This window comes from Gossypium hirsutum, chromosome A13, assembly GCF_007990345.1.
Source record: "Gossypium hirsutum isolate 1008001.06 chromosome A13, Gossypium_hirsutum_v2.1, whole genome shotgun sequence".
Classification (NCBI taxonomy): domain Eukaryota; kingdom Viridiplantae; phylum Streptophyta; class Magnoliopsida; order Malvales; family Malvaceae; genus Gossypium; species Gossypium hirsutum.
Genome location: NC_053436.1, coordinates 28,342,079 through 28,414,167, shown reverse-complemented (window position 1 = coordinate 28,414,167; position 72,089 = coordinate 28,342,079). Strand labels below are relative to the sequence as shown.

General features: G+C 33.3%; 2 protein-coding genes across 3 annotated transcripts; one reads left to right on the top strand and one right to left on the bottom strand.

The window, feature by feature from the left end:
• Positions 1 to 29,315: 29,315 nt before the first annotated feature.
• Positions 29,316 to 30,499, bottom strand: LOC121212291 (uncharacterized). Its single transcript, XM_041084745.1, has 3 exons — positions 30,047 to 30,499; positions 29,697 to 29,954; positions 29,316 to 29,558 (listed from the first exon to the last, which is right to left on the bottom strand). The coding sequence occupies exons 1-3, from the start codon at positions 30,497 to 30,499 to the stop codon at positions 29,316 to 29,318; spliced, it is 954 nt and encodes a 317-aa protein (XP_040940679.1).
• A 19,125-nt stretch (positions 30,500 to 49,624) lies between these two features.
• LOC107893809 (agamous-like MADS-box protein MADS2) lies at positions 49,625 to 53,527 on the top strand. Of its 2 annotated transcripts, none has more exons than XM_016818900.2 (8): positions 49,625 to 50,138; positions 51,846 to 51,924; positions 52,072 to 52,133; positions 52,277 to 52,376; positions 52,691 to 52,732; positions 52,823 to 52,864; positions 53,001 to 53,137; positions 53,220 to 53,527. In XM_016818900.2, the coding sequence occupies exons 1-8, from the start codon at positions 49,954 to 49,956 to the stop codon at positions 53,305 to 53,307; spliced, it is 735 nt and encodes a 244-aa protein (XP_016674389.1). In that variant the 5' UTR covers positions 49,625 to 49,953; the 3' UTR covers positions 53,308 to 53,527. The 2 variants fall into 2 exon arrangements, with proteins under 2 accessions (XP_016674389.1, XP_040941101.1); XM_041085167.1 differs by having other exon boundaries at positions 49,630 to 50,138; positions 52,069 to 52,133.
• Positions 53,528 to 72,089: the final 18,562 nt, after the last annotated feature.

Genomic DNA, 72,089 nt, shown 5'->3' with positions numbered 1-72,089 from the left:
CATTTGTGCTAGTGACTATATCCGGGCCAAGTCCCGAAGGCATTTGTGCTATTGACTATATCCGGGCTAAGACCCGAAGGCATTTGTGCGAGTTGCTATATGGTTATTAAGTGGAGTGGAAATGTTTGGTAATGACTAGCCATTGGAATGGCCAATCATGGTCCTATTGGTGCTACGTACGTCATGGCTAATCGGGATTACCCTTGATAATAATGTATGTCAATTTGCTATTTGATTTATGGAAAATTATGAAATAGGTAAAATTTACCTTAAAATAGATGCTGACAGCAATAGTGATGTAAGTTGGAAAAATAATTAAAAATAGTATGAATGTAATTAAATAGTGAATAAATTATGTAATCGAATCTTGATGAGTCTATTTTCATATGAAAGAAACGAAACGACCATATGAGCCGCATTTTATGAGATGTTTAAGTTTTCGTGAAACAGGGCCAGAGCGTTTTCTAGATCCCCTGTTCTGATTTTGAAAATTTACCATAAATTAACCAGAGATAATTAGAAGTCATGCTTTATATGTATAGATTCCTTTTTGAGTCTAGTTTGATTAAAAACAAACAACATAAGTATTGAAGCTCTGTACATGGAGATATCTAAGTCGTAATGCATGAAGGTCAGAGTAGTCGAACCCTAAAATAGGGGAGACTTTAACTAATAAACTGTACTAATTGGCCTGACCAAAAATTCTAAAAAACAATCTGTAGATGGATATATTAGTTTAGTTTCAGGGAAAATTCACGGAATCAGTTTTCGAGTTTTGGAACTCGAGATATGATTTTTAAGGTGACAGTGACGCAGTTAGCCAGCTTGTCTGGAAATTTTAAAATGAACTGTGTAAATAAATGAATTAAGTTCGTTAACACCTCGTGTTCGACTCTGGAAACGGTCTCAGGCGCGGGGTGTTACAATTTTATTGGTATCAGAGCCACGGTTTAGTCGATTCTAGGACTATCGAAATACGTTCGGGTTTAGCTATACATGCCATTATGTGTCTATTTGATAGTGTGGTGATTTCTGACAGTTAAAAATGTGTTTGTTTATAGTAATGGATCCCGATCCCAACCGAGCGGTAGCTGATGATGTTGAGAGTGTAGCGCCTGCTCCCGCGCAAGGGACAGCGCCGGTGGACTCTCAACCTATTGCTAGTAATCAGAATGATGAAGCTAGACAAGCTTTTTATAGCGTAATGAATGACTGGTTCAATCAGTACATTCGAACTAATACGGCTGTTCCACAACCTCCATTCTCGACTAATACAACCCCCGCACCTACAATACCTCCGGTAACTAACCAAATAAGGTCAAATAAGCCCCCAGTTGAAAGAATCCGAAAACACGGGGCTACTGAATTTAAAGCTACAGACAGCAATGATGCCGAACAAGCTGAATTTTGGTTGGACAACACTATTCGGGTACTCGATGAACTATCTTGCACACCCGATGAATGCCTAAAGTGTACTATCTCCTTGCTACGTGATTCTGCCTACTATTGGTGGAATACGTTGATTTCTATTGTGCCCAGAGAGCAAGTAACTTGGGAGTTTTTCCAAATCGAGTTTCGAAAAAAGTATATCAGTGAGAGATTCATTGATCAAAAACGGAAGGAATTTCTTGAACTTAAACAAGGTTCCATGTCGGTTACTGATTACGAACGAAAGTTTGTAAGGCTTAGCCGGTACGCGCGAGAATGCATTTCTTCAGAAGCTGTGATGTGTAAATGTTTCGAGGATGGACTGAACAATGATATAAAGCCGTATGTTGGCATTTTAGAAATTCGAGAATTTTTGGTACTTGTCGAACGAGCTTGCAAAGCCGAAGAGCTCAGTAAGGAGAAAAGAAAAGCTGATATGGGAGCAAAGGAGTTTCGTAAGAGATCTTCGGGAAAGCCCTTTCAACAGTCATCGAAGAAATTTAGAGATACTTAGGCCGGTCTAGAGACACTTCGGGTTTTTCTAGACGAGATCGCGATCGACCCCCTGTGAGTACCCGAGTCACATCGGTCGCCAGTGCTGGAAATGATCGTCGAGACAGAATAGAGTGCCAGTATTGTGGTAAATGGCATTCGAGAAATTATAGATTCCATGACCGCTCCTGTTATAAGTGTGGATCAGCTGACCACTTTATCAAGGATTGCCCGAGACTGTCTGAACAGAATGTAAATCAGAGTGGGAAACCGGGTGCTACTACTGCTCGAGGTAGACCATCTAAGAATGCGGGAAATCCTAGTGGCGGTCAGAGAGGATCTAGAGACGCTACAACCAGATCTGAGGCTCGTGCTCCTGCCAGAGCTTATGCTATACGCGCACGCGAGGATGCTTCTTCGCCTGATGTTATTACCGGTTCATTCACTCTCTTTGATACCAATGTGATTGCATTGATTGACCCTGGTTCTACTCATTCTTATATATGTGAGACTTTAGCATCCAGTAAGACTTTACCTGTTGAGTCTACTGAGTTCGTTATTAGAGTGTCGAATCCCTTGGGTCATTGTGTGCTTGTTAATAAAGTGTGTAAGAACTGTCCCCTAGTAATTCGAGGTTCCTGTTTTCTGGCCGATTTGATGCTTTTACCGTTTGATGTATTTGATGTTATCCTCGGTATGGATTGGTTAACCGTACATGATGCAATTGTAAATTGCAAAAGAAAAACCATTGATTTGAGGTGTGTAAATAACGAGATAATCCGAGTTGAGTCTACTGACTTGAATGGGTTGCCAGCTGTAATATCATCGATGCTGGCTCAGAAATATGTAAGAAAGGGGTGTGAAGCATACCTTGCGTATGTACTTGATGACAAAGAGTTAGAAAAGAAGCCTGAATCTGTGCCGGTGGTTTGTGAATATTTGGATGTTTTTCCCGAAGAATTACCGGGTTTACCACCTGTTCGGGAGGTAGAGTTTGGTATTGAGCTTGTACCTAGGACTACACCGATTTCGATAGCTCCGTATCGTATGGCACCAACGGGATTGAAGGAATTGAAAGCTCAGTTGCAAGAGTTGACGGATAGAGGTTTCGCTCGACCAAGTTTCTCACCTTGGGGTGCACCAGTATTGTTTGTGAAAAAGAAGGACGGAACCATGAGGTTGTGCATCGACTATCGTCAGCTGAATAAAGTGACTATAAAGAATAAATATCCGTTACCACGCATTGATGATTTGTTTGATCAACTAGAAGGAGCCTCAGTGTTTTCAAAGATAGATTTGAGATCGGGTTATTACCAGTTGCGAATTCGAGATTCGGATATACCCAAAACCGCTTTCAGAACGAGGTACGGTCACTACGAATTCTTAGTGATGCCGTTTGGGCTCACTAATGCCCCTGCGGTATTTATGGATTTGATGAATCAGATCTTCAGACCGTATTTGGATCGGTTTGTAGTTGTGTTTATCGATGATATTTTGGTTTATTCGAGAAATGAAACCGATCATGCTAAACACCTGGGATTAGTGTTGCAAATTTTACGGGATAAGCAGTTATATGCTAAGTTCAGTAAGTGTGAGTTCTGGTTAAGAGAGGTTAGCTTCTTGGGTCAAGTGGTATCTGCATCGGGTATTCGAGTTGATCCGAGCAAAATTTCAGCCATACTTAACTGGAAGCCTCCGAGAAATATTACCGAAGTTCAAAGCTTTTTAGGACTTGCCGGTTACTACAGACGGTTCGTAAAGGGTTTCTCGATGATAGCCACACCAATAACGAAACTACTTTAGAAAGATGTTAAGTTCGAATGGACAGAAAAGTGTCGATCAACTGAAAACTTATTTGACTGAAACTCCAGTACTAGTGCAGCCCGAATCAGGCAAGGAGTTTGTCATTTACAGTGATGCATCCTTACTTGGGTTGGGTTGTGTATTGATGCAAGAAGGTCGAGTTGTGGCCTATGCGTCGAGGCAATTGAAGCCACATGAGAAAAATTATCCAACCCATGATCTCGAATTAGCTGCCATCGTATTCGCTTTGAAAATATAGCGACATTACCTATTTGGCGAGAAGTGCCATGTATTTTCGGATCACAAAAGTCTCAAATATTTGATGACTCAAAGAGACTTGAATTTGCGACAAAGACGTTGGCTTGAGTTGTTAAAAGATTATGAGTTTGTCATTGACTATCACCCGGGAAAGGCTAATGTGGTTGCGGATGCTTTAAGTCGTAAATCACTGTTTGCTTTACGAGCGATGAATGTACACTTGTCTGTTCTATCCGACAATGTGTTAGTAGCTGAATTAAAGGCCAAACCATTGTTGATTCATAAAATTCGTGAAGCTCAGAAAGTCGATGATGAATTGGTTGCAAAACGGGCTGAATGTGTTTCGAATATGGAATCAGAGTTTCAAATTGATGATAACGATTGTTTGAGGTTCAGAAGCCGTTTGTGTGTTCCAAGAAATTCAGAACTTATTTCGATGATTCTGAACGAAGCTCATTGTAGCCGAATGTCAATTCACCCGGGGAGTACGAAAATGTACAACGATCTGAGACGTTAGTTTTGGTGGCATGGTATGAAACGAGACATTTTCGAATTTGTTTCGAAGTGTTTAATGTGTCAACAAGTGAAAGCGGAACATCAAGTGCCTACAGGTTTACTTCAGCCGATCATGATACCTGAATGGAAATGGGAGCGAGTCACGATGGATTTTGTATCTGGGTTGCCAGTGTCGGCAAGTAAGAAAGATGCGATTTGGGTTGTTGCATATAGACTGACTAAGTCGGCTCACTTTATCCCCGTACGTACGGATTTTTCATTGGATAAACTAGCTGAATTGTATGTTTCTCAGATTGTGAGATTACACGGGGTACCTATTTCTATTGTGTCGGATAGGGATCCGAGGTTCACCTCGCGATTTTGGAAGAAATTGCAAGAAGCCTTGGGTACCAAGTTGCATTTTACCACCGCTTTTCATCCACAAACTGATGGTCAATCCGAGCGGATAATTCAGATACTTGAGGATATGTTGAGATGTTGCATCCTCGAGTTTAATGGTTCATGGGAGCGGTATTTACCTTTGATTGAATTCGCTTACAACAATAGTTTTCAATCAAGCATTAAGATGGCACCTTACGAGGCTTTGTACGGTCGTAAATGCCGTACACCGTTGTTTTGGACCGAACTCGGTGAGAGTAAAATTTTCGGAGTTGATTTGATTAAAGATGCTGAGCAGAAAGTAAAAATAATTCGTGAGAGTCTGAAGGCAGCATTAGATCGTCAGAAGTCGTACGCGGATTTAAAACGAAGAGATATTGAGTATCAAGCGGGAGACAAAGTGTTTCTTAAGGTTTCACCTTGGAAAAAGATACTCAGATTTGGCCGTAAGGGCAAACTGCGTCCGAGGTTCATTGGGCCATATGAAATATCCGAACGAGTTGGTCCAGCTGCGTATAGATTGATTTTACCCCCTGAACTTGGAAAGATTCACGACGTCTTTCATGTTTTGATGCTTCGACGTTATAGATCTAATCCATCGCACATAATTAATCCATCAGAGGTTGAAATTCAATCTGACTTGAGTTATGAAGAAGAACCGATTCGTATCATCGCTCGTGAGGTGAAAGAGTTGTGAAACAAAAGGATTCCGTTAGTAAAAGTGTTATGGCTCAAACACGGGATCGAAGAAGCTACTTGGGAAACCGAGAACTCTATGAAAGAACGATACCCAAACCTATTTACCGGTAAGATTTTCGGGGACGAAAATTTTTTAAGTGGGGGAGAGTTGTGATAGCCCTAAATTGACCCTAGTCGGAAAGTGGTTTCGGGACCGCTAAACCGAGTCACCGAAGTATTTGAGTATAATATTTATTGTCTAAAATATGTGAATATGAGTGTGTGAAAGTTTTAAGCTTCGATTTAGTTAATTGCATGTGAATTTAGTTAATAGGACTTATGTGTGACACTTTTGAAATGTGATAGGTTAATCTATAAAGATTTATTAGTGCAAGTAATCAAAAGGGTGGACTTGCATGTCAATTTCCCCACTTTGATAGTAGTGGCCGGCCATGACAATGAGGATAGACAAAATGTGATGGGTAAAACATATTATAAACATTTTGTGATAACATGTTGTGTTAAGAACAATAAAATATGAGGGGAGTGGGAGGAGAAACCAAAGTTGTTTCATCCTTGCGCCCCCATTTTGCCGTAACTAGAAGAAAAAAAAAGCTTCATCCTTTTTAATTCTTCTTGGCCGAATTGAAGAAAGAAAGAAGAGAAGGTTTCGGTCACTTTAAGCTTAAGGGAGGTTAGTAAGTTGTGTTAGATTTTTTTAAAATTTTAAGCTTGTTTCTAGTTGATTAGCTAATTTCTTACATAACCCATGTCAAAATTTTGAAATCTTGGTGATGGTTTGAGCATTCGGTTTTAGTTATTAAAGGATGAGATTGGGTTATAGCCTTTATGTTTTAGGAAGGATTGTTGAAGAAAAGGGTTTAAGTTAGTCAAATTATAAAATTTAATGCTCATGGGTACAATGGCCAAACATAGATTTATCTAATGAGTTGAACACATGCCGTGTGAGTGATTGAAATGATGAGGTATGAAAATGATTGAGTTTGAGTGCTTAATAAAAAGGATTGGAGGTGAGTATGTGTGAGAATTTGAAAAGGGTAGGTCTTAGCAACTTCATGAAGTGTTCGGCCATGGTGCTAAAATGTTGTATTGTGTTTAAACTTAGAATTTTTGGTTATATGGTTAGTATAGGCATGGATGACTGAATATGAGAGCATGAATAGATGAAGAGTCTTGTAATTATATAAAAAAAGGTTGGTTAATTGATATGTGGTAAATGTTAAGTGTTAGATGAAATGGAAATGATATCATATTGGAATATGCATATTCGGCCACATGAATGAATACATAGATTGATGTTGTACGTTCGGCTATAGGTAAGCATATTGATGGCTTTAAGTACCTAATGATTAAAGGAGAACATTGGCTAATATGTTGAATTTGATTCATGATTTCATATATATATGACTCTAATGCCTAATATATATATGGGCTAAGTACCTTGAATTTCTCTTTGATGTTCGAAATGATTAAATCAATTTATTTGTTAAATTAAGCTCAAGAGCAAAGGGGAACTAAATCCGATAAAGGAAAGGAAAAAGTAATTGAATAGCCATTGAGGTCGTTCGACAACATCCGAGGTAAGTCTTCGAGTAATGAAACTTAGTTTATGATTTGATTAAGTCATGACATATAAGCATAACGAATAAACGGAGATATAATGATTCTACTTGAATGATATTTTGAGGTGATTAGTTTATACCTATGACGGGTAGCCGAATGTGTATAGAGATCATGTTATAAAGCCAATCAAAATCATGTTCCTTGTATGTGGCTATTGAGCCGAAATTGGTAAGGTTTGATAAGTGTCTTGTGTTTGAGCTTTAGTAATGAAAATGAAATATGGATGTGTCATGATTTATTGATATATGTGCATGATTATTCGAATGATATCTGGGCTAAGTCCCGAAGGCATTTGTGCTAGTGACTATATCCGGGCTAAGTCCCGAAGGCATTTGTGCTAGTGACTATATTCGGGCCAAGTCCCGAAGGCATTTGTGCTATTGACTATATCCGGGCTAAGACCCGAAGGCATTTGTGCGAGTTGCTATATCCGGCTAAATCCCGAAGGTACTTGGGTTTGGAAGTGAGCGATCTTGCTGTAATAATTTCAATTAATACGCTCGTAAAATCTAAACGATGAGGTATGTTTCATATATGCATTGGAATAGTTGATTCCTTTTAAAATAGTATTCGCTCCATCGATTAACAAGCTTCCAGCCTTTAGTCAAGTTGATTCCTTATGTATGAATATAAGGGTTGGAAATGTGAAGTAGGTGTGACTTTGAGAATGTGTGTATATGAAATTATTCGTTTAGTCATATGAATGCTATACTTCAGTTGTGCATGATTTCATTACTCAAACTTACTAAGCATTAAATGCTTATTCCGTTTCTTTGATTCTCTGTTTTATAGATTTTGGTTCGTCAGCTATCGGACTCGGGAGTGTCAAAGTCGAAGTCATCCACACTATCTAAGCCACTTTTGGTACTCTTTTAGTTCAATTTGAAAATGGCATGTATAGGGCTGACCCTTGTTGTTAATTAAGTACCCTTTGGTAATGTGTATTCGTATAGCCATGCGAAAATGGCTCGTATATTTCGAAGTATAACATTATGGTCTTGTGATATGGTTATTAAGTGGTGTGGAAATGTTTGGTAATGACTAGCCATTGGAATGGCCAATCATGGTCCTATTGGTGCTACGTACGTCATGGCTAATCGGGATTACCCTTGATAATAATGTATGTCAATTTGCTATTTGATTTATGGAAAATTATGAAATAGGTAAAATTTACCTTAAAATAGATACTGACAGCAACAGTGACGTAAGTTGGAAAAATCACTAAAAATAGTAGGAATGGAATTAAATAGTGAATAAATTATGTAATCGAATCTTGATGAGTCTATTTTCATATGAAAGAAACGAAACGACCGTATGAGCCACATTTTATGAGATGTTTAAGTTTTCGTGAAACAGGGCCAGAGCGTTTTCTGGATCCCCTGTTCTGATTTTGAAAATTTACCATAAATTAACCAGAATAATTAGAAGTCACGCTTTATATGTATAGATTCCTTTTTGAGTCTAGTTTCATTAGAAACAAACGGCATAAGTATTGAAGCTCTGTATAGGGAGATATCTAAGTCGTAATGCATGAAGGTCAGAGTAGTCGAACCCTGAAACAGGGGAGACTTTAACTAATAAACTGTACTAATTGACCTGACCAAAAATTCTAGAAAAAAATCTGTAGATGGATATATGAGTCTAGTTTCAGGGAAAATTCACGGAATCAGTTTTCGAGTTTTGGAACTTGAGATATGATTTTTAAGGTGACAGTGACGCAGTTAGCCAGCTTGTCTGGAAATTTTAAAATGAACTGTGTAAATAAATGAATTAAGTTCGTTAACACCTCGTGTTCAACTCCAGCAACGGTCTCGGGCGCGGGGTGTTACAAAACATGTGATCATGGTATATGTTTTGATTCTAATGATGAGTTCAACTTAACTGCGTTTTCTGATGCTGATTGAGGGTGTATTGTTAAGGACAAAAGGTCAACTTCAGGATATGTGGTTTTTCTAGGAAATAATCATATTTCATGGAGTTCGAAAAAGCAATTAGTTGTTGCTTTGTTAACAACTGAGGTAGAATATAAGGTGTGGCTAGTACTGTGTCTGAAGTCATGTGGATTCAAGTGTTACTGGAAGAGTTAGGTGTTCAATTGTCTCATGTACCAGTTATTTGGTGTGACAATTCCATTGCCATAGTCTTATCCAGCAACCCAGTTCTTCGTTCTCGATCAAAACACATTAAGTTGCAACTTCATTTTGTTCAAGAGCATGTAGCAGCTAACAAGTTAGAAGTGAACTATGTTCCCTCTTCAAAACAAGTAGCTGATATACTGACTAAACCATGAGTTGCTAGGTCATTCAATTACTTCAAACAGAAACTAAAAGTGTGTGCACCTGATGAGTTCCAGAAAAAGGTTGTTGAGTGAAATTATTTTTCTTTTGTCATAGGGGAATATTAGCCGTAAAAATATAGTTGGCTCAGTTTGTTAGACTGTTGGTTAATTAGCTAATGTTAGTTAGCTGCAGTTATTCATCTTTGTTATACTTTCTTGTTTCTCTTCTTATATATATATATATGGCTGCTTATCTGTATGTAAGTTGGATATATGAAATACAATATTACTTTCTATATTCTTTTCAATTTTTTAGTTTTCTAACACTCATTATTAAATTACAACCTTTTGCCTCAAATTTTAATAAAATTAATTTTATTCTAAATGAAATGAAAATCATAAATTTTAGTTAAAATTTTATGTTTAATTTTTTTTAAAAATATATTAATGATATTTTATTAAATAAAAATAATATTTAAATTTCACTAAATAATTCTATTATTAATATATTATAGTTTTTTTAATTTAAATTTTTTTACAACGTACGAAATTTTTATAAATAAACAGATATAGTGCAGGCAATAACTTTACCCTTTTTGAGATGATGCATTATTAAAAACCTATGTTATTTTTGGCATATATGGCTATATGTAATCTATAAACAAAATCCCCATCCCTAGTTGCTGGAGGGCAGTGGGTGCATGCAACATGTGCATGTGTGGGTATATAAACAGGTTATGATACACGTGCGCTAATCGCGAAGTGGAAGGCCACAGTGCTTTGTTTTTTTTTTTTCATTCATGATGGTGTGTTGGCTAGCTTTGCCCTTTGAGAACCCTTCGTGGATCAACTTAAAACGATCCAACAAAGGTCCAAAGTTTGAGCTTGACGATGATGACAATTTAGGGATGATAATAGAATAGGCCAAGGTTGAATCCACATATATTAATTATAATCTTAATTTTTTAATAAAAAGTAAAAGAGGGTTTAAAATGAGAAATTAGTTAAAAGTAAAACCTCAATTTTGAGGGTTCAATTATCAATGCAACAATTTTATAGCGAAGATTAAGTTTATTAATAACATTATCAAGAAGAGGTATTCAATTCTACCCAATACTAAATTACATATTTATATAATAATGAATGGTATACTTCAACACATACAATCATGCTATTCGCGACAAATATCATTATAATTAAATAATTATAAATTAATAAGACAAATATTTCAAGTTATCAAATACAAACTCTATATTTAACAAACCTGAATATTTATAATTAAAATAGATTATATGTAAAAAACAAATAATAAAGAAAGATTAAGAACAAATTAGATCTCATTAACTTTTAGACTCCGTTTGTTTCATTGAAAATGGTTTCCGGAAAATGACTTACTTTTCTTGAAAAATTAATATTTTCTAGTGTTTGGATGGATCTATGTAAAATATTTTATTTTGTTTAGTAAATTTCCTAAAAATATTTCATAAAAAGTTGTTAAATGAAGTAGTGAATTGATTAGAAAGTGGTGTTAAGGTGGAGTTATAGTAAATAATGAATCTTCATAATGTTAATGATTAAATTTTAAACTTTTTGAAATTTATAATTGAAACAACAGAAGTGATATGCACAAAAATTTGTTATGTGAAATAAGATATAATGAATTATCTTAATGAAGTGCTTATATTGTTAAAAATAAATTACATGACAATGGAGACTAAATTAAAAAAATGTACAAAAGTTTAAGTGTGAAACAATTTAATATTTGAATAAGGAAATTACAATAAAAGTTTAGTGAATGTGTTATGAGATGATGAAATATGCATAAAATATTGTAAAAGTGAAATTATAGAAAAATATGGAATTTTTATGATAACAATGATTAAATTGTTAAACTTGAGAAAATATATGGATGAAATAATAGAAGTGAAATACATAGAAATTTGATATCTGAAACAAGATATAGAGATAAATTATATGATTAAAGTGTAACAAGAAAGAAAATTAATTTAATATCATTAATTAGTTAATATTAACTTTTTATGACAAAAAAGGGACTAAATTAGAAAGTTATGAAAGTTTATAAGAAAATATTTGATAAGTAAAGAATGTACTAGAGAATGTAACATATAGGTGTTTTAACTCGATGTTTCGGTCGGGTATAGGGTGCTACAGTGAACGAAGTCTTATTAATTTGAAAAATATCCTATGAAAAAAAATTTGGTTAGACCCTTTACAAGAATAAGGGGTAATTTTACGTTAATAAAAAAACCTCTTGAACATCCATATAATTTTACATGAAACAAATATCGGAAAAGGTTGAAAATATTTTTCGTAAAAACTTTTATGTTCAAACAAATATAACACTTAATCAAAATTTAAAAATCCCTTAGAAAAAGAATTTAGCAATTCATGGAAAAAAGAAAACGCAGTAATAAAACAATACTATATGTGGCTATCTTTGATTCTAAGCCTAAAACTATGTTTTGTAGAGACAAGAATTCTTTTAATGAATTAAAGCAATTCTTTTAGGTTTTTGGTAGCTTTGCTTTGTAAACTTTTATGTCATTTTTAGTTTTTTTTTTTCCTGAATTCATGAAATAAGTTCGACTAGATTTTTCAATTATTAAAATTGCTTGATACCCGCCTTTCTAAAAAAAAAAAACCTTCTCACTCACTTTACCTCCATTGTTGAAGAAAAAAAACTGCTTTATTCGAAAGGGATGGATTCGTAAGTTTTTTTGGCTGGTTAGAAAAACACTTCCAATAAAACTTTTGGGGTTCGAAGGCAGGGAGGAAGCTATAATCTAAGAATGGTTGAAAATCCAAACGTAATCCAAACTATAACCAGCACCAGGTAATAGAAATCAAGTGCCTGATATCTTAGGTCCAGGAAGGTCCTACACAAGGGAACAACAAAAAATAAGTATATGAACCTGATGGTCCATGTTTGGCCGTGTCTTGTTAGTCTGTTTTGGTTAAGAGATCAAAATCGAAATCATGATCATTTATCATCATCATCAACATCAGCAGCAGCAGAAGCAGCTAGCATGCATTATACAATATCCAATCGATCCTCCTTCAATTTCGAATCCTTTGTCGTTACTAAAATGTTAGGTGATAGGTAGCTAGTGTCTTCATTCCCTAGTCTAGCTACCCCCAAGGTTTAATTATGATATTGGGATATGGATTCATGATATGTGATGTTGGGTTGGGTAGCTTTCTTTACTTATGCACCATGCATTCCCAAACGCATGGCCATAGTTCTTTAGTGAGTCCACTCCATCTCTTTTCATGTTTTTTTTTCTTCTTGTTGTATACCTCTTTGTTATACCAATATATGATCAGGTCACAACATGTAGGTGTTAAGGATCAGTTGCACTGTTAAAAGGACCCTAAGCAATCAAGGTTGCAGGAGCCATAAATTGATCACCAAACATACTAGCACGTCAACATATCAATTGGGAACCCCTAAGCATCTCATAAGGCTAGGTGCAAATGCTTTAGATGCAATTCCCTTTCTCACTCTAGCTCTTGACTCCTTAAGCCGCTTAAATAATCTACCCTCCGTAAATTTAAGTATCGGAGAATGCCCAAAAACAAACTCTGCCACCCTGTAGCTCAACTTGATTTACCGAACCCAATTCACTACTCTAGAAGTGCATCAATAATCTTCTTATCATTTTAGCAAAAGGAATTTGTAGTCAATAATGAAAATTTAAAGTTAAAAGATAAAAGTTGGTTGAGCCTTAATTCGGTTGGTATTGGTATTGCAGGAGGGTGCGGGTTTGAACAAACGCATTTCATCCTATTATTTAAGAGTTGATGAGAGGTTATACTTAATTTTAGGCATTGAATAAAAAAACCAAGATAAAAGTTAAATTTTACATGAAGTACCTCTAGTATGCATTTTTAGTAGATTTAGTCCTGCGATAATTTGATCACTTTTATTTTTTCACATGTGCATTTTTAGTTATGAGGTTAACTTTATCATTAATTTTGTCAAATAATTTGAGGTATTAATAAAAAGAATTGGGTTAAGAAATGAAATAAATGTAAGAATTTGAGGGAGAGGTAATTAAGGCAGGCATTTGCAAGGACATTGATTCAACATTAATGTTTATCCAAAGAGAATCCATCCAAGGTCCAGGTGTAGGGAGCAAAGGCCCAATGACAGACCCCACAAAGAACCAAATATTGTGTCTTTTAATTATGCAAGAAATGAGGAATTTGACCGCAAAATTCATTGTCCCCTAATCCAAGCCAATATTGTAGTGGCTTGCTGGCATGCAATGTCTCTTTGTAGTGGCCATGAATTTATTTTACTTCCAATATCTCAATATGGCATAATAATAAGTTGGTAAAGGGACACTAAAAATTATCAAAGATAAGATAAGAAGGGAATTTTGGATATATATGTAGGTTACATTGGAATTAATTTTGCAATAAAAAATAAAAAATATTTTCAAATTTAATCTCAAAAGTTTGCTTCATTATTCATCAGACGTGGCGATTCTACCTGCACAAGTAGTGCTGTGTTTCAAGAAACACACTTCTTTTTCATGAAAAGAAAAAACATGGGTTTTTGAATGAGTATTTGATGTTTTAATCAGTATAGTAATTTCTGAACACCCTAATTTTTTTTATTATTAAATATTACTTTAACCTTGACACTCCGAATTTAAAAGTTTTATATACTTTAACGAATTAAATAACATAATCTCAACCCTAATGTATTTCAAATTATTTAATATTTATATTATATTGATTGTGTTGAGGGGATCGGTTCTTTTAGAATAAATTTTCGAAGTGTCATTTATTGAATTACGATACAGCTCTTAATAATCATAAGTATTATCTCAAAATTCGAGTTTTGTCTTTCAACTCTACAGAAAGTCTCAAGAATTCATGAAATGAAAACATCTCGATTAATGTAAAAAATATGCACCTAAAGAACATATAAATAATTAATAGATGAAATCATACTTGACGTAGGTCAAACCACCAACCAATTTATACATTTCAAATTATTCAAAGGAAATTTTTTATAAAAGAAAGCCAATTGCAATTGGCTCTAACATATATAATCGTTTGAGATTTTTTTATGTAAATTAACATAAATAAAATATGTGCTTATATATCATAAATTTAATATTGATAGAGAATAATATGAATTTTGTAGTGAAAATAAGAGTTTGCGACCGCATCAAAAGTCACCAATTTATTTTATTTTTCTCCATATGACCGTTTATTAAATCTCTATTAAATAATCAAATTCAAATATAAAAATTGATAACTAAAAATGTTAATAAATATTTAGTTTATCTTATATATATATTAATTTTATTATAGGTTCTTATTATATTTACTCTTTTTGATAGAATGCCTAGAACCACCCACAACCCCTCCATAACCCTTAAACAAGATTATAATACGCTTCAATGCACTCGAACCCATATCCTCCTACACTGATAACAATGTCAATATCAATCGAATTAAGACTCAATCAAGAATATTATATTCGTAAAACATTACATCTCTCATTTGATTATTAATGTAATAACATAAAGAAAAAACTTATTTATTGTATACATATTGCAATATGTACACATAAAATAAAGAATAGTTAATATAAATTTAAGATTGAAATTAAAAAGATGAATAAAAACTCTTCAAAATAATCAAAAAGTTTCCTCCACTTTGTTAAAAATAAATCATTGGAGTGACTAAACATTACCATTAATTAATTTAAAAATAATACTCCTACCAAATGTGTATTAAATTTAAATTTGATAAAAATAATAAGAAATAAAAAAAAATCCTTACATCAGTTAACCCTTGCCAATTAAAAAAATCAAAATTATTCTTTATTCACCTCATGGAGAAATAAATTTGTCAAGTTGAAGCAAAAAGAAAAGCTTTTGGGCTTCAAATTCTTTGTGCACTAAATACAGCCCAAAGTTGTCATGATTGGTTTCAGCCTTAAGGTTCTCTCCCCAATGATGATATGAAATTGATGTTTAATCTAATTCTAATTATTCTTAATAAATGGCATTCAACCTACAAAAGAATTGGAATCACAACACCTTTCTTCCCTATGCCTTAAGAGCATGGGTTTGATTTGATAATGGTTTTGGTTGGTGCCCATTATTTTGGATGAGTGGCATACAAATTTTATTTATGCTACTAAATCAAGGAACTAAGGGCATAAAATTCCAGCAAATCCACCATTGTCCCTTTCACATACGAAGGAATATACCATATAAACTTCTCATATCCAATCTTTTTTCTTGGGTCCTCTTTTTTGACCTTCTAAATCACAAACATGTTGTGGGTTTTTGAAAAAGTTAAACAAAGGTTTAGGAAAAGACATGTATTATTGCCCTTTAAGACTAGCACCATTCAAAGCATTGTTCTTTCATTTCCATCTTTTCTGGCTACAATTTGTATTCATGCATTACCAAAGAATTTTATTTTTTTCAATTTTATAAGCAGAATTAAAGATATCTTAAGCAGAATCAAGCTTTTAAAATTATAAAATTTTATGTTATCTTAAAAATTTATAATTCAATTTTAATCTACCATATAAATTTAAGGGTATTTATTATCATACGAATCCCATTGTAATATATATATGTGTGTCTATTCCTTGAAAAACTTAAAATACAAATTACATAGGCAAAAGGGTTTTATTAATTAGAGTATCTAGTATTGCATGTGATATGCTTTATGCTTTACCTTTTTAAGGAAAGAAAAAGTACCCCTTGACCACAAAAGCTAAATAGAAATGATCCATGGCTACAAATTAGTGCCCTCTGGCTATACATATGTATGGGGATTGATATAAATGCATAGGGTGGTATTTTGGTTCTTAGATTAGAAATTAAGCCGCTCTAAGTAGCATCCAAAGGAGAAAAGTTTATTTATTTTTAATGTGGTTAGGCATAATGGATAATTATTTAATATATTAGCGGTAGAGTTTTTTAACTTTATAAACGAGATTAAAAAGACGATACATCTCTTTAATTAATTCTTAAAATATAAAAAATAGATAAGTAGAACATCTAATGCAAGGCCATTCATGATTCAAACCTTACATATTACTATTTGATAATATTTCATTATTAATTCTGAATAGTGTTTCAAACTGTCGATTTTCATCTAAGTAGCATCACATGTTGTAGTCGAATTCTTTGCTTGTTATGGTATACGTTATAAGTAAGACAATGGATTGAATATTTGCGATTATTTTTTTTGTAAAATCTTATTTCGAATTCATAAATTTAATTTAAAATTTAAATTTATTTATTATTTGCATCAAATTCGAGTAAAATTAAATAAAATTCATGTCAAAGTTGCTAATCTCATTTAGTAATTGTAAAAAAAAATTTAAAATAAAAATTTAAATAGTGAATTTGAATATCTAAATATATTATTTGTAAAAATAAAGTAGATTTGAATATTTATTATTTAAATCCACATTTGTCATATGTAAAAATGTAAAACTTATTAGAATATAGATATCCAAGAGTTAATATATGCCTTTGCTCCGAATTAGCTGATGATAATAATTAGAATATTTAAACTAAAATATTATCCCAATCAATTCACACACATAAATAGATACATGCAAAAGAAATCTATTAAGAAAAGAAAAAGAAAAAAGCGGAATAATTTTACAAGTATTATTAATATTATTATTAGCATCATCATTTATTTTTCATCAATAATAAAGACATTTGATAGCATCCTATGACACCATCCTAAACGCGTTTTTAGAGTTTTTTTTATTCCACTAATAATATAGGAGAAAATAAAGATACTTGAAAAATAATTTTTCAAGTACATAAAAATTATCAATAACTCTTATATAATTTCTTGAAAAATAAATTTTCATGTAAAATATTTAATTTTATATTATAAAATAAAATATTATTGTTTTTTTAACTTTTAACTTATGATTGAAATGGATATTTGGTTACCCTAAGGAGAGAAAAACCAAATAGTAGTAGTTGAATCCAATGGTGTGAAGTTTTGAACAGAAAAACTATGTATTTATGATTAACCAAGTACAAATTTCCTGATTTTAAACAATTATGATTGTGAAATTGGAAAATAAGAAAGAAAGGCATAAAAGGGAATAAATAGAAATTTAAGAAAAAGCTGTGATGTAGAAGATATGAACCCTAATTCAAAGATAGATGGGTTCATAGTTGTGTAGTCGACACGTGTAGTAGTAGCTGCAAGAGTCCAGGTTGTTGGGACAGAACTGTGGACATTCATATCCTGTAAGACAAGTTCTAAACCCAAGAAGAAAAGAAGAGTTCGATCGACTGTCCTAACCCAATCACACCTCGACACGTTTCCTTATCCCCTGCTTCACTGTCTCCTTGATTGTGATTGCAATTGCCTGCTTTCTTTTCCCTTTAAATTGTTTAATTATCAGGTGAAACTTGAAAGTTGAAACTCGTGCTTCTTTTTTCATTTTTAATTTTTTCGAAAAATTAAATGGATTCTTGAGGCAAAAATTAAATGAGGTATATTCATACATTATATTAAGTTGATTAATTAATTAAAATTTTTTTTTATTGAATCATAAAATTATTATAAGAAGTTTTTATATTTTTATATAAAATTTATAAAAAAACAATTTAAACTCGAAAGCCATAATGAGACTTGAGCTTTTAAGCTTTTCAATGTTTTAGTTTACTATTTCAACAAAAATCCATTAATCTTTTTTATATAATTTTTTATAAATGTAATTTTTTACATACAATTTCTTTTCAATCATATTATAAGCGTTACTAATTTAGTATTTATTATATATTTTTTTGATAATATAATGGGGTAGAGAGTGAGAGTATCACGGTTCGAATCTATGTCAAACGGATGTCTGATAAAAGTTTTAACCACCACCTATATAAGTCAAAGACAATATTTATTATATTTATATTTAATAACTTTTTGTACTATCAGTCCATTAAAGGAGCTAATTGCATCAAATATTACTATGCTAATATCTGGATTTTAAATGGGTTTTTAAAATTCAAACCGTTCTAATTGAGTTATTGAAATATTAGTATTGTATCAATAGATCCTTTCATCAACCTATTTATCAATTTAGATATTAAATGCCATTTCAAATATGGTGTGAAATATATTTAGGGTAAACTACACTCAATGTCATTAAATTATTAGTAAGTTGACGTTTTGGTCACTCAACTTTAAAAAAGTTAAAAATTGTCACTAAACTATTCAAAAGTTTTTATTTAAGTCACTAGACTATTAAAGTCGCTATTATATGACCTTTGTTCGCATCGCCTACACTAATCTAAAGCATCCCTTTCCTGGTTTCCCTTTCCTTCTACAGTTTAGTTATTTTCATGAAACAATTTTAAACGTCATGAATTTGCGAGTCAAAATCCAAACAGTTTTTTTCTCCGATCTCTGACACGGATTGTTAGGTCGACTTGGGTCTAAGCTATATCTTCTACTCGTCGATGGATACTAATCCACCGTACTGATCGTCGAATCATCCTTTAGAGCTTTCTAGCCAAGCTTTTTTAAAAAAACTTAGTAGTCTAGCGACTTCAATACAAGCTTTTGAATAGTTCAATGATTGAAAATGAAAATTTTCGAATAGTTTAATGACTATTTTGTAACTTTTTGAAGTTGAGTGACCAAAATGTAAACTTACTAATATTTTAGTGATCTTACGTGTAGTTTACTCGTATATTTAAAACACGTGGATTGAAATGTAAATATGTATATACCTATTGACAACTTAGATCAAACACATTTAAAAAACAAACAATTTAAATAAATTTTAAAACAATTATTTCAAACAATGTTAATAAATTTTAAAATAGTTAATTTTTAACGTGTTAGATCTAAGTTGTTTATACAAAAGATATTCACACGTTTTCAATTTGATCAATATATTTTAGATATATTCAATTTCAAATTAGAGTTGACATTCATGAGGTGTTTGGTTCACGAATGTAATATTACTTATCGTAATAAGATTATTGAAATGTAAAATTATTTTAACACATTACGGGTTTGTTACATTAGCCTTTTTGGTTAAGTTGGTTGGAATGTAAAATTTTACTATTTAATTAACATAATGTATATCTAAAAGTATATTTTACTAAATTCTCCCTATAGAATTTGGTTTTTTTCATTATTTACTACATAAAGGTTAAAACTTGTAGTATTTTATTTTACTGATGAATAAATGTGCATAGTTATCTGGTAAATAAATTCTATATCTCTTTCTCAAATTAATAATCGGAAATGGTAATAAGTAACTATGGCTTATCCTTTAATTAAAGTGGCAAGAAAAGAAAAGAAAAGAAAAAGTTTTTTTTTTTTAAGTTTTAGAACATGTTATTTGTTAAAGGACTAAAATGATAAAAAAAAGCATGGTAAATTGTTATAAAAAAAACATCCCAAAATTTAATAGACATAATGTAATATAATAAAATAAATATTAATTTCTCAACTTATAATAATAACAATAAATTAATTATAATTGAAATTAGGGATAAACATTTAATCGAATTGAATTGAGTGAAAAATTTTAAGTTTGTTAAGTTGACAAGTTTTATTTTTTCATCTCTATTTGAATTTTTTTAAATTGAGTTAAATGAAATAAAATTTGAGTCAAGCCTGAATAAATTTGTTTGAGTTAAATTAAAAAAAATAAACATACCAAATTGAAATATTGTTGACAATATGACTAAATTCCTAGTTAAAGTTCATAAATTTGAGACAATATATTTGAAAATTGTTAATATACTATTTGAGTTTGGCTTAAATGTTCAATTTGATACCTGAGTTTGACTTCGATATTTAAAATGGTACTTGAGTTTTTTCAATTCTATATTCAGAAATTTTGTCATGATTAAGAATGTGAGATTACTTACTCAAGGTAATGTTTGAAATATAAATGCGAAATCTTATCCCGGAATCTCATATCACAGAGTAAAGCCAAAATTGTTTATAAGGGGTTTGAGATAATTTTACAAAATATACTTGCTCAAAGTCAAGTTAGGCCTACTTTTAACAAAGTGTTTTTAAATTCAAGATAATCTTGATCACCAAAATTAAAAAAAAAAAACAAAATAAGTTAAACACTGAATTTGTATTAGATATTATAATTATTTAAGTTTATTTTTTTACCTAATTAATATTTTGATACCATTTATACTTAGATATTGTAATTATTAAGCTTTATTTTTACCAAATTAATATTTAGATACTACTTTGTATTAGTTTATGTTGCTACCTTAAGTTGCCTATTTGCTTAAAATGAAAATTGCAATAGAAATGTTAAATTGTGGTGGCCACTACAGCTTTGGCACTGCGAAAACTGTGCAAACAAAAACTCAAAGAACGCAAAGATTTGCTTACGCAATTCAGTTTCCTGACATCTGTGAAGCCTAACCTATTGAGTAATTTCACTATCTTTAATCCACAATACAATAAATGAATCACACTCTATCATTCCCCAATATAGAGATCTCATATTTGTACCTAAAGATAAGAACACTCACCTCCAAATTCTCTCTATGAGAACTTAGACAATAAACACACAAATAATAATTTTTTTTAAAATACTAATTATAATATTAAAATAAAAAATTTAAAACTAGAGGTTTAAAAGAATTTTAAAAAAAGTTAAGGGAATTGGCCCTTATTACTTTAAGTATTTAAAAGAAATTGGGGAATAACTTAAAACTCAAAACCATAATTGAAATACATGACAATTATCTGTAATTTAAAAACATGATTCACAAATCATAATCTAGTTATTTCCTTTTTATTCTTTTGGGATGTTGGGATTGACTAAAGACATGTTGTGACTAACATTATCAGCTTTGAACCCAAAAGGAAAGGTTGATGCCATGAATCTTGCTATCTAATAAGCATGCATGTCTTCCATTCACCTAATCTCTCTCTATCTTTTCTTTGTGGAAAAGGCCCATGCTTAACATTTACATTCATTTAAATCACTAAAAAGAAGAATCAGAATGTATTCCAACAAAGCTTACAGGCTTAAGGAGAAAATTAATACATAGTATTTATATTTAATCTTGTCATTTTCTCTACACTCTTATTGGTGATTTGTATTATTATTATAATAATTTTTATAGTGAAAATTATAAGACCTTTGATCAAAGTAAAATTTTCTTAACCATAATTCTCTATATAAACTAATCTTTATAAAAATTATAAAAAAATTAATCCAATAATAAAAATTACATTTTACTCTAAACTTCCTACCTAAATACTGGTTCCACTGCTCACTTTTATTTATTTATTTATGAAAATACAAGTCATATTTATTAAATTTAAAAATAATGACAATAACAGATTGAGTCTTAATTTGATTGGCATGAGAATGGTTGTCAATACATGAGGACATGGGTTCAAGTAATCTGAAACGCATCATCCTTCTACTTATAGATTGGAGAGAGCCTATGAATAGTTTTATCCATTGGGTCAAAAAAATATAATAATGTCATTTAAAATTTTTATAAAGAAATTTAAATAGGTAAATACATCAAATTAAGAATTTTAAATGCACTTCACTTGTTTATCATTGTATAGTTGTTATTATTTTTGAGTTAGTATTGATTTGACTTGTAATATCAACTAAATCATTGACATTATCAATACTTAAAGGTGATGCTAGAGGGGCTAGTAGGGGCCTTGGCCCTCTAAAAAATGAAAAATTTTAGTTCAGTCCCTCTAAAAATTATAAAATTGTAAATTAATCTTTCATAAATATATACTTTGACCCCCAAATATGAAAAAATTATTTAGTCCCTTCAAAAACAATAGAATTATAAATTAGTATATGAAAAAATTACATCTGAATCTCTTAAAAAGTTTATAATTCAATTCCGCCTTCCTTAAAAAATATTTTGGCTTTGCCCCTGTCAATACTAGATTATGGCGTACCTACAATGTGGATGACAAATAAATTGTATAGCAAATATATTTATAAAAAAATTGATAAAATAACAAACAAGGTTTTAGTTTAATTGTAAAACATAAATGTGAAGCACTAACAACACGTTTGGTTCATTGGAATGGAATAGTGCCGTAATGGAATAAAGCTATAATTAGTAATTCAATTGTTTGGTTGAATGTAATGGAATAGAACTGTAATAGTATTCTTGTGTTTGGTTGAATGGAATAGACTTGTAATAGCATAAGGGAAAAAACTAAAATGACTAGAATACCCTTAGCAGAATTTTTTTAGATAAATGATTATTGTTATTAAATTTTAATAAGATTATTATTAAAAAATTTAATAAAAATAATATATAATTTAATAACATTCTGAATATAATTATTTTATATTAAATTATATTAAAAGATTTTTATTTTTATATTAAAATATTTTATTTACTGCATTTTAAAATAATATACTATTATTTGAATCAATTGCTTCTTAAGTTATCTCCATTATAGTTGAGACACAACAAACACATGGTAGAGTAGTGAATTTGCTTGGTTTTTTTTTATGATATTTAAGTCTTCAAATCACAACCACTTGCATTGTACCTGCTAGAATAGGAGGTCAAGTTTATGTCATAAAATGTTGTTTCATTAGAAACAAAAATTCAAATTTAACATTATATAGATTGCGGTTTATCAACAAGCGATATGAACAACCTTGAATTTTACTTTTCTTCCTCATTATTGTTTGAATTAAGGAGATAACAAGAAACACAAATATATATATATGTTACTTACTCTGATTCGTGTAAAGAAGGGGCTTGGTTACAGGGAAATGTGAACGAAAAGGTTTAAAAGAAATCTATAAGGAAAATTTGTTCCATGCATATCGAACTTCGCCATCTATGCGTGAGATGCATCATTGTGTTTAGCTGTCATTCAACTACTCAACTATGTCATGTAGAAGATACCTCCAATTCAATGGCCTCTTCCCACCAGGTAGAAGTCTGCAATTGTAACACCCCTTACCCGTACCCGAGGCTGGGACAGGGTACGAGGCATTACCGAACATGCATACAAATGTTCATGCAAAATCGGGCTATAAAATTTTTTTCATTTCAAAAGTCATTCAAACATATGCGGAACGTCCCTTGCATGGACCTACGAGGTCCAAAACATACATTAGAAAATAGTTAGGGACCAAAGTGGAAACTTTAGAAAAAACTTGGGAAATTTTCTTTAACACAGATTCACACGCCTGTGTGAAGAAGGGGATACACCCGTGTCCTCAGGCCGTGTAACTCTTTGACTATGATGTCAGCACCAAAATAAGGTCACACGGCCATGGCACATGCCCGTGTGACCAGGTCGTGTAGCCAAATAAAATTAAATGATTTTTCATAAAATGGTGCAAACTTTACACGACCAGAGTACACGTCCATGTGGTTAGGCTGTGTCTCTCACACAGCTAAGACACATGCCCGTGTCTTAGCCTGTGTGTTACTACTGGGCATTTTGACTTGTAAAATTAAGGTGCAGGGGACACATGGCCGCACAACACACCCTTAGGGCAGATCGTGTGTCACACACAGTCTAGACACATGCCCGTGTGTCTACCCGTGTGAACAAATTCTATGCTATTTTACAAGCCTTTTTTGCCACCCTTTAGACTCACTATTTTATACATGTTCTTAGCATACAGCAAAACACATTTAAATTACTCCAATATCCAAATCCATGATTAAATTATACCCTTAATGCCTCCATGCACAATATCAAATTTTTACATGCATTTCCAAATTTTTTCATACCAATTCATAACCTCTAGGTTTTTATATCCTTCTTTCCAACTTTACACATTTATAACATTACTGTGGCCATACTCATTGATCATGGATCATTCACCAAATAAACATGCCATACCTTATATCCATCATTCACAAGCAACCACATCAACATGAACACATTGCATGCATACATGATTAATAAGTGTTACAACCCAACAGTAAAATATGAGCCACATCTCATGGCCATATACAAAATGAATTTATCCATCATTAAAAGCCACTACACTTGGCCAAATTAAATGACACATATGACCAAAAAGGTAAGTTACCCTATACATGCCATTATATCAAAATGAATAGTTCTTTTATACCCAAAATGAGATTTGCCGATAGTGTGATCAAACTCCCACCGTCCTCTAACCTTCATGAGTCCAGAAGCTTTATAAGACAGGGAAAAGTAAAAAGGAGTAAGCATTACATGCTTAGTAAGTTCGTATAACGGAAAGTAAACTTACCGGTCATTTTAAACACATAATCACAATAAGCCATGTTATCCATCAATTATAAATAATTTTCCCTAAACACATGCACTCAATGAACAAGTTAGTCATAAAATTTTCAAGATCTATAGATGAGCTCATCACATCTTATACATATTCAAATTCGTATTTCTCATGCCATTTACAGTTGTTTTATCTGGTGAGTCATTGAATTCCCGATGGATATTTCATCACTTAGTATGCTTTATGTGTACTATTTTATTAACCGTCAATTCATATCCAATAGTACCCTATCCGGTAAACTCTCGAGCCCCATCTCTTATAGTAGAATTACAAGTCTAGGCTAAATGCTAGCTGTACCATGTACTCTAAAGGCTTCGTCGGATTACCAGCCCAGGCTAAATCTTTTATATGACAAAGAATACCCTACAGAGTCTAATCTGGATTACTAGTCCAGGCTAAATCCTAACTGAAATGTATGCTCAATAGGCTCGTTTCAGGATTACCCGTCCAGGCTAAATCCTTTCCATAATGAGATTAGTAGATTAAAATCCTTTCCGCAACACATGCAGGATCCCATTTCTCATGAGAAATGACCTATCCATCGGAATTCCATATTCAAACGGATTCTAACCCATTTTCAATCGATTTTGAAATTATGGGTATTTTCATACAATTCATTATTCATGCATTTCACATTCAATTCAATACAACAATTAAGGTCAACATGCATCAACATCCAATTAGGTTACACGAACTTACCTGAATGATGTCTCAGGTTTAGATTCTGATTATTTCAAAACCTTTTGTTTTCCACGATCTACTTTCGAAATTGGTCTTTCCGAGTCTATATAAACAAATTAAATTATTAATTCATCACATTCTTCAATTTTAGCCTTGAAACTTACTCTATGGCAAAATTATCTTTTTACCCGTAACTTTACATATTTTTACATTTTAGTCCCTAGGCTCGTATAACGAAATACATGCATTCCCTTGATTTCCCAAGCCTAGTTGAGTTATATTCTAGCCTATAATAGTCCACATTTTCCTTTATTTCATTTTTCTACTACCCACTTTTACATCTTTTACAACTTGGTCCCTTTTTAGGTGTTTTCATGGAAAACCACTTGACAAAAGATGTTTATCATACATCAAACTTTCATATTCCTCCATTAAACACCAAAATACAAACATGTCACACGTGGGTAAGTTTTTGAACATGAACCTAGCTTAAAATAAGGGTAGAAATGGCTAGAACATGCTTCAATGATCTCAAAAATATAAAGAACATAAAAAATGGGGCTAGGGAGCAATTACAATCAAACTTGAAATGTTGAAAACCCTAGCTATGGAGCCCCTTAAATTTTTGGTATACCATGAAGAAAATGGACAACATTTTTGCTTGATTTTTCCCTTTTTTATTCTTTAATTAACTAAATGACCAAAATGCCCTTAAGGAATTTCTTTAAAATTTTACCAATGCATGCTTATTTTTGTCCAAATATTTAGAAATTGGTCAAATTACTATTTGAGGTCCTCTAATTTATAACCCAACTCAATTTCATGCTAAAAGCGTCTAAAACTCAAGTTTTGTATATTTTGCAATTTGGTTCCTAATGTCAAATTGAGCATCTTAGGCATAGAATTTCTCCATAAAATTTTTACACAAGCATACATTCTCATTCTAGACCTCATAATAATCATGAAATAATTATTTCTATTTCGGATATACGGTCCCGAAACCACTGTTCCGACTAGGCCCTAAATCAGGATGTTACAACTCTCTCCCTTTTAAGGATTTTCATCCCCAAAAAATCTTACCGGTAAAAAGGTTCGGGTATTGGTGTCTCATAGTCTCTTCAGGCTCCCATGTAGCCTCTTCGACTCCATGCTTTTGCCACAGTACTTAACTGTTTGACCTCCCGAGCTAGTATCTTAATCGGTTCCTCTTCAAAAGTGATATCTGAACAAATCTCAACCTCTGTTGGTGAAATTACATGTGAGGGATCAGATTGATAACGGCACAACATGGACGCATAGAACACATCATGAATTCTTTCCAACTCTAATGGCAAGGCTAACCGATATGCTACCTGTCCAATCCTTTCGGTAATCTCATACGGCCCTATAAAATGAGGACACAATTTGCCTTTCTTTCCAAATCTCAGGACCTTTTTCCACTGAGACGCCTTTAAAAATACCTTATCACCAACTTGATACTCAATTTCCTTTTGTTTCAAATTAGCATAAGATTTCTGCCTGTTAGAAGCACCTTTCAAACTATTACGAATAATCTTTATCCTTTCCTCAGTCTCCTTAATTAAGTCGACCCCATGAATCTTGTTTTCTTTAAGCTCAGTCCAATATAGGGGTGTTCAACATTTACATCCATATAAAGCCTCATAAGGTGTCATTCTCAAACTTGATTGATAACTATTATTGTAGGCAAATTCTATCAACGGTAAGTACTTTTCCCAACTACCTTGGAATTCAAGAACATAACACCTGAACATATCTTCCAACGTCTGAATCATTCTCTTGAATTGGCCATCAGTTTGTGGATGGAAAGTAGTACTAAAGTTTAGCTGTACCCAAGGCTTCTTGTAACTTCTTCCAAAACCGAGAAGTGAACCTTGGATCTCTATTCGAAATAATCGACAATGGTACTCCGTAAAGTCTCATAATTTCAGTAATGTACAGCTCGGCTAACTTATCAAGTAAGAAATCGGTTCGTACCGGTATGAAATGAGCTGATTTAGTCAATTTGTCAACTATGATTCAGACGACATCTTTCTTTTTTGGAGTCAAAGGCAATCCTGTCGCAAAGTCTATAGTAATACGGTCCCATTTCCATTAGGGAATCATGATAGGTTGAAGTAACCCTGAAGGCACTTGATGTTTGATCTTTACTTGTTGGAAAATCAGACATTTCGACACAAACTCAGAGATATCCTTTTTCATACCATTCCACCAATACAATTTCTTCAAATCATTATACATCTTTGTACTACCCAGGTGGACTGATAAACAACCACTATGCGCCTCATGTAAAATATTTCGAATCAAATCGACGTTGCTCGAAACACATATCCTACTACGAAACCTCAAGCAATCATCGGAGTCGATCTGAAAATTTAATTCACTGCTAGACTCACATTGAGCTCTTTCAGCTTGTAACTCTTTATCGACTTTCTGGCCATTACAAATCTGTTGAAGAAAGATCGGCCTAACTCTCAACTCTGTTAGGATCGAGCCATCTTCGGACAAAGCCAGCCGCGTACCCATAGCTCTCAACGCAAACAATGATTTTCTACTCAAAGCGTCGGCTACTACATTCGTCTTACCCAGATGGTAATCAATCACAAGCTCGTAATCTTTGAGTAATTTGAGCCATCCACATTGCCTTAGGTTCAAATCCTTTTGAGTCATCAAGTATTTTAAACTTTTATGATCGGTGAACACCCGACACTTCTCACCATACAGATAGTGTCTCTAAATCTTTAAAGCAAAAATAATGGCGACCAATTCCAAGTCATGTGTCGAGTCGTTCCTCTCGTGAGACTTCAATTACCTTGAAGCGTAGGCTACTACCTTACCCTATTGCATGAGTACATATCCCAAACCATGCAAGGATGTATCACTATAAATCACGAACTCTTTACCCGACTCGGGTTGTACCAAAATCGGTGCTTCGGTTAGTAACGACTTTAGTTTCTCAAAGCATTGCTGACACTTTTCGGACCACTCAAACTTAATATCTTTTTGGAGTAACCTGGCTATCGGAGTGGCGATCATAGAAAATCTTTTAACAAATCATCTGTAGTAGCCAGCCAAGCCTAAAAAGCTTCTAACTTCTGTCACGTTCCTCGGTGGTTTCCATTCGATGATGGCCGCAATCTTACTTGGGTCAACTCTAATACCATCTTCTGAAACAACATGTCTAAAAACCCAACTTCTTTAAGCCAAAATTCTCTTTTACTGAACTTAGCATACATTTTTTTATCTCTCAAAGTTTGCAAAACTGTCCTTAAGTGTTCCGCATGCTCGGATTTGTCATGTGAGTAAATTAGTATGTCATCAATAAATACTACAACAAACTTATCCAAGTAGGGATAAAAAATTCGGTTCATTAAGTCCATAAATACTGCGGGAGCATTCGTTAGCCCAAACGGCATAACAAGAAATTCATAGTGACCATACCTTGTTCAGAAAGCAATTTTGGGTACATCTGATTCTTTAACTCGCAGTCGGTAATAGCCGGATCTCAAATCTATTTTTGAAAATACTGTTGTTCCCCTCAGCTGGTCAAACAGATCATCAATCCTCGTCAACGGGTATTTTTTCTTGATTTTCACCTTGTTGAGTTGACGATAATCGATGCATAATCTTATTGAACCATCATTCTTTTTCACAAATAGTATCGGTGCACCCCAAGGAGAGAAACTAGACCTTGCAAAACCCTTATCCGTCAATTCTTGTAACTGAGACTTTAACTCTCTTAATTCAGTCGGAGCCATTCGATACGGAGCAATCGAAATAGGTACTGTTCCCGGCACTATGTCAATGCTAAATTCAACTTCTCTAAATAGGAGGTAATCCTGGTAACTCCTCTAGAAACACATTTGGATACTCGCATATTACTGGCACTGACTCGACTTTCAATTCAGATTCTTTAGTATTCAACACATTAGCTAGGTAGGCTTCACATCCCTTTTTCAAGCATTTTTGAGTCGACATAGAGGGAATCACAACGGATGGTACGCATGACTCATCTGATTCAACCCAAAGAGTTTCGCCATTTCCACACCTCAATTCAATGACCTTCTATGTACAATTTACTATAGCTTCATGAAGTGTCAACCAATCCATACCCAAAATAACATCAAACTCATCAAATGACAACAACATTAAATCGACTGAAAAACAATGGCCTCTAATCATTAAAGGACATTTCTTGCATACCTTGTCAACTAGTACTTGTTTGCCTAATAGATTCGACACCCTAATCACGCCTTCTGTAGATTCTACAGGTAATTTTTTACTAGACACCAATGTCATGCAGACATACGAATGGGTTGACCTCGGGTAAATTAAAGCAACTACAGGGATATCATCAAGAGAAAATGTACCCGTAATGACATCAGGAGCTGAGGCTTCCTCTCCAGCGCGTATAGCATAAGTCTTTACCGGGGCTCGAGCCTCTGATTTTGCAGTGGATTCCTTTGCAACATTACAACCACCACTGGCACTTTTGGGTATCTTACAGGTCTACCTCAAGAGATAGGAGCATTCGGTTTTGAGTTTGGCTCAACCTCTTTGTTATCTTGTTCTAGGCAATCCTTAAGGAAGTGGTCGAGAGAACTACATCTATAGCATGCCCCAATCCTTATCTGGCACTCTCTAAAGTGAAACTTGTTACAACTGTTATATTGGGGCTTTTGGTTTCCCACACTCCCCACACTAGTTGTCATGAGAGATGAAGACCGCAGATTTGGGCGCTTAGAGGCTCTTATTTTACCTGAATATCGCACTGATGAATTGGAGCGTTCATGATGGCTTCTCGACTTTTTTGTGGGAGATGTATATGTCTTAACCATGAATCTCTTACTCTGAACTCGAGCTTTCCTCTCTGCTTGTTTCTTTTCATTATTTAGCTCTTCAACTTTCTTGGCTCTGTCGACCAACACTGCAAACTCTCTTATATCAAGGATCCCAATCAACAGTTTAATGTCCTCGTTTAATCCTTCTTCGAAGCACTTGCACATTTCCGCTTCAGTCTAAACCCACTCTTAAGCATATTAGCTTAGTCGAACAAATTCTCGTTCATATTCTACCACAGTTCAATCTCCTTGCTTAAGTTCTAGAAATTCCTTTCTCTTCAGATCCAAGAATCTTTGACTAATGTACTTCTTTTTACATTCAGCTTGAATGAATTCCTATGTAATATTCTCTCTCAGTGCCACGGAGGATACAGTTTTCCACCAGTGGTATGTAGTGTCTTTCAGGAGAGATATCGCTCATTTTAAACATTCCTCAGGGGTACACGATAGTTCGTCAAGAAATCACACGACATTCTCAAGCCAGAACTCAGCACATTAAGGATCATCGCCAATTGTGGCCCTAAACTCTTCAGCCTAGTATTTTCTTAGTTTATCTACTGGAGCTTTACCAATTCTTACGGACGCCATACCTTGTCGTACTTCTTCTTCAGACCGGGTAGGGGGTGGGGGAGGTCGTGGTATAACAGGGTTGGTCCTCAAGTATTTACCAAAGCATTCATCCATTATTTCGAAAAAGGCTGTCTTTGCCTATTCCCTGCCCCTAAACATGGGCCACCTACGGCTACCAGACGTTGCTTGTTGTACGGAAGCTGGAGCATGGCTCTTTGCTTCCTCGGACTCATCTCGGGTTTGGTTGGAAGATATTTACTATATACAAATACATTTAAAATGGTTAAGAGATGTCACACTATCTTAACTTGTATAATGGCATGTATAGCTAGACTCGATACATGCTACGTTGTCCGAGAATTGACTAAATCATAGCTCTGAGACTACTAAATGTAACACCTTTACTCTACTCGAGCTCGAGACAGGGTACGAGGCATTACCAAACATGCATACAAATGTTCATGCAAAACCGGGCTATAAAATTTCTTTCATTTCAAAAGTCATTCAAACATATGTGAAATGTCCCTTGCATGGACCTACGAGGTCCAAAACATACATTGAAGCTCTATAAGACAGGGAAAAGTGAAAAGGGGTAAGCATTACATGCTTAGTAAGTTCGTATAATGGAAAGTAAACTTACCGGTCATTTTAAACACATAATCACAATAAGCCATGTTATCCATCAATTATAAATAATTTTCCCTAAACACATGCACTCCATGAACAAGTTAGTCATAAAGTTTCAAGATCCATAGATGAACTCATCACATCTTATACATTTTTGAATTCGTATTTCTCATGCCATTTACAATTGTTTTATCCGGTGAATGATTGGATTGAATTCCCGATGGATATTTCATCACTTAGTATGCTCTATGTGTACTATTTTATTAATCGTCAATTCATATCCAGTAGTACCCTATTCGGTACACTCTTGAGCCACATCTCTTACCGCAGAATTACAAGTCCAGGCTAAATTCTAGCTGTACCATGTACTCTAAAGGCTTTGTCGGATTACTAGTCCAGGCTAAATCCAGTCAACTACGATTACCAGTCCAGGCTAAATCTTAACTGAAACGTATGCTCAATAGGCTCGTTTCAGGATACCCGTCTGGGCTAAATCCTTTCCATAATGAGATCAATAGATTACCCATCCAAGCTAAATCTTTTCTGCAACACATGTAGGATCCTATTCCTCGTGAAGAATGACCTATCCATCGGAATTCCATATTCAACTGGATTCTAACCCATTTTCAATCAATTTCGGAATTATGGACATTTTCATACAATTCATTATTCATGCATTTCACATTCAATTCAATACAACAATTAAAGTTAACATGGATCAACAATCAATTAGGTTACACGAACTTACCTAAATGATGTCTCGGGTTTAGATTCCAATAATTCCAAAACCTTTTGTTTTCCACGATCTACTTCCGGAATTGGTCTTTCCGAGTCTATATAAACAAATTAAATTATTAATTCATCACATTCTTCAATTTCAGCCCGGAAACTTACTCTATGGCAAAATTACCTTTTACCCCTAACTTTTCACATTTTTACATTTTAGTCCATAGGCTTGTATAACGAAATACATGCATTCCTTGATTTCCTAAGCCTAGCTGAGTTATATTCTAGCCTATAACAGCCCACATTTTCCTTTATTTCACTTTTCTACTACCCACATTTACATCTTTTACAACTTGGTCCTTTTTTATGTGTTTTCATGGAAAACCACTTGACAAAAGATGTTTATCATACATCAAACTTTCATATTTCTCCATTAAACACCAAAATACAAAAATATCACACATGGTTAAGTTTTGAACATAAACCCTAGCTTAAAATAAGGGTAGAAATGGCTAGAACATGCTTTGAGGATCTCAAAAATATAAAGAACATAAAAAAAGGGGCTAGGGAGCACTTATAATCATGCTTGAAATGTTGAAAACCCTAGCTATGGAGGCCTTGAATTTTTAGCACACAATGAAGAAGATGGACAACATCTTTGCTTGATTTTCCCCTTTTTATTCTTTTCTTTAAAAATTTACTCATTCATGCCCATTTTTGTCCAAATATTTAGAATTTGGTCAAATTACTATTTGAGGACCTCTAATTTATAATCCAACTCAATTTCATGCTAAAAGCTTCTAGAACTCAAGTTTTGCATATTTTGCAATTTGGTCCCTAATCTCAAATTGAGCATCTTAGGCATAGAATATCTCCATAAAATTTTTACACAAGCGTACATTCCAATTCTAGACCTCATAATAATCATTAAATAATTATTTCTATTTCGGATATGTGGTCCCGAAACAACTGTTCTCACTAGGCCCTAAATTAGAATGTTACAACAATAATTAATGACTTTGTTTGTTGGTTAGCTGATTAGATTTTCACGATGCCAAATTATGTGTATTTTTGGAAACAAGATGAGAAAACCTGCAATATTTTCATCTAAAAATCTAATGAAGAATGAGAATTAAGAAACATAAAAATGCGATGCATATATTTGATTAGCAACTTGTCTTATTCAATTTCGGAAGAGATGAAAAGTTGAATTATAGTGTACTTTTAAATAGTATGCAGATCTAATGAAGAATGAGAATTAAGCAACATAAAAATGTGATGCATATATTTGATTAGCAACTTGTCCTATTCAATTTCGGAAGAGATGAAAAGTTGAATTATAGTGTACTTATAAATAGTATGCAGTTGAATTACTAAAAGAAGAATAACAGTCTCTACTCATTGTGAATCATTGAAGGTAACATAGGAAATTTGAGGCAGCTCATTGTCGCTGCATAACCATATAATAAGTTTACACCCATCGAAAAGTAAGAATAAATGATGTTAGGGCGAAACTAATGTAAAAGGTGCAACCAACCTCTACATTTCTACATATTCTATATCACCAGAAAAGGAAAAGAACTCGTTGATATCTCACTCAGTAGCTTGTAAAGAAACATTATTGACCTTAATGGTTTTAATCTGCAATGGCAACAACAAGCATCATTAATGCAATCTTCAAAGTAACTAATAAAAAAGAAAATCACTGTAAATATATGCAAATTAACAACATTAAAATAACCATTTCTCATTAATTTTATATTATATTTGCATGCACTTATGAACTCCAATGGCTTATCATGTAAGCACTAAGAAAAACTTAGCCTCAACAAGCTTACAAGTTGAAAGAAACGAAACAATAGGAAAGAAAATTAGAAAAATTCAAAGGGAAATCTAGAATGATTCAATTAAGCAAAAACACAATCGAATGCATAAAGCAATCTCAACTCAAGAGTTATAACCCATTAACTGTATCTTATATTAATCAAGTCCTCTACCTCTTCCCCAAGAATCCTTTGAAATACAAGCTGCATTATGCATAAAGTTACATTAATTGTTGAATCAACAAACATATTATATTAAAAGAGAAATAGATTCAAAGATTGGAATGAAGAAACAAAAAGTGTGAAAACCAACTTCGGATTGCAAAGAGAGAATCAACAAAAGGAAAACAAAGTTATCATTCATGAATCAAAAATGAAAGCTAATCGAAGAAGGAGAAATAAAAGGAAATGAAAATGAAGAATCGACCCACGACATGATCAAAGAGAGATGAGAACTTTGAAGTCAATTAATGAAGCCATTGTGACTTTGTCTTAATGAAACTACAAACTATTGATATAACCCTTAAAGGCCCAAGATTTGGCTTCTCTTCATTTCTTCTAACAACCAAAGAATTTCCCAAAATAATAGATGACAAACAAATAAACAAAAGGTCCATTAGAAAATAAAAACTTTATTCTCAGTCTCCTAGCTCTCACATCCTGAAGATCAAACCCTATCTTTAACTCTATTGCTCCAATCTATTCGTTACTCCAACCCCATTAATAAGCAAATAGACAAAAGAAAAGCACTGCACCAAAAAATACATACCATAACACCCCTAACTCATACTCGTCATTGAAACAGGGTTTCAGAGCATTAACAGAACATTCAGAACATTTTTCCTTTAAACTACGTAAATTACTATTCGTTTACTAAGATCATCCATAACGTCCCTTGATCGGTCCCTCATGGCCCAATATGAGCATTTGAATCGAATTGGGACTTAATCAGAACCTTTAAGAATTTTTTCACGAAATTACAAAATTTTTCCAAGGTGCAGGGCTTACACGCCAGTGTGGTCCAAGGGACACCCCTGTGTGACCTTGAAACACGCCCATGTTTGACCCCATGTAACTCTCTGACTTACACACACAGCCATGCCACACGCTCGTGTGCTAGGCCGTGTGGTCAATTAATTCAATTCGAAATTAGGTGCAAGTTTCACATGGCCAAGACACACGCCCATGTTCTAGGCCATGTGGCACACACGGCTGAGACACATGCCCGTATCTCTACCCGTGTGCCCAATTCTGAGCATTTTGTTTCTCAAAATTAAGGTACAGGGGACACACGGCCTAACCACATGCCCATGTTACCAGGCCGTGTGTCATACACGGTCTAGACACACACCCATGTGTCTGCCTATGTGGACAAAATGAAGTCATTTCTAACTTCATTTCTCACCCAAAATTTCAGCTAAGACTGCACTTGAAACACAAAACCAATACCAACCAATCCAAGCTTTCAAATTTAAATAACTTCACCATTCAATAATGTATATCACAACAAGCATAAATGATTATATCCTTACTTTAGTTTAACTTAGGCATACACAACATTGATCACATATTCATAACATAACACGTGTATATGTATATCATAATAACCTACTTAGTCATACCAAAATGAACCATTACTAGCCATTCCAATGGCTAGGTTACAAAATAACATTTCAAGCCACTATTGGCGAAGTTATCCTATACATGCCATTATACCAAAATGATTTTACTAAGTATACCCAAAATGACTAGTTGATTGTGTGACGATGCTCCAACGATCTCCAACCCTCGCAAGCTTCCGGGAACTATAAAACAGGGTCAAAATAAATGAAGTAAGCATTATATACTTAGTAAGTTCGTATAACAAAAATTAAACTTACCAATCTTGCTTATTAAATCTAGGCATACAATGTTATGTTTCCATCCATTTGGCTAAATTGCCTAATCACATACATTCAATCAAACATGTTAGTCACCAAAATCTTCATATCAATCAAGTAACATAGATGAGCTCATCACTCAATATTCTTTCAAGTCATTATCATATCATCTCAAGATTTTCATGCCATGTTAAGAGTTATATATTCATTGAATTATTAAATTCCGCTGGATGCTGAAGTAGTACACCCGAAGTGTACGATTCAATATTCCGTCAATTCCTTATTCAAGGGTACCCATTAGGGAACTTAACCAAGAAACACTCTCTCAAGCCACATATCGTATAACAGGATTACCAGTCCAGGCTAAATCCTTTATAACATATGTTCAGAGAAGTTCGATTAGGATTACCAGTCCAGACTAAACCCTTATCATAATGTATGCTCGAGAGGTATTATATCGGGATTACCTATCCGAGCTAAATCATTTCTATAACAAGGTCATTCTGATTACTCGTCTGAGCTTAATCCCGTCCGCAACAAATGCAAGATCTTATTAGTTTCGGGAAAGCGCATATAATCATCGGAATTCACATTCAATCGGGACTTAACCCTTTATCACCATTTCAAGTGTGTATCAATTTTTCATCATAGCATACAAGTAAAGCACATCAAAATAAATAACATTACATACAAACACAAAATTCAATTAACATAATTACATACCCGATTAAGTTACACAAACTTACCTCGACACTTGTTTGAGTAAAAAGTCTACTAATCTGAAACTTTTTCTTTTCCTCGATCTAACCTTAAATTAGTATTACCCAGATCTATATAGATGAATTTAACTATCAATTTCACACATTTCATATTTAAATGGACTCAATTTACGTCCTAGGTAAAATTATCATTTTGCCCCTATCTTTTTGACAAATTTTAATTTTGTCCCTAGGCCCGGAAAATGAAACTTGTTCAAATTACTCCCTATTCCAAGCCTAACCAAAGCCCCATTACAAATTTTCAAGCACATGTATTCAGAAACTTTCAGAATTTTTCATCAAATTTTACAACTTTTCATTTTAATCCTTAAATCATGTTTTCATCAAAATTTGCTTTATAAAAGTTGTTTATCTATGAACAAACTTTCATTTTCTACCATAAATTTCTAATTTTCAGTATATTCATCCATGACCCAAATTTCATACCTTGATAACTTTTCAAATTAATCCTTTAAATAGAGAGATTAGACTATCCCGGTTTCAAAAAGATGAAAATCATTAAAAACGGGACTTGATTTCATACCTTTTCAAGCTTGGTAAGTTGTCTTCCTCTCTCCTAGGGTTTCCATGGAAATTTTAGGGAAGATGATATGAAATTAGATGATTATTTCTTTTTATTTAATTGCCATATTTTAATTTTAGTGATTTCTAATTTAGTCCCTTGCCTTTTCTAATTTTTCCATGGATGAGTCATTAAAATATCTACTAACTACTCTTCAATAGTCTAATTACCGTATAAGGACCTTAAATTTTAAATTCCATAGCTATTTGATACCTATAGCTACTATAATCCAACTTTGGCATTTTATGCAATTTAGTCCTTCTCATAATTAAGCACTTAGTCGATAAAATTTTCGTGTCAAAATTTTCACACGACATGCCTATTATAATACGAACTATATAATAAAATGAAAATAAATTATATTTTTGGACCGGATTTGTGGTCTAGAAACCACTGTTTCGATTTTACTGAAAAATGGACTGTTACACATACACCTTAACACAACAAAAAAATCCTTAGCCCAAGACAAAAGAGCTACCAACAATCTATTGCCAGCACTAATCAGCATAGGAGAACACAAAACCAAATAAAAAGAAAACATTATGACAAGTATAGAAACAAGTATTAAGCATCATTAACAACCAAATATTGAAACAAAAATTATTAACTTGAAGAAAATAAAGGCATAATATTAATCAATAAAAAAACATTATGAAAAATATAGAAACAAGCATTATGCATCATTAACAAAATCAATAAAAATGAAAAATGAACCTTAGTTGAATTGAACTTACAACAAAATCTAGAATATTAATCAATATAAAAAAGTTTCAATAATTTGGGATAGAACTCTTTACCTTAAAAAGAAAGAAAAAAAACTGGAGAAATGAGAACTAAAAGGTGAGTATACAATGAGTAAACACTGTCGATATATAAATGTGTACAAATAGGAGAATCATCGAGATTCAACCAACCATTGTTAATATTTTTTATTTGGAAATTTTGGAATTCACATTTACATATCTAAGTTTTTATAATTTCATCATCTAACAATTTAAGGGCTTTTTTGTGAATTATTTGGAGTTTTTAAATTCAACAAGTTCAACTAAAGAAAACCCACATCTTGAAATTCCTAAATCAATGAAAAAAATGGAAAAGAAAGCAAATGAAAGAGAAGGTATCACTGGTGAAACAGTATTGAAAGCCAGCTCTGTCAACAAGCTTACCACTACAACCATCAAAACAAGCAGGGCCTTGGTGAGCACCAGGCAATTCTAGTGATGGGTTGGAATCTCTTAGGAATGGTAAACGAAGTGTTTGTCTTTAGCTTTCAAGTTGATTTGTTTCCTTTTAGGTTCATTTGCGTGTAATATTGTTGATGGCCAAAGGAAAAAAATGGTGAAACCGTTGAGAAATTTCAATCTAAAGGGTATTTTTTGAGGGGAAAAGAAGGGCCATTCGGTGTAGAGGCTAGAATAGCCAATTCAGCACCTCCTCCCCTGAATGGTTATTCAACTATTTTTGGAACAAAGCTAGAATCGTCATTCGATATTTTGAGCATTCCCTTGAACCAAACATCTGTTTTACTGTAGAATTTGGAACTGTGTTGTAATGGCTATCCCATTACATTGAACCAAACAAGGCGTAAAGGATATGAGTTCAAAGAAGTGTATATATTTTTCTATATAAAATATATAAAATGACAAAAATATTCAAAAAACCATACAATTTACTTTGTAAAAATAGATATTTTTATTTTTCTCAATTGAGTTTATACTCGGTTAACCTGTGACACCAACTCAGTGAGGAACTTTATAAATAATAAATGAGAGTTTAGTTTAATGGTAAAGCATCAATGTGAGACATTGAAGAAAAGTGTTACCTCTCGAATGTGGGGGTTAGAAGAATTAAGGTATGCAAGTGAGTCAGTGGTTATTTTTGGACTTTTAAGTTATTCCTTGCATTTTAGAAACAAGAATGAGACTGCTGGTTCAGTGGTCATGTGTTTGAATCCCTATGAGTGCAATTGGGTAATATTTTTGCTATTTTTTATTGTGCTGCCATGTGGTTGGAATTTTATTAGAATTTAAATTTTGGTGTATTTGATAGGTGGTAAGTTTAAGGTATTAGTGGGATTTTAATTTTAGAAAAAATAACCCTAAAATCTTGTCATGTTATCCACTTTCTCTTACATCACTCCCTTGTTCACTGTTCCAATTTTAGTTTTTGGGCTCCTTTTTGTTACTGTTTTTTTTCCCACCATATTCCTTATTTTTAATTCCTTATTTTTGTTTCCTAGTTATATAAAACTCTAGTAATCTTGTGTCGTCTCTTTGGTCTTGTCTGTTCTTCAGTATTTTTGCTCAACAAGGTGTTGAAACAGGTGAAGTGTAAGTGTTGTTTCTTTGAGTTTTAAATTTCGTTTCTTTGATTTTCTATATGGTTTCAATCGAAATCCTTATAGGTTTTATGTGTTCTCATAATCAAGTCTCATATCTAAATTACAGGCGTGTTTCGGATAGTGGTGAGTGCTTGGAATCGCGTTTTCAGGTGTGTGTTCTTAACACTTGTAATGGGTGGGGGTTTTGGTATTTTAATTTTATGTTTTGCAGTCATTCGAGTGAGCTTTTGGACCACACAGTCTCCCCACACGGGCATGTGCCACACACAAGCGGTTCACATGGCCATGTGCCATTGTATGTATTAGGTTTTTTTTCTGGTAACATGGTCTGGCACACGATGTGTGACCTTTGTGGGAATTTTTTTCGATCGCGCACAACCTGGGGGGTTTTCACACGGCCTGAGACATGGTCGTGTCACCCTTACTTCTTAACTCTAAAGTTTTCACATGGCCATAGAGAGTTACACATTTTGCCTGCACGATTGTGTACTTTAGCCACACAGCCGTGTTGTTGTATCACTGTCACATGATCTGAACCCCTCCACACGGCCTGACCATATGGTTCTGTTGTCTTATTTTGATATTGTTTCACTTTTTTCGCAAATTGATTCATTTTAGTCCCTGAGTGATGCCTTGCTTGTTTAAGCCTCTGCAGGAGTGATTGGAACACTATTACTGATTGTTGAATGTATACATATGTTTTAATTTTGTTATTCGTGTAGGTTGCTAATATGACTTTGTTATACTAAAATTTCTATTATATGAGATTGTTTGGATGTGTTAACCAGAATTTATGCATGTTGTTGATTCGGCTCATTGGTGTAAGTTACGAGTATGTTGCATTTGCATTGTGGTTGGGACATGGTTATGAAAAGAAGTTCGTTTTGGCAGTTAAATTACATTGACTTATTTTGGTGGAAAATCTGCAATAATGTTGGTAGCTTGACTGCAAAACATTCGAGTGGCCTATGACCACTTTAAGATGTATAGGTTGGATGGGTCCACCATAACCCAAATTGGTGTGTAATAGATGATGGGGTCTAGTGTATCCTATGCAGGATGGACAGATTCGGTGTGATTGGATGGTTGGGGGGATTTTCTTTCATTTTTCACGCATTCGAGTATGTCTTACATATATGGATGTTGTAATATTTGTGAATTGAATTGATTTTTTCAATGTGTTTAGTTATCATAGGTTATTTGAGGTTTCTATATGTTTGATTGACTATTTGTTTCTGGCTATTCACATTTCTTTTAGACTCACACTTAGCTTCGTAGTTCACACCCTTAGTTTACCTTTTTCAGGTATCTCACGTGGTTAGGTCTCAGACTCAGAAAAATGGAGGCCTCGGAGTTTCTTGTCTTGGTTTGATTTTAATAAAGTTTTCCTAAGATATAATCATTTATGTTTAATTAGATTTGTAAATAAATTTTAAGTGAACTGTGGTATGGATTTTTGGTTTTGATTTTGTTTAGTGTTTTCATGCATGGGCATTAGCATCGGGACTGTTTCTTTTCTTTAATAATCCATCAAGCTGTAAGTGTCAATTTATGGATTTTCAATCAAATTAAAATGTCAGATTTTTTCGTTGTTACACTGGCTTGAAACTTCAGTTAACAAATTTTAACTTCGAAATGTTTACAAGGTTAATAAGGAAATGTTTAATCTGGTTTTAATTAAACCTTAGCAACAATAAACTAATGTTTACAAAGCTCAAGTAAAACTTACTACTGATTTTTGTAAAACATGAGTAAAGGTGGGTTTTGAAAAAAAATTAAGAAGTTTGAATGGTGTTTCCCTTTGGGCTATTTTGGTGGCCAATGTAAACTTCAGAACTCGGTCAAAACTTCTAGGCCGGATTTGGGGTTGTTACAAAAAAAATCTAAGTAAATCTAGAATAGTCATCAACAAGCACAAAAGCATATTGTTTTCCACACAAACTAGTTGCCTTAATATGACCAAACAAATTTATATGAATTAGTTGAAAAACTCTGCTAGTTGATACTGTAGAAAACAGGTTTGAAAAACACATAGGAAAATAAATTTAGGAAAAAACTAGCGTTTTAAAAATTTTTCCAAAACAAGATCTTGGTTGCGATATCAAAGGTAATAAACACTTAATCAAAATTATACCTTTTCGATTCGACTAGGATGAGCGTTTTGACTGAGTAGTTCAAGCTCACATCTGTCAAGTGTGGGCTCGCTTCGAATTAAAATTTTTTTCAGAAAAATTACCTATGGGGTGATTTCATAATTTCTCTAATTTTTTGGTTCAAGTTGTAAATAAGAAAAATATCTCTAGAAATTTTCTGAAATAATCTCTTTAGAGATTTTTTTTACAACTTTCTCTTGAATTCAAGTGTGTCTAAAATAATGATCTAAGGCTTTCTTTATATAGGGAGAGTTTAGAGAGTTCAACTATGATTAAACTTAGTTACTTTAATATTAAATTAATAAAATACTATTAAGATAAGTATTAAATTTAATTTAATATTTAACTATTAAACTAATATTATTTTTGGAACAGTTAAGCTGAAATTAAATTCTCTAATAGAGTCCCAATAGGAGTGTAACTTTTCCACTGCTCAACCACAGAAGACCAACCACCACTGGCCACTGAAATGCCGCCGTTGTACCTTTCGACACCACCGTGTTTGGTGATACAGGTGCAACACCCTAATGACACCTCGAGTCGGTCCGGGCTAGTCACTGATTGGACCGTTAACCCGATTTCACATATATGGCCCGATTCGACTAGTTTTTGAGTCTTGGTCTTAGTTTTTGGGCTCCTAGGCCCACTTTACTATTTCAGGTCCAATTTTCAAGTTCAATTACCCATTGGGCCAATTGTCTGATTTGAAAATTAATTTCCAAAAATATCATATTAATTTTAATTAATTTGATTAATTTAATTTTACTTGATCAAAATTAAATTTTCCAAAAATCACTTAGATTTTCCAAATTGTTTTTTTCAAGAAAATTCTTTAATCAAATTCTCCAGTTGAACAATTCTCACGACCACCTAATTCAATTTCACATCAAATAAATCGACTCAATTAAATTATTTCCAAAGTCATAGAATTTTCTTCTGATTCAAATGCAGTCCGGTCAAGCTTTTGTTGAGCTAGCGGAGGAACGAATCAGACATATACAATTAGGCTCTAGTAATTGCAATTATGTCCAGAAGCATCATTTTGATAATTCGCAATTACTTAATCATTGAGTCAGTTCATAATAAGTACCATGATTGAAAACTCCTTATTGTATACTATTTAAGAAAACAATTCATCCAACTGTTTTGTCCAATGACCTTTGTCATATGTGTGTTACCTTTATATGATATCCTTGATTCCTTTGAGTTAAATCCGTTTACTCAATACAATCATATTTTATCTCATTGTCACCATTGTGTCTTCTTAATGGTTAATATGATCACTATCAACAAATGACTATGATAAATTGCTCGTTCGAGAACAAACAACCCGTGGCCATGTTCCATATTTATCAATCTACACAACGCCAATGAGAGGATATAATTAACTCTTTAATTGCACTATGAATTCCACTGTTGCTAGTAAAGCTATGCTATACGCAAGTCATGTACCTAACATACTGGCTATAGGCTGGATCATCTTTAGAGTATAAACCTTCACTTATATTAGAGCACATGAGTTGCATACGCATGGTCAGTGACCAACTCAAGTTTTAGGTAAATCACACCATGAATGTCCAAAGTGAATTAATTCACAAACGGATTCAAAATTAATTCAACTTAGGTCCAGTCCAATGTATCATTCTAACAATGCATACATCTATGTCTCTACCCGTGGAGTCAACTGCTTTGATAGCCAAAACTAGCCATCTCCCAAATTGGAATTGTAGACAACATAATAATCCCTCTCAGTATTTGAATAAAATGCTTACTTCGATTATTTTACAAGATTACAAAATTATTTAGATTATCTATTGAAGTAAGTTGTCTTTACACAATGAAAATGTTCTTACAATGCCACTTATCTTCAGTTTGAACTTAGACAATCAATGAGCTAATATTTGATTGTCACAATTTCGCTATGCATGCAAAATATAAAAGACAAAAATACAAAACAAATAATAGTGAAATGTGAAATTAACTTTATTTATTTATCGTTCAAATAAATAGAAAACAATTACATATTTACTACAATATGGGCAAAGGTGGGTTTCGAAAAGAAATTAAGAAGTTTGAATGGTGTTCCGCTTTGGGCCATTTCGGTGGCCAATATGACCTTTAAAATTTGGTCAAACTTCTAGGTTGTGTTTTTGGGTGTTACAAAAAGAACCCAAGTAAATCTAGAGTAGTCATCAACAGGCACAAAAACATATTATTTACCACCCAAGCTAGTTGTCTTAATAGGACCAAACAAATCTATATGAAATAGTTGAAGAACTGTACTAGTTGATACATCATTAATAGGTTTAAAGGAAGTTCTTTTATGTTTACCCTTAACACATGCATCACAAACTTTTTCTAATTCAAAATCAATTTTAGGCAATCCTCTTACTAAGTCATTTTTAGCTAGTTTATGCAATATGCTCATGCTAACATGTCCCAGTTTTCTATGCCATAATAAAGAATTGTTTTCATTTTTAGCAACAATGCATATGAGTGAATCATGCAAATCATCTAAATGCACCATATATATATATTTCTTATCCTACGTCCCATAAGCAGTATAATCTTATTAGACACAATGTCAACTATCTTACATCCATTATATTCAAAAATGAAATTGAGACCACTATCACACAATTGGTTGATACTAAGTAGATTATGCTTAAAATTGTTGACATAGAGAACATTTTCAATAAGAATTGAAGAGCTTGTACCAATAGAGTCGATTCATTCTACTTTTCCGTTAGGGTTGTCACCAAATGTAACTAATTTATTTTTGGCTTCAAATTGATGAAGTGGCTCTTGTCACCGGTCATGTGTTTTGAGCATCCATTATCAAGGTACCACGAGTTTTTGAACGAATCCTCCACCTTGAAGCAATGCTCCTCTTCCCACAAACATAGAATGAAGTTTTGATTTTTGGTACTTGGAACGATGGAAATGTGCAAGTGTACACAATCGCAACAAGTAATAAAGTGACAAGTAAATATCAAGTTATTATACCTACAGGGATTGTGAAAAGAATTATTTATAAATGCAATTTTAAAAACACTTTGGTGAAGAAAAATACTTTCATTTGAGGAGGTGATTAAAAACTATGATTTTAACTAAGTAAAATAATTAAAAATAAAATAAAAGTTCCAATGCACGATTTCAAAAGATGATTTTAATCAAGATGGCATAATTGTGTTAGATTAATTACATTTTTTAACTTAGAATTTTTAAACTCATATTTATGTTGTTACGAATAAATTCAAGGCAACTCGGTAATTTGCTAACTTATAAACATACGTACTTACCAAAAATTCATTTATCTCTTGACTATATCTCTATGTCAATTCAACTGATTAAACAAATTTTAAAATAAGAAAATGTGTTAATGCACATACATACTTATGGAATTAAAATAATCTCTTGTACATATCTCTATGCCAATTCAAACAATTAATTCAATCTTATAAGCACATAAAATATTACGTAAGATAGCAATGTATTTCTTCCTTGAAACAGTTTAATCACAATAATCTTGCAAGTTATGCAAGACTAATGTGTTGTTAGATACCGTTGCTAATTTAACCCTCAGCTACCTTAGATGATCATACATTCACTGATTAAGTATCGTGTCAATTAATTACAACTTCAATCCGTTTAAATAATTAATTCATTAATTACCTTACAATTGTAATGCAAGAAAAACTTAGTCATGGTTTTACTTAATCAAACATCTTACCGAGGCATATAACAACACAAACACAATTTTAATAAATTAAGTAGATGAAATGCAATCAACCTAACATGAATTAAATTTAAGCACATTAATTAAATTAAACATATCAACATCACAAATATTCATAGATATGTTCATAACAACAACAATAAAATTAAAAGGATAAGGAACAAGAATCAAATCTGGTGTTTCTCCTAGACTTGACTAGTTTCCTCCGCTCCTCTTTCTCCGCTTGTTCTTGTTGAACCGAGGCTTCCACGAACACTTGAATGCTGCTCCAAATGGTGGTTGAAGGACTCTTTTTCAAGAGGTGAAATCGACAAAGGAATAGGGGAAGAAAATGAAGAACAATGAGAGTAAATGAAGAGAGAAAGCTGAGAAAGAAGTGAAGAGATAAGAAGGGTTGAGATGTGTTTGAAGTGAGCAGCCAATGGAGTATTTATAGGTTGAGATAACTGCTAAAATTAACAAAAATCAACAGCCATAAAGTCCCCCATGACCGGCCACACATGTGGCAAGTTTGAAGAATTAAAAAAAACGGATATTGAATTTTATTTAAACCTTATTTTTTAAGTGTCATATTTTTATTTAAATCTTCCTGTTTTGCTACTTTAGTAATGTGTCGATAGAAAAGTGTAGGACAAAAGTTCTTTAATCGATTCTCCAATTCCTAAGAAGAAATCGATTCTCCATTTTCTTTTCCTGTGAGAGTGACTGTTGCATCGATTTCGAGCATTTATGATTCAAAGTTGAATGGTGTAGAAAAGATGGGTGCCGTCATCACTCATTCCCCAATTTAATAATAATAAGAAGATGACTTCAAATTTTATGGAATTTACATTTATTTAGTTAATTTGAGTGGAATAAATTGGTTGAGAAAAACCCCCCGAAAACTAATTTAATCTAGATGGGTTTCGGAATATAAATTAAAAAAAAAAAAGTTACTCGATTGAATTTTTTTTTATTTTTTTATATTAGTTTATGTTTAAAATAGGAAAAATAAATTAAAATTTCATATTAAATTAATTTTTTTTTGAAAAATATTATATAATTGTTATATATTTCTTTTATTTACTTGAAAAAAATAAAATTTTTAGAAATATTTATGAAAATAAACTCCATAAAACAAACATCATTTACAGAAATAAGTTCAAAAATTCAAAATTTGTATAGAAAATCAACAACAGAATGGAACTAGATTGAATTATCTATTATCATAGATAGTTTAAAAATTTCAAAAAATTCGACCATATCAAATCAAAGTCACTCCCATTAATTGTTGAGTTAGTCATTCATTTCTGTATTTGTAGTTATCAAGTCAATTTTTTTTTTACTTTGAACTTTGCATAAGTTGTAGATGTAGCACCTGTATTTTAAATTGATTAATATTAGTCATTGTACTTTTTAAATTGGTCAAAATTTAGTCCCTATGTTTCTTGAATTTTGAAATTTTAGTCTTGATCAAACAATAGCAATTAAACTTATTTGGTTAAATTTCAATATTAGTCTTGTATTATGCGTAAAATTATAGATTTAGTCTATATTCTCCAAATGGATCATTCTTAGTTGCTATATTTTTTGAAATTTTAGTTGAAAATTTTTCAATAAATTATTTAATTAATTTTGATATTTTAAAATTTAAAATTTTAATATTGAAAAAAATAGAACTTTCTGTAAGGAGGTAAACAAGTCCAATTTAACAATTTTTCTAATGAATTATTATAGTTTTTAGTGCTTTTCTACTTTAATCTTTAATATGCTTTTACTCTTATAAGTACTTAAAAAAAGATAGTTTTTAGGTGACCAAAACGAAAGTGACCTAAAAGTTGGGTGACCAAAATAGAAGTGTAAACCAAATATAGCATGTAAAGTTAATCGCCACTAGAAATTTAACGATTGGGTGAATAAAATGAAAACACCATAAAAGTTAAGTAATGAAATTGCAAGAATTTCATTTTAGGTGACCAAAATAAAAGCGTTTTAAAAATTGGGTGACCAGTTAGATAGCTTACCCTAAAAAATATATCAAAAGGAGCATTATGTTTTTTTTTTCCATATTTTCAATTATTTATGTTTTATATTATCTTTTTATTATATATTTAATATATTATAAAAATCAGAAATTTAATTTTTTGACTTTATACATTTTAAAATGTATATATTTATTTTCTTGAAATTATGTGATGTAAATAATGGTATGATAATATGCTTAGGTGACTTTTGTACCACATGACATGGTTGTTTTCTTAAACATAGATAACTTTTGGAGTAATTTGAGCAACATAGATATGATAGGAAAAATACCAAAAATGAAAAGAAGATATAATTTAAAGGCAAATCTATAAGTCTAATATTTTTTACAATTGTTGATGAGATTTAATTATAATTGTAAAATTTTAGTTCTATTAGAAAATAACTTGCATGTATTAGTTTATGCTTTTACTCAAAAATCAGTAAAAAGTGTTGTTCCCTCGTTTCTTCAAATTTGTGTTGGGTTCAGCCACCACTTCCCTCCCTCCCTTCTACTTTGTAAATCTGCACTATTCATGTAAAAGTTTTAAAAAATAGAAATACCATTCTTTTTTAGATGAACGGTTGATGACACTCACCTATAATTAACACTTTTTATATATAGATATATATATATATAATGGTCAAAGTTAACCAGATTGAGGTCTAAAAAAAAATGCAGAGAAAAAGATCAGAAATGATTCCATTTTTGTGACCCCAAAAGGTAGAAGAAGTGGATCTTATTTTTTTTATTTTTATGGCTACAAAATACTAAAGGAATAGGATAGATGAAATGTGGATCTTATACCAAGCATCCTTTGACCATCTTGCTTTTGTTCTTTTCAAATACAAATTTTATCACCCCACTTCCATATCATTTCCAGTTTTGATTATTAAAATGCAGATGAAATATTTTCAATCAAATTACAACAACAGTAAATATTTAGGAATATATGATTATTTCGGAACCAATTCCTGGTCTTCTTGATAACTCAACCTTTTACTTTCTAACCCCATATTCCTTGAACCCTTTTCAAGTTTTTCAAAGGAATTTTATGGTAACAAAAAGCATCTTGTTGGGGATATAATGGCCATGTAATCACCAAAGTGGACCCATTCTTGTAATTCTCCCATGTTTTGGTTTCGACACGTTGAACACTTCAAAAGTAAAGGAATGTTTAAGATTGAGGTTTATGTCATGTTGTCAACTCAAACTACATTAACTCAAAAAAAAAAAAAAAAAAGAAAGAGGAGGAAATCTTGACCCATAAATGCAAATAGAAATGGTTTAATTTCGTTTTCAGCCCCTGTATGCTTTGGGGTTATAAAATATAATACTTCTGCTTTTACTTTGTGAAATCCAGTCCTCCTACTTCTTCTTCTTCTTTTTTTTTTAGAGTATTAATAGCACTGTTAATGGTGAAAGTATTTGGTAGGTCCTCCATTATAGGGACCAAATCAAATTAATCCTTTTATTATTAATTCAATCCTTATATTATAAAAAAAGAACTAAGTAAGACTGCTTCTTAAATATTTAATATATGCTGTTAAAAAATTACATGATTTTTTTTCATTTGTAGTTGAGCTTCAAACAAGAAATTTAGTTTGTAGAATCATAAAAGCTTTAAAAATATTATTTCTGTTAAAATTTGGCTTCATCTGATTTTTTAATGGTACAAAGGCTAAATTAATCTATTAAAAGATAGGATTAATTTGATAAGTTCTCTATAATAAAAGGATCTATTAGGTACTTTAACCCACTATTAATTGACTTTTGTTTAATTTGAATATGTGTAACCAATTGGACAATTTTTAAATCAGGTGTTTGAATATTAAACTATCACATGTTCAAATTTAATTTTTATATTAACTAAATTTTAGAAGTTTGAAGAGTGCAAGGACTGAGGGTATAATTAAACCAAGAGAAAGAATAGAACATGAAAATATTTAGTATAGTGAAATATATAAAAGGAACAAAATAAATGGCAAATTAAAAGCTTTAGTTGTGAAATTTAAAAAAAAAAAAGTTAACTTCCATAAAACTTAGCTGGTGATAGTAGGGATGGAGTTTTTATTCTTTAGCTGAACAAGCAAGTCAGTAAAAAAAGTAAAGCCCTGGACGAAGATAATACACATAAAACGCTACCGCCCCCACTTTTTTATTATATATTTTCTTCCTCTTATCTTTTTCCCTTTGTTTTTTTGAGGTACAAATAGTGGAAACCTAATAGCCATGGAGTATTAGAGCCACCCCATACAAATAGAAAGAGGAACAGCTTCTTGCCCTAAAGAAAAGAAAAAAAGGAAGGGAACTTGGAAGAAGAGGGTGAAAAAAGAAAAAGAAAAAAAGGGTTTCTGAAAAATACCATAGGTGATAGTTTTTTCTTTTCACTTTTATAATAATAAGAATATATAGTAATGGGGAGAGGAAGAGTGGAGTTGAAGAGGATCGAGAACAAGATAAATCGACAGGTGACGTTTGCAAAGAGGAGGAATGGTTTGCTAAAGAAGGCTTATGAGCTTTCAATTCTTTGTGATGCTGAGGTTGCTCTTATCATTTTTTCTAATCGTGGCAAGCTCTATGAGTTTTGCAGCACTTCTAGGTATATTTTCATTTTCTTTCTGATTTTCTTTGAAATTTTCAATCTGGGTTATCCTTGTTTTCTTTTAAGCTGTTCTTGTTTGATAATCTGAAGTTTTCTGAGATCCATCTTTTAAGTCACTGAAAAATTCATCCTCTAAAATACATATCATGGAGAAACTATATATATAAATTAATATATGTTGTTTGTTAGACAAGAACATGTTATCTGGAATGTGTTGCAGCTCTCATTTGAATACTTTATTCCTTGAATTTATTTGGCAATTTCTTTTTTTTCTGAAAGCCATTTTGTTTTGATCATAAAAAGCAAGTGCTATTTTGGGAAGTAATTATTATTTTTTCTTGTTAAGTGCCGAGATGTTAGTCATGGGAAATGTAAATGTTGTTGCATGATTAAATATGTTATATGCAAAATTAATGTTGAGAAATCATGATTAATTATCAAACTGTTAAGATGAGCTAGAAAGGAGGTGTCATTGGTTAATGTGATTCAGCTTTTGAGGTTTTAAGTGTTGAACTTAAACAAGCCATGAATTAGGTTAAAAAAGAGAGCTTACTGTTGCTTATGTTAGCCTACTGTGAAGCTATGTATTATATTTGGGAATTTTTGTATTCTTAATTTTCTACAAATTAATTATTTATATTTTGTTTCTCGGATTTAAGCTTTGTTTTTTCAATCCGTTTAGAATCAACAATCCATGGCACCTTTCGGGTTTCTTTATCTGATTTTATCATATGATATTGCATAATGATTTCTAGAACTAAAATTTGATGCATAAATATACATGGACTCAACACACGCATAACTTTTTCTCATTCTATCTCCAACTTATCTTATATGCCCCGAATTTAAGCTGATTGTACTAAAAAAAAAGAAAAAAGAAGGAATTATTTATTAAATTTGTTGGATGTTATTTTTTAAAATATTAACTTCTGACATCAATATCATAGCATTGACTATTCTTGATCAATCTTATCTTATAATAGTGTAGAGCATACAAGACATGGCATTACTTGTACTACGTAAAAGTCTTATGATTGGTGTCTAGTTTTTCTACAAATTTCTTATAGATTTCTGTTAAAATTTTACGACTTTCCTCATCTGAGATTTCTTCAAAGTTTCAACCTTAAATTTCTTGAAAAAAAGAGCATTTTATTAAAGATAAAGTAGCCAAAATTTTCCCCAATAAAAGGTATCATAAAAGCAAAAGATAAGAGACAAAGCACAAAAAAGCACATGCTTACAAGATAAAAGAATAAACTTGGTCTCTCAAGATTTTACAATCCTCATTCTACAAATTCAAACTTACATACTCAAATGCAAATTTTATAGCAAGAATGTGGGACTGTGGCAACAACCTTTAAAGGACTTGTAAGTACGAAAGAAGGCAATTCAGAATTATGCACTCACGACACGATCCGACGGATTAAGCTGGATCATGTCACCCATACTTTTTGCTTCATTTTCTTAGTAATTAACTAAACACATATTATCTATAATAATCTACAACTTTGATGAGTTAGGAATTAGGGCACAAATGATGAACTCCATTTTAAATGTTTCTGTAGGTATTAAACAATGAGGTTTCATGGTGCTGAGTTTGTGAGATCAAATGATTTTGATTTCTTATAGTTGAATGCAATGCTGCCATCAATATTTAGATTTGTCATACTAACCTTTCTTTCTTGGCCTATTTTATGTAAGCAGCATGGCTAAGACACTTGAGAAGTACAACAGTTACACCTATGGAGCATTGGAACCTGCTCAAACAGAAATTGACGCACAGGTGTATTAATCTCCGCTATTTTAACCTTTGCCTTCTGGGACTCATAATTCATTTTCAACCAATCTTTAAGCAGAATGTTTCAGTTTGTTAATTGTTATATGAATCGAGTAGGATAAAATCTGAAATTTGCTGCATGTTATCAAGCAGAGCAATTACCAGGAATATTTAAAGCTCAAATCAAAAGTTGAGGTCCTTCAGCAATCACAGAGGTAATATACTATCCACCAAGCCACACAGTTTAGTTTTACAATGTGTCTGGCTCATTTGTTCGTAAAATAAGTTGCTTGTTCAAGTGTGGATACTTGTAGTGGAGCCTTGATTCATGTGAAAATATGTACTTTGTAATGTGTAGACATTTTCTTGGGGAAGAGATAGCGGACCTGGGCACTAAGGAACTGGAGCAGCTTGAGCATCAGTTGGACTTCTCATTGAAGAAAATCAGGTCCACAAAGGTAATTCAGGGCCAATCTACTTTTATAAACTTGTAGCTGTAGGTAAGGTCCTTTTAAATCGTGAAGGATAAGTATCACTCGTTAGTAGCCAACCGTAAGGACAGAACATGCATATTTTGGCAAGGCTAGGGGGACCATGTTAACAAATGAGGTGTTTTCATGCTTCGTCACCTATGACCTATCCATCAGCATGCAGGAAAACATGTTTACAACAGATAACTTTGTGCACATGCAAAACCATAAGGATCGAAATATGTAGCACTCCATTTTCATGTTGAAATATATCATGATATTTTGCTTTTTAACTAATGCAGATGCAGTTGATGATTGACCAACTTTCTGAACTGCAAACAAAGGTACATATAACACAACTGGAGACTCTCTTAATAATTCTTTTGTTACAAAGACCAGATGCCATATCATCCTTGTATGTAATCTTTGTACAGGAAGAAGTCCTACTGGAAACCAACAGAAACTTGAGAATGAAGGTATGAAACCAGCAGCCTGATTGTTGTTTTCATCTTTGATATTCACCGTAATTGATCTCGATAATATTCGTTAATTTCATGACAAAGCTAAACACGATATGATCGAAAACTGGTGCCATAAATTTTGTTTTGGCAGTTGGATGAAAGTGGTCCATCAATGAGATCATCATGGGAAACGGGGGAGCAAAGCATTCCATACAACCATCCACCACCTCCTCCTCAGTCAGAGGGATTTTTTGAGCCTTTACACTGCAACAATTCACTGCAAATTGGGTAGTGTATCCAGAATCTAGTTCGTTAATATCTTGCTAAGTGTGTTATTTTTATTGACTTCCACTTTATTTCCTTGGTACAGATACAACCCTAGTAGTGTAACAGTTGAGGACACTGCAACAGCCTCTGCACTTGCACCAAGTGGATTCATCCCTGGTTGGATGCTTTGATTGTTTCAACTTTAATTACAAAGAATTCCATATTTTCTCATATAAACTGATTAGAAATTAAGAATAGGCAATAATTAAAGCAAATTCCAGGTTCCAACCTATATTTTGTTGCATCTGTTACGGAGGATGCATGCATGGTTTTAAGTGTGGGGCGAAGCTCCAATATTTGTAAAAATTTGGATGACATATATATTTTACTCATATACTATGTCTTTAGTTACTTGCTTTTGTGAGTCAAATCTAAGTTAATATGAGAGATGGAAGAAATCTGGTTTTGTAATATGCTGAAACACCATGGCAGGCATCCAAGTTTCTAAAGTCATCAATGAATCATATTAGTTACTGAAAAAGTGATACAGCTAGCATTGCTTTTTAGCTCAAGTGGAAGGTTTTTGTCTTTTCAATCTGAAACCAATATCTGCCATATCTAATGTGGGAAGAGTATCTAATGCAAAGGCTTCAATAAAGTAGAATTTGGGATGAATTTATGAACTAGAATAAATTATTATAAATAATGAAAAAAATAATTCAATAAAAAATTTATAAACTTAAATTAACTACAATTTTCATACAACTTAGAAATTTTAAAATTTACAAAATGTCATTCTTAAATTAATGTTATGAAATTGTGATTGTTTTGATTTGAAAATTTTTGCTCAAAAACAAAAATCATATTTATACACCATGCTAGAGTTTCTAAACTTTACACTATGCTTAAAGGAAAATTAATCGAGACTTAGTTTTTTTTTTGAATTATACTTGTCTAAGGGTTGGATAGTCCACCTAATTATGTGTACCCGAAAGATGAGGAACTTTTAATTTTGGTCTAATTTAACTTGTTTTATAAAAATTAAATTCTAATAAATTATAATATTAAACCAATAATGATATACAACGAGACATAGTCTACTGGCAAAAAGTAGGTGTAGGGATAGAAAAAAAAAAAAAAAGTTGTATAAGGCAAATCGGTTTGACTTAACACAAACAAAGCATGATATCAAAAATTCAGAGTTGAAGTCCTCATAATTCCATTTTCCCCTTAGATTTATAAATGAAAGCAACTACTTCTTTTATGTTTACTTTTTAATAGTGAAGTAAGGATGGTGATATAAACTGACCCATGAATCATGAGTTAGAGGGTATTTCATAATTGAGCCATATTCATTTTCCCAACTACTTGATTTGAAAGTTTCGCAAAAACCTTCAAAAGAAAGAGTTTGGTATAAAATGTTTTTCAATAGACAAGGTACCCCAATTTCTCATTTCATCAAAATGGTTTCAATTTCATAGAAAATAATTAACTTCCAGCGTTTTGATTAATAAATTATTATTATGTATATTTAAAAAATAATAAATAAACAAATAAAATACGTTATCTTTAATTTTGTTTGTACAAGTAAAAAATTCTCATATCAAATAATAATATTAAAAACACTAATACTGCTTAAATTCCATGAAATTCAAATTCAAATAGATAGTGCATATTTCAATAGAGCAACATTAGGGAACTTGTCCAAAATTGAGATATTTTTTAAAAAGTTAAAAAAGTCTAAGGTTTAGGTTGAATTAGGGCTTTTTTTTTTTAACCTTGTGTGCAAAAGCTATGAGCAAGGTTAGCAAAGTTGAAGGTATTGAGATTTTGAGTATCAAAGTTGTGACATTTTACATTTGATTCAATTATCGAATTCCAATATAAAATATTACATTCCGTTATCTAATCAACTCAATTTAATTCTCATTATTCAAATTTAGAACATTAATTTCTATAAATATTTAGAATTTAATTATTATTTTTAATAAAAGTTTCGAAAACATTTCCTCTCTTTTCATTCAAAATTAAATTTGGTAAATAATTCAATACGTAAATAAAACTCCCAAATCAAATTTCAAGAATTCTTTAAACATGGCATACTTAAATATTATCATTTTAAATATATATATAACTGTAATATAGAATATATAATCAACATATTTAAGATAAGTTTCAAAAGTATAAAAGTTTACAAAAGCCTAGATACATGCTATTAAAGTCATAAATCAAAAGAAATATCACCAATGTAGTTTGAGTTGAAGTTGATGTTCATAGAATTAACTAAAAATTTTACTAAGGCAAGTGTACCTATCAATTACTAATATAGTTACGGTAAGTAAAGATATCGTTCCCACGAAAACTAAAAGTACTAGTAATTACTGTCTTTCTATTATTTAACCGAATAATTTGAGTGATTGATTTAAAAACTGAAATTAACTAGATTATTTAACTAACAAACATGACAAAGAACAAAGCAGAAAAAAAAACGATTGACAACCAAGAAGCGAAACAATACCCAAGAAAGAATCCACCTAGATTTCATCTATCATTATCAATCTGAATTACGCAATTTATTTTCTTATTAACATGATCCGTAGAAATCCCTAAATTATGCTAATATCTCTTTTGAGAATAAGAACAACTTATTCTAGGTTGATTAATTGAAATTTCTTTCTAATTAAAACCCCTATTATCACATTAACTCGTACTATAGATTCCCCTATTAGATTTTACTCTAATTCGGTAGGTTTATGTTATCCTATTTCTAAGATTGCATGCAAGATCTACACTTAAACAGGGTTTATTCCTTCTCTGATTTAAGCACATTAAATATGGATCAATAATCTTGAAATATTAAACCAAGAATTAAGCACATATAATTGAGAACAAAAAACTAAGTATTTATTTCGTAAAATAAAAATCAAAAGATAGAATCCATCATAGGGTTTATCTTCCCTAAGTATTTAGAAAATTAGTTCATTCTTGCAAATAAAAAAAACCAATATACAATAAATCCGAAAGAAATAAAGAAACTCATGATAATCTCCTTAGAAATCAAATGGGAATATTTAATCTTGATGAAAATCTGCTTTAGAATCGGCTTCAATGGTGTTTCTTGAGTTGTTTTCTTGGATATTTTATGACAGCTCCCTTCTATCTTTTTATTTTTGTCATATATAAGTCTTAGAATGCCCGAAAAACCTAAAAATAGCGTTTTTTCGCTATTCAAATTGCAAATCTGCGCAATCGACACGACCAACCTCATGGTCGTATGGAAGGGTCTGTAACGTTCTGAATAATTTATTTCTATTTTTGTAAATCCTGACACAAATATATATTTTCTTCAGTGGTTAAGTGATCTATGTGTGTTTGAGGTCTTAGGTTCAAGTCTTGCTTTTGGAAAATTCTGTTATTTTTTATCCTAGCCTTATTCCTGCTGAGTAGGACTATGTTATATTGCTGAGTAGCTGCTAGTTCGAGTGGTAAGATGTTAGCTTACCTTAGGGTCCCGTGTTCGATTCCTTGTGTGAGCATGGATAATATTTTTACCGCGATAGTGAGATAGAGGCTCAATGGAGGTAGAAGTCTAAAGTAGTGGAGATGGTTAGTGGATAGGATTCTAGAGGATTTAGGTGTTAATGGATAGTTGGGATAATTTAATGAAATTATATCTTATTTTATATTTTAAAATTTCTCTCTCTTCCCAAAAATTTATTGTGTTTCTGACATTTTCTTCCTCTTTTTCTGCTCAATGTCAAAATTTTCTCCTTTTTCATTCTTTTTCGATTCTGTCACAAATTTTTCACGCAATTCGTTGTGTCTCGATTTTCAATACTTATTCTCGATTTGGCAAGTGGTGCGTTTTGTTATTTCGTGTTTAACCTTCAATTTTTGTAAATCATTTATGAAAGTTCTGTTGAAATGACATAACAATGCGTAGTTAAGAAATTTGACCTTTTTGTGGATATCGTGTAAGAGAAGGCTGTGAAGGAGGAGGTTTCGCTCGATGACCTGAACAGTATAAGCAGTGGTTTGCCATCGGCGGTAAGTCAGTTTCGTTGTTGGATTTTTGTTGACGAATTTGTTAATCAAACCACTAAATCGGTGTTGGGTATTCTGTTTTTAGGTTTTGGAAGTCTTGGGATCGTAGTAGCATCAAAACTGTATCAAGTGTGTACCTTAAACACAAAAAGTTGAGGTTCGAAAAAAGTCAAAAAAGGGAACTGCCGATGCCACATAGGAGTGTGCTAGGCTATGTGATTGGCCATGTGCGAGACATAGCCGTGTGATGGCAGATGTGTGCCTAGAATTCTGAAATTTTTCCTATGGTCGCATGGGTTGTTCCGATCACTGTGGACCTACCGTAGGGTTGGTAAGGGCTAACCAAACCCTATTTCATGTGATCTAGTACTCTGATATTTTGATTTGAGTAGGACAATGATATGTATGCCTGACTGTACTGTTAAGTATGTATTTTTTTGTATACGAGCATGTTAAGCATGTAAATTCTATTATTTTTGCATCTGTATTCTGTATCTGTGTTTGGGGTGGGATTTGTATATGTGGAGGAAGTGATCTGTATGATGACCTTTCGCTTATATTCTAGCAGCTTGACTGCATATTATTTGTTATGTGTTGTATCGACACCTTATGGTGTGTAGGGATGGGTGGGTGTTTTTAACCCCACATGGCGTGATCGGATGGACGAAGATGGTGTGTAGAGGATAGAGGCAGAATTCTTTACGTATGATCTGTTATCTAATTATGATATTTGTTACTATTATGGTCGTAGGTCTAAATTTGTATCTGACTGTATATAAAATTTTGTGTATGTTGCATGACTATTTCTGTTGGGTTGCTCACTGAGTTTACGAAAAGTCACATCTGTTTGTCTGTTCTATTCAGCTAATCCAAAAATATAGGCGGCTCAGTGCGATGGAGGCTCAACGTGACCACTTGACAGAAACTATTTTTATTGTTACTATTGTTTTACAGTTTTACTAAAATTTCTGGTTTTAGTGAGAGTTTTGTAATTTTTGGACTCTCCGGACTTTTTGGACTGTTTGGTTTGAATTTTCAGATTTGATTGCATTCTGATTTCTAAACTGTGATGATTCGATAAAATATCGATTTTGCGCAAACAAATGTTATTTTTGAAAATACGGGGGTGGTTTTGTTTTAAACGATTTTCAAACTTCTGCTTTAAAAACAATGGTTAGCTTTAAAGAACATGTAACGATTTTAGTAACATTTTATAAATGAATATGTTTTATAAAACTTGGATGCCTTATCGAATAACTAAACATGGTTTTATCGAAGTATCGTCGGTTTCAAAATCCTTCTTTGTAACACTCCTAGATTCAGCCATGACGTCTAGGCCGGGTTTGGGGTGTTATATTCAGTGGTATCAAAACCAGGTTGCAAAAATCGGGCTGTGAATTTTAGGTTCTAAAATTTTGTTTTGAAAAAGGACGATTTTCAAATAATTTGGATCATTTTTGAGTAAGTATGTGGTACACCGAGTCTCCGGCACCGATCCTGTAAGTATTTTTGAACTTAGATAGAATTTTCTGAAAACACTATAGTTAGTACTTTTTGAAACTATACTGAGTTAGTTAGAGACTAAAACCTCTGAAATAGTTCTGAACTTCTGATAATTTAAGCATAAAATATCTACTAATAAACACTGGAATTGATGCATAAAATCTTATAATATAGATAAAATTGAAATTACGATGAACGATCGTGGTATTCATGGGCGCGGTGGGCACCGTAGGGAGGCACGAACTAAGTCTTCCTCTCTGGGTAGTATGCCCAATCTGGACACGAGTGACACACTGGTTTCACCTACTACTGAGGCTGGGTCTCAAAGCCACTCGACTAGGGACGACCCACTGTTCTAAGCCATGTTGAGACTTTTGGAGAGGGTCGCTGGACCCCATTCTGGATTTAGGGGCCGTGGGTTGGTAACTGAACTACTTCGGTCCAATGGAACTGAGCTATTTAGGGGCATCACTAGAGTCACCCCTACTGTGAACGAGTACTGGTTGGAGGCCACTGAAAGGATAATGAACAACATTGACTGCATTTCTAAGCAAAAACTGAAGGGTGCAGTCTCTTGGCTTCGCGACAAAGCTTATCAGTGGTGGTTGTCGATTGAGGAGGGTACTCAACCGGATCGTCTGAACTGGGGCTACTTCAAGACTGCCTTCCAGGGAAGTATATAGGTGTGAGCTATGTGGATGCTCGTAGGTGTAAGTACATGACTCTCACACAAGGTGACAAGTTTATGGCTGAGTATGAGCAGAGTTTCTGAGACTAAGCCACTACGCTCGAGGCATGGTGGCATCTGAGTATGGTTTGAGGGATAGTCTGAGGGTTCTAATTGCTCCACATATGGAGTATGAGTTTACTGTTTTGGTAGAAAAGGCGAAGATTACTGAAGAGGTTACGTGCGTGGAGTGCTAGAATGGAGATAGAGAAAGAGGCAAGAATAAGAGGGATTTAGAGCCCTCTAGTTCTATTTAGAGGCCTAAGAAACGGGCCAGACCTGATTGGCCTGTTAGGGTGGGAGTTCCCGTTGCTCCTATTTGGATTTAGCTTTATAGTGTTTTTGGTAGACACCATTCGGGCTAGTATTGAAGGAAGTTAGGGGCTTGTCTGTGGTGCGGGTCATTAGAGCACCGAATTAGAGAGTGTGCTCATCGTGTTGATCAGATGAAAGCTTCGGGATCGGGTTTTGTTCAGCCTTAGAGGGTAGTAAAAAACCACCTAGGGGCCGAGGACCGGCTAGGGGTGGTAATGGTATGGGCTGAGGACAAAGAGCACTATGCAGAGGTACTAATCAGACTGAGACGAGGAAGCCTGCACTGGTTTATGCTGCTCGACGTTGAGAGGACAAAGACGCCCCTGATGTGATCACAGGTATGTTCTTTATTTTTTATGCTCGATATACTGCTTTGATAGACATGTTTCTATAGACTCCTATATAGCTAGTACTGTTTCCGAAAACTTGGGGATTTCTGTTGAGTGTACTTTTGGTGAGATTACTGTAAAGAGTCCGTTGGGGCAATTTGTTCGGGTTAGTAGACTATATAGGAATGTTCCATTAGAGGTACAAGGGATTGTGTTTCCGAAAAATTTGATAGAGATACCGTTTAGAGAGTTTGACTTAATTCTGGGTATGGATTGGTTTGTAGAGCACCGAGTTAGTCTGGACTGCACAACTAAGGGGGGTTGTGCTGAGGACCGAGGATGATAAGGAAGTGGTTGTGATCGGTGAGCGTCAAAATTACTTATCTAATGCGATCTCCGCTCTAGTGACTGATAAATTGGTTTGGAAAGGGTGTGAGGCGTATTTGGCTTACGCCAGTGTTTCAGTTTCTAGGGACTCTTCTGTCAGGGATATTAGAACAGTGAGGGAATTTCTAGATGTTTTTTGTAAGGAGTTATCGGGTTTACCTCTGAATCGGGAAGCTGAGTTTGGCATTGAGTGTTTACCAGGTACAGCTTTAGTGTCCATTGCTCCCTACCGTATGGTACCGAAGGAGCTTATAGAGTTTAAGACTCAACTTCAAGAGCTTTTGGATCATGGTTTCATTTGTCCTAGTGTGTCTACATAGGGGGCACCGGTTCTGTTTGTGAAAAAAAAGGATGGTACCATGAGGATGTGCATCGACTACCGGTAACTAAATAAGCTAGCTATGAAGAATAAATATCCACTTCTGAGGATCGATGACCTGTTTGATCAGTTTCCTGGGGCTACAGTATTTTCGAAAATAGATATTTATTCTAGATATCATTAGCTTAGGGTTAAGGAAGCTTATATTCATAAGATGGCTTTTAGGACTCGTTATGGGCACTATGAGTTCTTACTTATGCCCTTTGGTTTAATGAATGCTCCGGCTACATTCATGGGTCTGATGAACTGACTTTTCCAGCTGTATCTTGATCAGTTTGTCGTAGTCTTTATTGACGATATTTTGGTGTACTCTAAGACTGAGGATGGGCATGATGAGCATCTGAGGGTAGTACTTTAGATACTTCGAGAGAAACAATTCTACGCTAAGTTGAGCAAGTATAAATTCTTGTTGCGAGAGGTAACATTTCTAAGGCACGTGGTTTCTGCTGAGGGGATCTAAGTTGATCCTGGAGAGATTGAGGCTGTGCTTGATTAGAAACAACCGAAGAATGTATCTGAGATTTGCAATTTTCTAGGACTTGCGGGTTATTATCAGAGGTTTGTTGAGAGGTTCTCACTGATTGCAGCTCCTTTGATTAAGCTTTTGTGCAAGAGTGTTCCTTTCGTCTAGACTGCTGGGCCAGACGGGCAAGGCTGTTCTGGGGTGTGGGCTACATGGGCATGTGGGCCCAAAATTCTAAAATTTTCCCTAGGGTCGCACGGGTTGTTCCGATCGATTGTGGACCTACCGTAGGGTTGATAAGGGCTAACCAAACCCTATTTCATGTGATCTAATACTTTGATAGTCTAATTTGAATAGGAAACTGATATGTATGTCTGACTGTACTATTAACTATGTATTTATTTGTATACGAGCATGTAAAGCATGTATATTATGTTATTTTTGCATCTGTATTCTGTATCTGTGTTTGGGGTGGGATTTGAATATATGGAGAAAGTGATTTGTACGGTGACCTTTCACCTATATTCTGGCAGCTTGACTGCATATTATCTGTTATGTGTTGCATCGGCACTATATGGTATGTAGGGATGCGTGGGTGTTTTTCACCCCACATGGCGTGATGGGATGGACGGAGATGGTGTGTAGAGAATGGGGGTACGATTCTATATGTCTAATCTATTATCTGATTCTGATATTCGTTACTGTTATGGACTTAGGTCTAAATCTGTATTTGACAGTATATGAAATTCTGTGTATGTTGCATGACTATGTCTATTGGGTTACATACTAAGTTTACGAAAACTCACATCTGTTTGTCTGTTCTGTTCAGGTAACCTACAGATATAGGCGGGTCAGTGCGATGGAGGCTCAGTGGTGACCACTTGACAGAAACTATTTTAATTGTTACTATTGTTTTACAGTTCTACTGAAATTTCCAATTTTCGTGAGAGTTTTGTAATTTTTGGACTCTCCGTACTTTTTGGATTGTTTGGTTTGAAGTTTTAGATTTGATTACATGATGATTTCTAAACTGCGATGATTTGACAAAATATCGATTTTGTGCAAACAAATGTTATTTTTGAAAACACGATTGTGGGTTTTTTTTAAATAATTTTCAAACTTCCGCTGTGAAAACAATGGTTAGCTTTAAAGATCATGTAACAATTTTAGTAATTTTTTATAAATGAATATTTTTTTTATAAAACTTGGACGCCTTATCGAATAACTAAACATGGTTTTATCGAAGTATCGTTGGTTTCAAAAACCATTCTTTGTAACACTTCCGGATTTAGCTACAATGTCTAGGCCAGGTTTGGGGTGTTACAGGGTCAGCCTGTGTGGCTCCTGTAGCTTGCTTTGATTTTTCGGTTGTCGTTTGGTTTTTGCTCATTTTGCTCCCATAAGCATCAAAACATGAATTTAAATGATTAGGAGCATAAACTTCACAATTAACATCGAATAATCACCAAAAAATGCATTAAGAATGAAGTTAAAATATGTTACTTTTAGTATTTATCAGAAGTCAGATCTTCGAATGTTGATTACACTAGTAGCATTTCTTAAAAATCTAACTACCTATGCACAAAAAAAAAATAGTCGTACGTTGATAATTGAACGCCAAATAGTATTAATAACATCTAAAATCATTACATAAAACATTAAGTAATTAACGATTTAAAATAATTATGATAATAGAAGCAGTAATATTAACAATACTAGTACTAATGATAATAATATTCAACAACATAAAAATTCTAATAACCCATTTTTAATTATATAAGTAACATTATTGTATTCAAGTGGTTCACAGTTATAAATAACTTCGAAATCACTTTTCATATTTCTTTCATTTTAATCCTTTTTTTTTCAAACTTAGATATAAGATTGGATACACGGATTTACCACCTCGGGTTGCTCGAAAATGATGGATTTAAGTATATGTCACCCAGGGTTGCCCGACAATGATAACTATCTTAGTACTCGACCTTCCGGGAATTTGAGTATCGTTTTCCCATGACCCTCTAGGAATTGGGGAGTATTAATCAATGAGATACAAATCTTGATCCTATGTCATGTCAACCATATTCAAACTTGTCTTTCATCGATTTACAGGGAAATCTCCAAATTTATATAAATAAATCATTAATTATTATCATTACATCATTATTTCATAATTTCAATATATATAATTTGTAACTACTACTTCAATTATTAAATTATCAAATATATATAAGTGTTTCTACTTCACTAATTAGCTTAACTAATAGAAGTAGACTACTTAATAACATTATGTAATGAATTCAAGTATATTAGTAGAAAACAAAGTTTTTACTCGACCGACTCCTTTTTTTCATTTTGGCTTTTGAAGTGTCAACCTATGTTTTGCTACACTAGAAAGAATTCATTACAAACATATTCATTATTCGTTCTAGTATCACAATCAAATATAACTGTAAGCTTACAATGCATGTTCCTAATTATGGCTACCTAAGGATTCCATAATATGAAATTCACGTAACTTTCACCTCACTTTATCGATTTCAATTTCGATTTCACTAGCATTTTCACAGCTTCTTAAGCTATCATTTAACACCATTTTAACACAAAGTACCCAACAGTTTCTACTTCCTTTTCACCATGTTCGAACCTCGAAAAGAGGCTATCTATCCATTTTTATTTCATTTTCACACTTTTAACAACAAAGTAACTATCTCCTAGTCACTTTTCATCCAAAAACTAACTTTATTCTCTAAAGTTTCTTAAGCTTCAATCAACGATAACTTTAACCGTACTTGAAAAAAATTAAAAACTGTTGGGGATAGACCTGTATAAACAACAAAATAGGAAAGGTAAAGAAGATTGAACACACAAATTTTATGTGGAAAACTCCTTTAAAGAGGATTAAAACCTCGGGCAAAAGAGGCTTCGGCTTTTCACTAAATGAGTAAATAAATAAGAGTACAATATGAAGAAACTAAACCTAAATGTACTAAACGTACAACCCCAAACCCCAAAAATAAAGCCCTAACTCTCATAGAGTTCTCTCAAAAGGGGTACAAAATTCTCTCCATAATTACCACGAAAAATCTCACGAAAACTCATCTGCGACTACATCTTGTTTTACATATTTAATTGTCTTCTTAATTGGCCTCACAAAACAAGGATACAAGGCCTCTTCAAAGAGGCCAAGATTAGAGGTCTAGTCATATTAAAATAACCTCGATTTATGTGGGAACACGTCGCCATGTCGCAACATCCCTATTCACGTCGTCATGATGTCGCTACATTGCAATGTCCCCATTCGCGTTGTCACGATGTCATTTTTCGTCGCAACGCTAGGAAGCTTCTCATTATGACGTTGCTATTTATTTGACTGAAATTACAAGGCACATCTAATAAATCTCCACCTTAACTTGTATTTACCATACCTTCTTCTCCAGACCCCATCACTGGTTGAACTCGATCTTTGCAAAATGTCAACCACGCCTTAATCATTTTTGAACTTGGAAACCAAAAGACTCATAGTCTTTAAATCAAGGTTGTATAATTAAAAAAGGGCCAATAATTCCTGAAAAAGAGAGAAAATATCAACTCCCTCCACTTGACTGTAACCCTTTGCGACCAAGCTTGCTTTAAACGCTTCTGCTTTATTCGAAACTGCTATAATATGAAACCTATGATTCCATCAAACTTATCTATACGAAAATTCATTGTTGCCATTCCTGAATGGGTCAATTGTGAAATTTGAACTAGCTTTGATACCAATTTGTTGAGGATCGACTCATATAAATAATGAAATAGAAAAGGTAGAGTGTAATGCCCCTTACCCGAGTTCAATGCCGGAATAGGATACGAGGTGTTTTCGTACTTAAAAACATGCCTACAAACATTTCCGTGCCATAATTTTTCGTCTATTGTAAAACTTTTTGAAAACTGATCATAAAGTCTCTAATAAGAGCCCACGAGGTCCAAGACACGCTTAAAAAAAAGATTCGAGACTTAACTGAGTACTTTAGAAAACTTTGAAAAAAAAATTTCAAGGTAAATAGGGTACACGCTTGTGTGGAAAAGTGACACGCCCGTGTGTCATCTTAACATGATCGTGCTGAAGGTCATGTAGCTCACACGGCCTGGGCATATCTGGACACGCTCGTGTCCCCAACCCATGTGAATTTATTTTTCTATTCGAACCTACAGGGGTTTTCACATGGCCTGGCACATGCCCGTGTCTCAGCCCATATACAAAAACCCTGGCATCCTGTTTCTGACATCATCAACCAATTAAGGGCTCATGGCCAAGGCACACGCCCGTGTGTTAGGCCGTGTCCTTCACATGCTGAGACACACGGCTGTGTCTATACCCGTGTGTTTACTACCATGCATACTGACTTGTAAAATTGAGGTGCAAGGGACATACGACCGGACTACACGCCCGTGAGGTAGACACACGCCCATGTGTCTGCTAATGTGGAGAAAAACAAGGCTATTTACCAAGCCTGTTTGCCATACTTACTTGTACCAACCTACACAACATCAACCAAAACCAATCCAAGCATAACACATATAACCAAAACAACCACAACCATGAGAAATTTGCATCAAATGCATTTAATAATAATGAATATTAGCCAACATTAATGGCCTATACAAAATGAGTATCACATCCATCATATGAGCCAACTCTTGTGGCTAAACTAACAAGACACTAAACAAAAGATTCAAGTCCCTATACATGCCAAAATAAAAATATTAAACTAGCTATACCAAAGCTTTAGGTGATAGTGTGATCGATGCCTCTGACATCCCTTAATCCCCGATACTAGCTTGGCGGCACTATAAGAAAATGGAAAGGAGAGGGAGTTAGCATAAAGCTTAGTAAGTTACATGTAAATAAATAACAAAGTCAAGCACTCATAGTTAAAACACATAGCATATAATAAATCAACACAACATTCTTGAGTGCACATAGGTAGATATCACCACATACTTATACATCACAAATATAAGCCAAAGATTTCAAAATCATTTTTATAGGTAGAACTTACTCATGTTATTCTTACCATTGAGACATCCTAACTAGACTCATATCTCATGAGTTTCGAATAAGAACCTGTACCACTCACAACATGATTATACCATTCCATATCATTGTCATAAGCTTTAAAATCACACGTGAAACCATTTGGAACAATAAAGGATATCTGACAAGCATTACACAAGAGGGCGATTTACCGATGCCATGTTCCAAACATGGTCTTACACTGGTTTACATGTCGAGGCCGATGCCATGTCCCAGACATGGTCTTACACTAGCTCTCGTCTTAATGCTGATGTCATGTTCCAGACATGGTCTTACACTGGCTCTCATAATGTGGCCAATGCCATGTCTTAGACATGGTTTTACATTAGCGTACACATCAATGCTGATGCCATATCCCAGACATGGTCTTACACTGGCTCTCATTACATTGGCGATGCCATGCTCCAAACATGGTCTTACACTGGCTCTCATATCGTGGCCAATGCCATGTACTAGACATGGTCTTTCACTAGCATACATATCATCCAAATGTTATGGCATGGATAGCCAATCTATTCCTAGACTGAACCGAGAATTTACCATATTAATTTCATCACGCATTATTCATAATCATATTCAACCATATTATGCAGAATCGATCATTCAACACATAATAGCAATAAAGTTGTCTTACTTACGCACAACTTACCTTGGTATACAAAAAGTGGGCGGCTAGTTGGATTTAATCTACTTACTTGGCCTTCCCCTGATCTAGGCTCGGATTTTGTATTTCTTGATCTAAAATGATAAAAATTCACTAATTTAATCATCATATTAATCAATGCATTTCATAATTCATATTTTGGAAAAATGATCATTTTGCCCTTAGACTTTTACAAAAATTACAATTTTACCCCTAGGCTCGTGATTTTTATCGAATTTCCACATTAACCAAGCTTAGCCAAAACTACTTTAAGCCTATAGCAACTCACAATTTCAATTATTTCACACATTTATCACATAATTTATAACTTATGCAAAAAGGGTTCCTAGTTAGGGTTTCCGTGAAAACTGCTTCACAAAAGTTATTTATTTAACAACCAATATTCATTTTCTTCCATAAAAATTCAGCAAAAAGCATGAATACGCTCATAAAAAAACCCTTTACTTTCAACCATTTTGCAAAATTGTCCCCTCATTAGCTAGATTATGCTATAAATGTCCCAAAAGTACAAAAATTATTAAGAAAGACCATCAAAATCACTTACTTGTAAGGGTAAAGAGTGGCTCAAATTTTGAAGCTTCAAAACCCTTATTTTGCTGGTATTTTTCGGTGAAGAGGAGGAAGATGAGAGTTGATATCTTTTTCTCCTTATTTTATTTTATTTCTACTCAAATTAGTCACCAACATTTTACCTAACTTTGACCCTACAATATTTTTGTCTCCTTGATCAGCCACTAACCTATTTATGGTCTATATATTCAATAAAGACCCCTATTTTAATGTTCTATAGCTATTTGACACCTTTAGCTAGTAGAAAAGAAACTTTTACACTTTATGCGATTTAGTCCTTTTTCAAAATTAAGCATGCAATCGCTAAAATTATTTCACCAAAATTTTCATGCACTCATATAATCATGCTACAACACATAAAATAATATTAAAAATAATTTCTCTGACCTCTGGTTAGTGGTTCCGAAACCATTGTTTTGACTGGGCCCAAAATCGGGTTGTTACATAGAAAAGATTCAACGCACAAATTTTATGTGGAAAAGTCCTTTAAAGAGGATAAGAATTGTGGGAAAAAGGAGCTTTGGCTTTTCACTAAATGAGTAAATAAACAAGTTACAATATGAAGAAAATAAACCTAAGTGTATGAAACGTACAAACCTAAACCCCCTAAAAAAAGCCTAACTCACATAAAGTTCTCTAAAAAAGGGTACAAAATTCTCTCAATAGTTACAAAGAAAAGCTGTAACACCCCAAGTTTATTTAATTTTTGAGTGCTTATTTGTGTCAAGTAATTAATCTGGCCTAGTGGCTAAGTACTCGGTTGTTTTTTTTGAGGTTCTGTGTTCGATTCCTATTTCTTGAATTTTGATTACTTTTATCATTATATCTAGCTAGCCACACCTAGATTTTATTTAATTTTCATAGATTTGTTAGCAAGAATGAGCCTATTGGTTCAATGGTTAAGACTTAACCTTCCATGTGGTCCTAAGATTGAATCTTGTTGTGCCTAAAATTGATTTAATTTTTACTCTTTTCCTGCTATGCCACCCAAACTATCAGGATGTTAGTAGAACTCAAACTCCCTATCACACGACCAACTTTAGGAACTTCTTGATAGAGGGTTCATTAGACCCAATGGTTCACCTTGAGGAGCACCAGTGTTATTTGTCAAGAAAAGGATGGTACAATGAGAATGTGTATGGACTACCAGCAATTGAATAAATTAACGGTAAGGAATAAGTATCTGTTACTTAAGATCGACGACTTGTTTGATTAGTTCCAAGGGGCATCAGTATTTTCTAAGATCAACTTGAGATTTGAGTAGCATTAGTTGAAAGTGAAAGAATTTGATATGCCTAAGACTGCCTTTAATACCCATTACGGACATTATGAGTTCTTTTGAAAGTGAAAGAATCCGATATGCCTAAGACCATCTTTAAGACCCATTATGGACATTATGAGTTCTTATTTATGCTTTTCGGCCTAACCAATGCTCTGGCCATATTTATGGAACTTATGAATATATTGTTTCTACTGTATCTAGATCAGTTTGTTGTAGTGTTTATTAATGATATTTTGGTATACCCTCAGACCGATACTAAGCATGATGAGCATCTTAGGGTGGTTTTGCAAATTCTTTGATAGAAAAAGCTCTATGCTAAGTTGAGCAAGTGTGAGTTCTGACTAAGGGAAGTTATGTTTTTGGGACATGTGGCATCTGCTGAGGGTATCCGTGTAGACCTGGAAAAGAGAAAGGCTATTTTTGAGTGGAAATAACCTAGGAATGTTTAAGAGATTTAGAGTTTTCTTGGTTTGACAAGGTATGATTGGAGATTTGTGGAGGGTTCTTATTAATCACAGCTCTGATAAACCATATTTTATACATATTTTTATCCCATGCTTAGCACATTTATGGATGATTTCTTCTTAGATTTGGTGAATTTGATGCTCCTAATCCTTTAAATTCATGTTTTATACTTAGGTGAGCATAGGAGAGTAAAAAGAGCGAGAAACCGGCCAAAAATGGAGAAAATGGACCCACATGTGAAATCAACACGGCCTGGACTTCCTCACACGGGTAAGCCACACGACTATGTCCATTTGGCAGGATCGAAGCACAACTTACACGGGTAAACTACACGCCCGTGCCTTTTTAACAGCCTTGACCATGGTCTGGAGCAATCGCTCACGGGCGTGTCCTTGTCGAGCCCAAGTATAGTCCTATTTGGAAAAGGCCACTTTTGAGGGCTCTTAAGCATTCTAAAGCCTATTTAAACACCTAAGGAGGCACTTAGGAGGGAGATAGGGAGTAAGAGGCAAGGAATTACTCAAGGGAAGCCGATTAATCTATCTTAGAAGCCAGATTCATCATCAAGACTGAAGATCTCCCTTCAATAATCCTTCAGGAGTTTTGGGTTTTCTTTATGTTTTGTTATCTTTATTCTTTTGAGATGTTTTCTTTCATAACTATGAACTAAAACCCCTAAATACCTAAGGGGAATGAAACCTAAGACGGATCTTGTTATTATTATCTGAATTGTATGATAAATATTTGACTTGTTCTTAATTATGTGTTCTTAATTCTTGTTTTAATATCCCAGGATGTTGATTCAAGTTGATGCGCTTATTCAGAGGAGCAAAAGTCCTTGTCTAAGAGTAAATTTGTTATAATTAAGCGGAGTTGATTGCATGCCTAGAGATAGGGTGACAAGATTTTGTCGGATTAGGGTGAAACCTAATAAGGGAGTCCATAGATCGAGTTAATGCAACACTAGGGTGTTAATTAGAAAGAGATTTCAATTAATCAACCTAGGGTTAGATGTTATTAGTCTCGAGAGAGATAATAATATAACTTAGGGATTTCTACGGATCAAGTCAAATGAATAAATCATCTGATTCAAAGTCAAATAATAAGTGAAGTCTAGGTGAATTTTTCCTTGGATATTGTCTTAATCAATCGAGTTTTGCCAAAAGCTTTTCCCCAATTTTCTCTCTATGCACCCTTAGTTTAGTTAATTAGTTTAGATAAACAAATCCCTTAAATTTTAGGCTAGATAATAAAAAGAAAAGTAATTACTAGTACTCTTGGTTCTTTTGGGTTCGACAATCCGGTCTTGCTAAAGCTATACTATTGTTCGATAGGTACACTTGCCTTCATCGTGATAATAGTTAGTTTCAAGAATGATTAATTATAAAATTTTAAAACCTGTTAAGAATATCACGTATCAAGCTCCTTCAACGAAATTGTTGCATAAAAATGCTCCTTTCAAATAGGCTGATGATCAGCAGGCGAGCTTTGAAAAGCTTTAGTCAGTGTTAACTCAAGCACCCATTTTGATATAGCCTGAGTCAAGAAAAGGGCATGTTATGTTCAGTGACGCATCATACATTGGTTTGGGTTGTGTTTTGATATGGGAACGTAAGGTGGTGGCTCATGCTTCTAGACAACTTAAACCACATAAGGGCAACTATCTGACGTATGACTTGGAGTTAGTAGTAGTTGTTTTCACTTTAATAGTTTGAAGGCATTATCTGTATGGTGGGAAGTGTGTTATTTACAATGATCAAAAAAGTCTCGAGTATCTCCTCAATCAGAAGGAGTTGTGTTTAAGGCAACAAAGATGGATTCAGTTACTTAAGGACTACGACTGCACTATTGAGTATCATCCTAATAAGGCCAATGTGGTGGCCGATGCTCTTAGTTGGAGATTGATGTCTGAGCTGAGAGTGATGTTTGCTCGGTTAAGTCTATTTGAAGATGATAGGTTGTTGGAAGAGTTGCAAGTTAAGCGAACTTGGACTGATTAGATTAGAGTTAAGTAGCTTTTGGATGGGTCTCTGGTCCTTCGGGTTAAGTAGATTGAGGAGGGTAAGACTTCAGATTTTGGATATAAAGGTGAGGGTACTCTATGTTTCTAGGGTAGAGTTTGTGTACTAAATAATAGTGAGTTGAGACAGTTTATATTACAGAAAGCACATCGTAGGCCTTATGCTATGCATCTTAGAGGGAACTAATATGAATTATAGTGGAAACAATATTTTAAGTTTGTCCAATTCACGGATTAGACTTAGGGCTTTACACGTTTGGAAAGAAACTTGGATTTTGACACAACTTGAAACACAAATAAATCCAAGTCAGATAAAAAAAATTAAAGCAAGCAATTAAAATACATAACTAAGATAAATAAAATAGAACAATAAATCAAATATTAGAACAATAAAGAAGAAAATAAAGAAGATAAAAGGAAAAGATGGAACGTGGCATGTAGAAGTCCTAAGGAGTCTTGGACACAAGAAGAATCCAAAACCCCCTTCAAGCGGCTCTAGTTTCTCCTCCAAAAAGGAAAACTTGGCAAGAAAAAGTTTGAAAGTGATCCCCATAATCTAAAAAGATTGTTAAAACTCTTCTAAAAGAACACTCAAGAAAAATTCTTGAAAAGAAAAACTTAAAGAGAATTTATTAACTCAAAAGACAAGTTGTTGAATAATGATAAGTTGATTGAATTTTGTACAATGGAAAGATCTTTATATAAGCTAGCTAAATAAATATAAATAAAACTCTTAAGTATACTA

Excerpts from the sequence above, each read along its gene's own strand:
- LOC121212291 (XM_041084745.1), bottom strand. The coding sequence starts at position 30,499 with ATGTGCAAGTGCTTCGAAGAAGGATTAAACGAGGACATTAAACTGTTG. Across the intron at positions 29,955-30,046 it reads TAGAACAAGATAACAAAGAG|GAATCCACTGCAAAATCAGA; the intron begins GTTGAGCCAAAC and ends AATGTTGCAAAG. Across the intron at positions 29,559-29,696 it reads AACAAGTACTAGTTGACAAG|AAGGTCATTGAATTGAGGTG; the intron begins GTATGCAAGAAA and ends AATTGTACATAG.
- LOC107893809 (XM_041085167.1), top strand. The coding sequence starts at position 49,954 with ATGGGGAGAGGAAGAGTGGAGTTGAAGAGGATCGAGAACAAGATAAAT. Across the intron at positions 51,925-52,068 it reads AAACAGAAATTGACGCACAG|CAGAGCAATTACCAGGAATA; the intron begins GTGTATTAATCT and ends CATGTTATCAAG. Across the intron at positions 53,138-53,219 it reads AACAATTCACTGCAAATTGG|ATACAACCCTAGTAGTGTAA; the intron begins GTAGTGTATCCA and ends TCCTTGGTACAG.